The sequence below is a fragment of the Pieris napi genome, chromosome 19 (genome assembly GCF_905475465.1).
Source record: "Pieris napi chromosome 19, ilPieNapi1.2, whole genome shotgun sequence".
In the NCBI taxonomy this organism is placed as follows: domain Eukaryota; kingdom Metazoa; phylum Arthropoda; class Insecta; order Lepidoptera; family Pieridae; genus Pieris; species Pieris napi.
Window position 1 is genome coordinate 8734748 of NC_062252.1, and position 72089 is coordinate 8806836.

The 72089-nt window shown below is 34.4% G+C and overlaps 1 protein-coding gene and 1 pseudogene across 1 annotated transcript; one reads left to right on the plus strand and one right to left on the minus strand.

Moving 5' to 3' along the window:
• The first annotated feature begins 25838 nt into the window (after window positions 1-25838).
• On the plus strand, window positions 25839-25971 carry LOC125059461 (annotated as a pseudogene).
• Window positions 25972-28336: 2365 nt separating this feature from the next.
• On the minus strand, window positions 28337-44007 carry LOC125059384. The gene is made up of 6 exons (XM_047663790.1): window positions 43954-44007; window positions 43138-43323; window positions 38961-39120; window positions 30883-31056; window positions 29902-30068; window positions 28337-28549 (listed from the first exon to the last, which is right to left on the minus strand). Exons 2-6 carry the CDS (start codon window positions 43309-43311, stop codon window positions 28400-28402), a joined length of 825 nt encoding a protein of 274 aa, XP_047519746.1. The 5' UTR covers window positions 43312-43323; window positions 43954-44007; the 3' UTR covers window positions 28337-28399.
• Between the last annotated feature and the right edge of the window lie 28082 nt (window positions 44008-72089).

A 72089-nucleotide genomic window follows, 5' to 3' on the forward strand; every position in this document is an offset into this window, starting at 1 on the left:
CTAAGTTTGAATTCGGGGTATTTCCGGCCCTGACAGCTTAGCTCTTCTATCTTTGTTTAAATCTCTACTGTACAAGCATTACCTGTCCACATCCTATTCCTAACTTGCGTACTGCCTTGCGATTCTGTAACTCACTTTTCGAACTCACACAGTGGTTTTCACAGCGGCGGTCGCGCTCAAATCAGTCGTAAAGCAGTCATTTTACGATGTGGCATTCTTATGAACAATAAACTACAAGCTCCCTTATTAGAATGCCAAATCATAAAATTAGTTACAGAATCGCAAGGCTGATCTGAAATTATCATGATTCATAATATTGATGCCCTTTTCTTTTTGATGTGCCCATTTTTATTATTGTCTCTTTCACTTTATTCCATTAGTTTTGTCTAAGTTACTTTGTTTTTTATGTAATTAAGTACTTCTTGCTTACCTTATCTAATTTATTATTTTTTGTCACAGAGGTCGTCTGGATATATATTTTATTATTTTAATTGTACTATATTTCTGTGCTACTGCAACTAAGTGTTAATAGATAAATATTCTTATTTCAAATTAACTTAAATCCGTACGAGTTTTCCGATATGGACTTCCGATGTTATATAAATATTACTCAATTTATTATTATGATTATTTACTTTACATATCACGTCGAGCATGGTATAATGGTGGCAGCTCCATACAAACATTTGTAAACCTTATAAATTGGCGATTAAAATCCATTCTTCTCGACCGTACGCCCTAGATTGGAAAACTAGCAGTAAATTAGATTTAGAAGCATATTAGGAATTGGTGAATATTGTGTTACGTATATGAATATATTATATTTTGATGATATGAATATATATGTGGTATGTCGAAAGATAGATAACATTAACTTAATTTTAATCAAATAGTTTTATTTCAATTAAGTCGTATACACGTAATTTTATATAAACAACTAGCTTAGTCGGCAAACGTTGTTTTGTCATGTATATTATTTTTAGAAAACATTTTTAGGTCAATAAAAATATCTATCTACTATAAAAATAGGGCTATCGTAGAGGGGAAAAGATTAAGGGTTCTATGTATTTTTTAATGTCACATAATAAATAATAACAAATAAAAAAATTATCCAAAAAATAAAAATATTTTTTTTGGGTGGACACCCCTTATCACTTCGGGGTTTGAAAGATAGATAGAAGCTGATTCTCAGACTGATTATGCATAAAAAAATAAAGTAATTTATTAAACGTTTAGCGTGCCTCATGACGTGTGTAACAAAGATTTGTATGTTATTTGTAAATTATTATTTATTGTTCGCCTATGTCTTGGTTGTGTATGTTTTTAACTGGACATAGTCGGTGCGAATGTATGTGTTTTTTTTCTTAATTGTAGCCTAAGTAAAGATTAGAACCGTGAGTTCTACCTACATTGTATTTAAATTATACGATTAGACTAGGTTTTTACTCCATAAAATACACATTAAAGCCATCAAGTCTGTTTCCATCAAAATATGGAGTAATATATAACAGTTATATATCCTCGACACTCGCGATATGACAAAAGGGACCGGATTTTTGGGCATAAATTTATTGAAAATGGTTATCGCCCTGCGGTAAATTATTTTATAGACTTGATCTATGGATGGTTATGCCTTTATTTAGATATTAAGCTATGAATAAACGTTACGTATAAATTTATCTATTGATAAACTGTTCTTTTAAATGATATCTTTTCACATTTCATATATAAAAACGGAGGTTTTTTCACTGTTAGATCACTTGCTAAGCGTCTCTGAACCCTGAGTTCGTGCGTTCGAACACTGACTGTGCATCAATAGCTTTTCCTTTGTGTGCCACTGTGCTAGTAAAGTGTAGGATACCATTTGTAGGAAACTGGAATGACTTGGACTAGTACGGTATTTGTTACTTTAGTCAACATAATTTTATATGGAAATACGATTTTAATACATAATAATATTCACTTTATCTACTGCCCTGCGATTCTGTAACTCACTTTTCGAACTCACACAGCGGTTTTCGCATCGGCGGTCGCTCTCAAATCAGTCGTGAAGCAGTCATTTTATGATTTGGCATTCTGATAAACAATAAACTACAAGCTTCCACCTTTTCAGAATGCCAAATCATAAAATGACTGCTTCACGACTGATTTGAGAGCGACCGCCGATGCGAAAACCGCTGTGTGAGTTCGAAAAGTGAGTTACAGAATCGCAGGGCTGTTTACAAATATATTGACTTTTAAATTATAAACCCAGAGTTTTAATTTTTAACTTATTCAAAGAAAACACTTTTTTACCGGATTGAAGTTATGTATTATTATAAATTTACAATTATTTTACAGAGTTCAAGATATAAGATTTTAATTAACAAAAAAAAATAGGGGTTGATCGTAGGGGGGGTGAAAATTTTTAGGGGTTTGAAAGATTAGAAAAATTTCATAAGAATCGGTCGTGCCGTTTCGAATGAGTATGGAAAGATTTTGTCTTTCTTTAAAATTTTTGGAAGACTTTTTTTTATGGAACCGTTAACTTTATTTTGCTTCTAACTTTGTTTAGGTCAACGTTCGACATCCGTATAAGACAATGCTTACTGCTTAGTTCAACATGACTATAAAGAAATCGTAATATAAAACACACACTGGTAGCTGATAAATTGCCAATAAAGGAGCTCGCATTATAGCAAACAAAGAATTAACAAGTGTTAATTCCTTTTTCACACGAACAAAGAAAACTTTATTTGTCGCTGTGATATATTGGATATGAAAACATTTATTCTTTGTACTAAGGAACGTCTTTTACGTCGTATGTTACGTGTGAATTCTACTGTATCACAACAGTTGTTACTTGGAGACTGGACGTTTTAAAATGTTTTACTTTGTCTATTCTTGATAGAACATAAACTCTTTTGCAATAAAAACGGGCTTATAAGTAAATTTACGTTCATGAAAATGAAAATTAATTGTCTGCATTGCAATCGTGTAAATAATTACGGGTGAAGTGAATTCTGGTAATTTTTATATTAACGTTTGATGAATTCTTTAAAACCGATGTACACGGCCGAACAATAAGAAGTGGTCGGTATAAAGAAGTTTTTTTTTAAATTACATACAGTTACAAATGTAAAAACCTAATGACCGAAATTGGTTATGTAATTTGTCCAGGCGCAGGTGCCAATCCCAGATCCCTTATACGCGCGTATTATTTGAAGTATTACGAATAAAGAAGTTGATGACCAGCGCTGTGGAACATTCTGCTCCTCAGCATAATGCTGAGCCAGGGCCAATTACAGCCACAGCACACACCTATTACATACTTGGCACGAACCGAATGGGAAAAGGGTTTATTTTTTTATTTTTAGTGTTTTTGTTATCTCTCATTTTCTTTGATTATTGTTATGTTGTGTGTTTATGTGTTTTTGTTTGTAATAAATGGTATGTCTATATCTAAGCTCTTGTAGTTTGTAAAAACACAATATGGAATAATATGTGATGTGATAATAGTGGTAGTAGCTTAAAACCTAGGTGTAGAAACACCAATAAAGAAGATTATGTTTTATTTAACAAGAACTCGTATGTCACAATACGAATATAATAATTTCTATACACAAAATAATCGTCGTACATGCAACATAAAGTAGTAGATCGACAAATTTGTTATGAAACGAATTTTGAATGCACAAAATGATTTGACATCGCCGACAGATCTAGTTCAAAGCTACTCTAGCGCCGCGCACCGCTTTGTGCTTTGCACTTTTTAAAACCTAAATTTAGAAATAAAACAATATTTTATATAAAGATCATAGAATTATATGGTTTTTACATTAAATATTGTGAGACAACGCGCGGCATTGCCGTTTTTTCACCGATGTCTAGAATGAATGAATTAACAATGTTGTTAAATTTATCTATTATTTTAAGCTATTGCATAGCTTTTATCGCGGGCTTTGAGCGCGGAGATCGAATCAAGAAATTCCGTAACGAAAATAAACCTAACACACGATGACGTAATATGGGTGCGGCCAATACGCGTTAGAGCGGGACAGAACGCATACTGCGTCTCACATTGGTCTGGCATGATCGGTTACGTAGCGCAGAATTAATACATTATTCTTATACCGTTACGATAATATATATTTAAAAAAATGTCATATCGTTTTCTCTAAGTTGTATATGTAATAACACCAATAGACAAACTCGTATATGTATTAAAATGTTTCGAAAGAATTCAATACAGTCCACTCAAGTTGTTTACATATTTACGTTGCTACAAATGCGATGAAACATACATTGGTAATCGATCACACGAGTGCAAGACCCAAGCACTTCGCTCTACGTGCCTGGGAATACTGAGATGTAATTTCTATGAAATCTTTCGATATTCAGTATCAAAATACTGGAAAATCTATTGAAATTCCGAAAACATATCTTTAGATTTAGTTACGGTTTGTTAATCATCTATACATTAATACTATTTATTTATTTATATATATTTATTTATATCTAAAAGATACTATCATCGCGGACATTCGGACTTATCACTTAAACTATACGCGTTTTTAGTAAACGATTGTTTAATAAATTGATACTTCTTTAGAGGGTAATTTTTTTTCGGATGAAACGCAATAATAATAATATTAGCGTCACGAAGATGTGCAGCGTTTTTGTTAAAGGAAAGGGAGAGAGCGATTGAGACCGATTGAAAGAGAGTAAGAAGGGCGAATTACCTGATAAAAATTATATTTTTTTAAATTAAAATTTCGAGAATTTATGAAATATTAGTATTTTTTATTTCATGCAATATTATTTATTGTAAATTAAAATCCCACGTGTATTTATTATCGAAGAAATAAGTTTAAAAAATTAAATGTATAATATGTATTAATTTTCTACACTTTTAATATTTTAATGACAATTAAATTCATTAAATTCCTAACATATCTTCTTTTTTCCCTTTTTCTAAGTCTCAGAAATCTAAAGTTTTAGATTTGTATAAATATGAACAAGACTTAAAAAATTGTTTGCCAAAGAAGTTTCACTTCTGAAATGTGTATTTTGTATGCACGCACTTTTTTTATATTCATCAATCTACAGATGGCTTAGTGCATGTGTAAAGCGCCGTAGCAACACGATCCTATATAAATAAATAGAATTAAGGATAAATGTTTCTCTGATTTCCCTCTGATATTTATTGTAATATAAGTTTGATACTCTTTGATTAAGAATAAAGTAGCATCAATAGTGTATGCCGTGTAGTACTAGCGTGAATTCGTACGTTTTAGGTAATTTTCGTACATGGTTCCGATTAAAGTTTACAACTAAAATACGCCGTATTAATATTTTCTTATAGCCAATTTCAAATATACGCTAGCATAAAATGATCTCAAAGTAAAAAGCAGCAATTGGCGTACAGAGTTCACAACTGACTGGCCACAATATCCGGTCGGATAAAACGAAAAATCTATTCCATTCGTTCGATTGTAGAACTATGCGGATAGTATTTTTGCTTGTTTTTACGATTGTAAGCTGAAAACCGTGATCGACTTTTTGAGTCACTAAACAAAATGTTAAAAAGATTTTTGATTATTCTGTTAGAAACATTTCTAGCCTTGTACCTACCTGCCTCTTTGCTCTTTTTATATGTGCAAAGAAATTGATGACATAAGGAAATATTATATCATTAAATATATGGAGGAAGAATGTTCAGCGCTTTCTCCAACCTATGGGTGAATTCTTCGAGCAGTCTTAACTCAGACAGATCTGAAAGCTTTTTTTGGAATGGAATCTCGCTATTGGCCTTGAAAGCTCAGTTGGGAAGCTCGGTCGGAATGAACTGTGTCCCGCGATTAGGCGCAAGGCCGGCAAGTTGATCAATCGCCTGAAGGGCAGAACGGAACCTCACAGGAGTAAGCCATACCTCGATATCGATAGCGGGAATTTTCACAAAGAAATACAGCTTTAAAGTGAATAATTGCTTTCTACTAATCGAACCTATTTCTCTGAAGCTCTTTATCTGATCTTAATCTAATTTACTAGCGGCCTGTCCCATCTTCACATTGTCTTTTCTAATATTTTGTAAATAATTCAGTCCCGCCGCCTGCACGTCATGTCAGATTTCCTTGGCGAAAGCCTGAGTAAGTGCATTTTCACTTGTAAAATTTTAAAATTGGTTGAGATTAATTGTTACAAAAATACTATACATATATAGTATAGTGTTCTCCGCAGTGCTTTTTTACGACATATGTACAATAAACAAACAAAATGTTATTCAAAAGATTAAAAGAGGCTTCTGTGAAAAGCAGATACATACAAAAAATTGTCTAAATAGGTTGCATAACCCTTTGAACCTTTTAAAACGTATCATGCATTTGGAAAACCCTTTTACAGAATAATAATTATTTAGTTCTGGGGTTGTTGCCCGTTACGTGTGCATGCATGTTTAAGCACTTGGAACTATTAAGTATACAAGCTTCGCACGAAACTTTGTCTGTATAGAAGGGAAATGTAGGCACCGCAAGCGTGCCGCAAATATAAAGCATACATGATTAAACATAGACAACATCCGTCGTTCCCCAACTGAGCGTTATTTAAAGCAGTCTTTGCCGCGTACCAGCACTATGTGGAACCAGCTGCCCACTGAAGTATTTCTGAACCACTTCGAGAAAAGAGCGTACCAATTGAAAGGCCGGCCACGCATTTGCAAGCATTCTGGGAATGTGAGTGTCTATAGGCGGTGGTATCACTTATTATCAGATGAGCCTCCTGCCCGTTTTGTTATTTAAAATAAATGCAATTATTCTTTGGTTTCGGCGTAGTTGTGATTCTACCTTAGTTTTATTCAGAATAGTTAATATTTTTCAGTATCTAAGATAGAAACCACCTATTTTATTATGAGTGAAACTGCTCGAAATTTTATAAAGTTAAAAAACCAAACGAGTGTAAAATGGGTCGACTGGACTGTTAGTGAAAATGAGTTTTTAAAATTTTCACACCCGACGCGACAAAAAGTGCATTTTCAAGTGAACTATTTTAGTATTTATACCCACGATGTCGTCTGCATAGAAAACGCCTTATTTTAAGGACAATGTCGCACATTCGAAACAATTCAAGCACTAAGCAAAACAACAATTCTTGAAATCACCAGAAAATTTGTTTTCAAAATTTTTTGGGGTGGACTACCCTTAACCTTTAGGGGGATGAAAAATAAATGTTGTCCGATTCTCAAACATACCCAATATGCACACAAAATTTCATGAGAATCGGTCGAGCCGTTTCGGAGGAGTTTAAACACAAACACCGCGACACGAGAATTTTATATATTAGATTTAAACGTGATATGTTGTACACAATGGAACTGTCGGTTCATTTGTTAAACACTAATGTAAAGAAAGAGAAAAAAAGAAACCTTTTCCTAAACACTTTTTTTTAAGTCGCAAGACAGTATGTACAAAAATAAAGTTGCTGGCTCAAAGTCACTTTGCGATTTACGAACTCGGCAGTTTTCTATAGGTAATACACACTGGTGATATACAAACAAAACAAAATAATACTTTTAACTACACAGGACACAGTAGTCATAACATCGTTTCTTGGTTCAAATAGTTTAATTCTTTTTATAGTTTGTATTTTTAATTTTATGATTATTATATCCGTTTATTGTATCTACTTGATATCGCTGGTCGTGTCCACATGTTATAGGGACGGCACCGCTTTTGATATTTATGTATGTATGTCAATTTATATCATGTGTTTGACCTTTGTGGTCCAAATAAAAAAGTATACTCACTGGTACTAATACTACTTTCCTAATCGTAAACGAAAACCTCGAAGAATACATCTACTCAGGTTTTGCGTACGCAAACCGTGAGTTCGTGCTCAGTGTGATCTCAGAATTTGAAGTTACAGGGATAACTTACTGGATGGACACTTGCAAAAAAAGCTCAAGGTAAATTTTTACTTTTCTTTCGGTGGTCAAAACTTAACAGTGGCGGTCTGACCAGGATAGTCTATAAAACAATTACCAAGGAATTGATTCTAAAATCTGAGTTTCTTGTTGATTAATTAGAATTATATTTATTCAATTATAAGTAACAATTGTAGTAGGAACTCATTTCCAGGTATAGGCCTCCTTTAGAAAAGAGCGTACCAATTCTTAAAAGACACGCACTTGCGAGCCCTATTTTTTTTTATACAATAGGGGGGCAAACGAGCTTGCGGGACGACCAAAAAGGGCAGTCTACGCAGCCCATAGACACCCATTTTTAGTGGGTGCGTTGCCGGCCCTATGGCCATCTACTCACATATATATGTCTCTATATAGACCCCGTCTATGTCTATATCACTTAACATCAGATGAGCATCATGCCCGTTTGCCCCCTGTTGTTCTTCTTCTTCTTATAGTGCCATCTTGCGAAGGTTAGCGATCATCATGCCTATTTTAATTTTGGATGCCGCGCTTCTAAACAATGACTTGGTGCTTTGACCGAACCATTGTCTCAAGTTTTTCAATCAGGACGTGCGTCTGCGGCCAGGTCTCCTTCTACCTGCCACTTTGCCTTGTATGATTAGTTGAAGGAGCTCATATTTTTTGGAGTTGCGTAAAACGTGTCCGAAATACTCAAGTTTCCTTTTCTTAACCGTCATAAGCACTTCTTTGTTCTTCTGCATTCTGTCCAGCACGGTTGTATTTCGTATGCGGTCTGTCCAAGATATTTTAAGCATACGTCGATAAACCCAGATCTCAAACGCTTCCAGTTTTTTTGGACATAGTCTCTGTCAGCGTCCAAGATTCTACGCCGTAGAGCAGCACAGAGAAGACGTAACATCCCGCAATGCGAGTTCTAAGCTGTAAATTTAGGCACCCCTGTTATATAAAAAACAAATAAAAATGTAATATTTTAGCTGAGCGCTTTGCTCTGCGTTCCATTTCTCTGTGTGTAGCGGTCTTAAATTCTCAGAAGAATATCTCCGGCAGCGAATTTCCGAAGTAACAAAATGTTGTGGAATCTATAAGGCGTGATTTATTGGTGCAGTACCTCTATTGAATAACGGTTTTATATTTCGCAAATTTACCTTTAAATTGCTGATAGTAGTTTCAGAGAACTGATATTAAAATATTAATTTGTCATGGAAAGCTTAATTTATGCGTTTGCGTAATACTTATGTCAAACTATCCGTATTTAAGGTAATTTATCGTGAATTATATTCCTTCCTTCATTTAAAATAATTGATATTCATATACCTATAATCATTTTAATACCTATAAAAACGCGTGTAATAATAAAATAATTTTAAAATTGATATTTCACCTCACTTCTAGAAAAAAATTACTTTCATGTCCCCGCCTACCAAACTCGTAATAATCCTTTGTTTCACGTTCCTCACATCAACACGAACTATGCAATACACTCACTTTTGTTTCGCAGCCACACACAACGACGACAATTTGGCTTTTTTAAGCTATCGCGGATTACGTATTTAATGATTATTGATTTTTTCCTTACGTAAATGTTCGAACCATTTTGTATATATTATGTATTCCATCTTCGATTCAAAGATATTTTGTTTCTCAAAGAATGTCATTAGTGAGAAAATTTAGAGTAGGTTAGTTATAATAAAATAAATTTAAATATTTGTTGCTATCAATATGTCGGAACATTTTTACAAAAGTGACGGTAGGTCGCATCGATGTTACAACAGGCACTGTTGACTAATAAAATAAATATATGAATAAAATTCTTAGACACTCGTTCACAGATCTAAATCATTGCTAGAAGTCATTTTGTACATATTTATTCTATTAATATATTAAACTTTTACGATTTTTATACCATATGTGTGTGTTTTTATTTTATTCTATAGGTACGTTGTTAATTATTATTTTTGTATAGGCCTTTCGTTGCGTAACCATCTCCGTGGATATAAGTTTATTTGATGGGATAGTGCCAGACGACTATCAGATATATGGGTGTGGGTGTGTACAGGTATAGCTTTGTAACATTTACTTTAATAATTAAAATATATTTATTCTACTACACGATTACATTAAGTCCATGTCATTATTTTTACATTAATACCACGACCTCCGACGGAGTGACGGCCTCCTCCAAATTCTTCCACTTGTGTCTGAACCTCACCATTGGAAGACCATCTTCCAATCCATCCCCACTATCCCTTTTATTCCATCTTCCCAGATTTCTGGTGGGGGACCTTTTTTTTTCTTCTTCTTATATTGGTATATCAGAACGAGTCTGAGTTTAAATTTTAGTATAAAAATTTCGTATTTCAATTTAAAACATATATACTAATAAACATATTTTTCTATGGCAATTTAATGATGGCGGATACGCTAAAAATAATATTCTTAATTTATGATATGATTATTTACAAAACCTTGCTGATATAAAAACTACAATCGATCAAAGTCTAAAATAACAAATACGAGTGGTTTTATAAAAAAAATATACATGAATGAAAATAAGTGGAATTATTTATTTAAGGTTGTGACCTTAAGGAATATTTTATCTTCCTCTATTACATTTTCCTATTATTTTTATTCATCTTGGATTGATTCTTGGATAAACATTTGCCAAGTAAGCAAAGTGATCTGTACGGCCGTGTTGACAAATGCCGACAAACATTGATCCAGGTACGACAAATAATTAATTTTATTTATATAATGGAATATATACATATATTTATATTTGTTAATATAACTTTATATTTAGCTTTTTATTTTATTTTAAATTTTTTGCATTGTTTTAGATTAAGGTAGGTGATTATGTACTCTTATATAGGTCGGTTATCGAAAGCTGGCGGGTTCACAGTACTCACACTAATGCAATTTCACATACAGTATGTTTCAAAATATGTTTTTTTTGCCATGCTATACATTTTAGTCCACTCTGGTTTTAGTAAGGTGGGTAGGTTGTAAATAAATAAAAATGTGTCAAATACCTATAAATATTAGGTGCATACGAGGGTGGATTCAAAAGTTCTAAGCCAGACCAAGAACGTGAAAGAGTAGTTCGTGTAAATAATTTTTCATTTTTCGACATAAGCTCCATCTAGCTCAACACACTTCACTTTTACTTCACTAACTATTCTTTCAATACTCCTCTTAGAAACCCCAGTCGCATCTGATGTCAAATTAAATATAACATTTTTTCATTAAGCTGTTTTTATTAAGATGCTTAAAATAATTAAAAATATTGTGCACCATTTCACGAGATTGCCCTGGTAATGTTTGAAAAAAGATCAACATGTATAAAATAATAATAATATAAAACAGTAAAGATCAACATAAACAGTAGCAAAAGAAAAACAATAACTGTCTCTTTTATACTCATAAGCTTGACCGAGCGCGAGAGAGACGGACAGTCTTTTCATGATGTATTTGTGATTGTATTTCAGTTTGACATCACGTCTCGCGCTTATTCACACTACACAAGCACAAAGTGTAAATGTGTTGAAGCCGCCAGCTTTAGATAACATACCTATATATATATTGTTTATAAAATATGGTTATGCACTTCTTGCAATTTACCCATCATATTTCTTTTTTAGTTTTTTCTTAACTAGAGTTGCCTGGAAGATATCGCTTGTTAACGATAAAGCCGCCCGTTGCATCCCTTATAATGTTTATGTATTATGCTTTTTGTTTCTATAAATGTAACGAAGTGTAAATAAATTTATTAAATGCGCACATAGACAGAAAGTCCATTGGTGCGCAGACGAGTACCTACCTACCATAGGGATGAGAATCGCACGCAGAAGACACTAGGCCAATACTGCTAACAGCAATTATTTATTCTGTTTGACATTATAAGTTCGCAATCGTGTTAAACATTATATTTCATAACGATAAAATCGTGTCATCTATTATTCACACATTTATTACATCATAAATACCTTAGACATTCCCACTGAAGTATTTCCGAACCAATTCGACTTAGGGTCCTTCAAGAAAAGAGCGTACCAATTCTTAAAAGGCCGGCAACGCACTCGCGAGCCCTCTGACATTGAGAGTGTCCATGGGCGGCGGTATCACTTTACATCAGGTGAGCCTCCTGCCCGTTTGCCCCCCGTTCTATAAAAAAAAAAAAAAAAAATTCTCAAACAGACTTAATATAAAACCAAAGCTAAAAAACGTTTTTTTTAGATTTGTATAAACTCAACGCTAAAATACATTTATGGATGAAAACATAATTTCAATACTGTTTACAAAGTTGAGAGAGGGTTTTCGTGTAATTAAATAAATTGTAATAACACGTTTCCGTAGTGTGTCAGGCTGCAAGTGGGAAACTGCCCCGCGTAAAACGAATACAGTCGACTCTCGATAATTTGAAACTCAAGGGACCAGAGATAAATTTCAAATTATCAAGAGTTCAAAATAACAAGTGTTCAGAATAACCACAGGGGGAGGGGCGACTGAAGGAAATAAGAATTTGATCAAAATTTGTTACTTATTATTTCTATATTCTTATTATGTATTAACAATTATTATAACAATTATTCACAAATTTTTATTTCGAAAAGAAGTCTGTAATCTTTTTTGAGTGAGTGACTTCAGTTTATCATTGTCCAAAGAATTTTCGACAAACAATTGACAAGTCTGTGCATGTATGTAAACAAACGACAGGTATGTGCATGATAAACTCTTCAAATTATAGAGAGTAGGGAAGACCGGATTTCAAATTATCGAATGTTGGCGAGCAAGATAATACTTTTTCAACTTCAAATTACCGAAGGGACGAATTATCATTGATTTTATTCAATTTATCGAGTATTTTTCAAGGGACCGGAAATTGTATTCAAATTATCGAGAGATTCAAATTAACGAGTGTCAAATTATCGAGAGTCGACTTACTAATACTTAATAATAATAAACCTTAATTCATTCACATCTTATTGACATACATTATAGAAAAATAGATATATATAGAATTTTACTACTCTAAGATGCGGCCTCTGTCCGATCAAAAAGTAATTTTCTCGCGCTGTGACTAGCCGCCTTAGAAGAGGTGGAGGGGTAATTGTTATTTTGCGATGTTTAGAGATGCTGTAACTTTTTCTACTTTACTCAATTAAGAGCAAATTGGTTCTATTAGTGATAATAAATCTTGGCGAATAGGTTTTACTACGATTTTGAAAAAACACTAAAGTTATACAATACAGTGGAAACTGCACTAAGACATGCGATTGCGTGTCTTCAGACAATAACACTGTAAATATTGGGTTTTATTAAAATTCACGGAACACCTCGTTTTAATAATAAAATGGACTTCAATGGCTATTTCGTTGGCGAGTGATTTAATCCTGAAATGTAAATTAATCATATTTCATTTTCATTCAATTCGAATTTATGATTGAATATTGTTTCATGTACTAACAAGTGACTCTAAATCAATAAGAATGCATATCCAATTTTAAAAAAAGTGTGCGTGTACTAGGTGTACACACGTAAGAAGTGAAACTTCTTTATGACCTTATTTTTCGAAAAATTATCTACTATATGCAACTTTACAGAAATTGGTTAAATAAAGTTAAATTAGATAAAGTTTAACAAAAGGCTTTTATTATCATCGACATGAATACAAATACAATTATTTCATTTTAACTTATTACTGTACTACTATGTAGTACTAAGATTATTACAGAATTTCATTAATTGTAATAGAATTATTAGTATTACTATCATTATTATCGTTATTATATATTTTTGTTACTAATGGCTTCGAAGCTCTTCGGATCAACCGTGGTAGGGACAATAAAAAGATGGCGCGTAACCGAAAAATGTGACAATGTGTGTAATTTTTTTTCCAACGCCGATACAGAAGTTTGACTTCAAAAAGAAACATGGCGCGTGACCTGCTACAAAATTTCTCCCATACGTCGATAAAGAAGTTTCACTTCAAAAGATGGCGCGTAACGGAAAAATGTGACGAGTAACGAAAAAATGTTACACTAAATTTTTTCCAACCCCGATAAAGAAGTTTCACTTCAAAAACACACTTGAAACAAAAAACAAACAAGATATTATTTAGCAAAAACAAGCTAAGGAATTTCATAATAAAAACAATTAACTAACTACTATAGGCACTCCCAGCTGCCCACTGAATTATTTTCGAACCAATTCGACTTAGGGTTCTTAAAACAAGAGTGTACCAATTCTTAAAAGGCCGGCAACGCACTTTCCAGCCTTCTGGCAATTTCAGTGTCCATGGGCGGTGGTATTACTTACCATCAGGTAAGCTTCTGGCCCGTTTGCGTCCTATTACATAAAAAAACAGTAAACAGTAGTAGGTACTTTTGTTTTTCGATTGTACGTAATGTTATAAAATTATCAATATCAATCTTCTTTTTGGACAAATGGATTTTCTTTTATGTGTAAGAAAAATATAATTTAAAAAGGAACTAATTTTATTAACTTTTGATCGTAGCTGTCGTAAAGGCATCAGTCTTAAATAAAAAACAAATTGATTCCGCTCAAATGAAACAAATAAACAAGATTTTATCGTCAGCTAGACGGCTTGATGGCGAACAAGATTTGCACAGGCGTTGATAAGGTTTTTATTTGTTTACTTGGGGAAAGGAGTGTGTTTTATAGTGATTTTCTCATGGGATATAGCGAACAAAATATACAATACTGCGGCCTGTCAACGAAAGGGAAGATTTGGAGATAAATAAAGAAGTTAATTCTTTCTTTGGCCTTTGATTTTTGTATATTTCATTAAATAATTTTCATCAGCCTCTGTGGCACATATATTTCTGACACAAAGAAAATAAATCTATTGGATCCAGGAATTACATGCTTACTTCATCTTGGATTAAGTGCCGCATTTGATCGATTATTTACCGACTGCATTAATTATATTAAATGAACATTGTATTCAAAATTGTACGGTGAAACAAAACTTCTAACGGTTAGACAGTAATGAATGGCAATATTCCAATGTCATACACAAAAACACACTTGCGCCCAACCCTTTTTTCAAAGGCCCTTTCATCTTTACCACTTGCTCAAAAACAAAATGTTTACTCTCGATTCAAAAATATACATTCACTAACAATCGTAACATCTTTTGAATGTGTCTTTTGCTCAAATCGAAGCTACACTTCTTGTGCAATAGTAGTAAAAATATAGAATTTGTTACGTCCTACCTAAAATCATAAGTATCTCAAATAAAAGAGCTACCAACGACACAGGGAATCCTAGTGTGTCTAGTGCACTTTCCTATTTTACTGTACATCTTTTTGAAGTTATATTTCTTTAGGCGCGTTATGAAAAATTGATGAGAGTGAAATTATTTTACGATGCGCGCGCATCGTGACTCAAAATTAACAGAATGAAGTTGCTCACGGAAGATGCTACGGCATTGGACATATTTTAAAAACAACATTCGAATAATAATAGAATGTATGTTACACTTAATGTAAGAGTAACAATGAAAAATTAAATAAATGTTTATTTATTTAATTTTTCAAATGTAAACTGAACTTTATTGACTATTATGACTCCTTTTCCAGTCTTTGATTATTTAATTATTGCAATTAATTATTTGCATGCAATCAAAAACTATATTTAATAATGCCAAAGAAGTATAACTTCTTACGCGCGTACATAAGTACACGCACCCTTTTTTACTATGTGTAATAAAGTTATCTTTTCTTCTTTTTAAAACATTGGCCATTTATTTATAGATCAGATTATATATCAGGTGTTAAAGGTGTGTATTAAACTAAATACCTAAGTTAATAATAATAACACTGTTTAATAGGAGTTGGTAACAATCACACTAGAAAAACAACTTAGTTTTTCTTGCAATGTTTATTACTAATTGAAGCCAATATCTATCTAGTAATATTATCTCATCTAGTGCAAACGTTAAAAAAACTAAAATGCACTTTTGAACATTAATTTTGTTTATTCGGAAAAATATTTTCTTCTGGAATGGCCGGTAATCACTCTTTAAACAATTTTTTCTTGCATACTACAAAAAACCTGACATTTCCGATCAAACACTATAAGTACATAAACTGTGGTAATCGACAGCGAACGGAGACAAAGACAAGATATTTTAATGATTGACCAAAGTTTTATCTCATAACTTTCATCGTGTTTCCGAAAGGTCTCAATCTTATGACAAAAGTTATTGATTTAACGGATTCTGTTGAACAAGGACATAATTAACTTCTGAATTCATTAATTTACCTGAGTAATTAATATTTAAAGTCAAACCAGCTATAGACCCATAGACAGTTGGTGTATGGAATAGATATTACCTGCTAGGGGCCTGTCACGGCTTCGAACTGGTGGACTGTTTTCATCTTTTGACAAAAATATAGCTTGTTACTCAACATATTACGTATTTTTTTATATATGTAATATTATTTGGCAACTAAGTAATATTAATTAGTTAAAAACATAGTTTATAAGTGAACAAAGTATATAAAACGGGCTTAAAAGCGTTATAGAGTAAATTAAGTTAAAATAACTGATTATTACTTGTAAGTAATCATTTTTTTTTATTTCATAAGTATATTGTTTCGAAGCCATCTTGCCTAGATAAGCGTTTTCTTGAAATTCAAAAAATTTGAAATGAAAAAGTTTTTTGGATTGGATATTTAACAAACTCCGAAACCTGAGGTATTTTAGTGGGAATAGAAGAGCCCGACTTCTGTAGCGCGGCTGAGCACATTTTCACCTACAAAATAATATAGAATTTTAATATTGGTATAGATAATAGATATATACCTAAGGTCGGAATTCCGCAATGAAAATTCCCGTGAAAAGTGGAAATGCTTTCGAATACTCGGCCACGATTCGAATCCTTATATCGAAGGTGCGCCGGGCAGCGATGGGGGCGAAACGGTTTATATATGGGTATTTGGGAAATTTTATCATATATACATTTTAGGTATGGACATAAAGCAGTGTTGGCCGCAGCATGCGAATCTCATACCTGAGATCGTAGGTTCGATCCTCGGCTGTGCTTGAATGGAATTTCTATAACACGTGTTGTTCCCACGAGAATGTAAGTGCGTGCTCCTATTTCACCATGCCTCCTGCTGATAGAGGACAAATCTTTGTTTTTAATTTATTTTATTTTTAATAATTACTTAAATTGTCATGTGGAACATGGTGTAATGGTTACATCCATACAAACATAGTGTAAAACAAAAAACTTGACTAAAAAGAGTGGCGGAGAGTTTATTGCCAGATCTTCTCTTCCGTTCTACGCCCTTGTTTGAGAACTGGCAGTAAATGTTAAATTAGAAGCATTTAATATATATTTCGTTTTTGACGTTCATAGGTGTACATTGTGTACCTAATGAATAAATGATATTGATTTTTTACAGCATACGTTGCGACATTTTATAATTATCAGGGTGCTTCAAATGCTGAATGTTATACACAGTCTAGTTTGGCCGTTCTGTTGGCTTGAATTTGGGCTGATAACAATATTGGCGAACAGTAATTTGTTGATTAGGTTGTTTTAACCATAAATTAATTAATATAATTCATTTTAAGTATAAATGTATAAGGTTTATTAGCCTCCGCGACTAAGTGTTTTTATGTTAATATGTTCGAATTTTAAAAGTTTAAAATTGGAATCGCTGAGATCATGGCAATTTTATTAAGAGAATACTATATTTAAAGTAACTTTCATATTAAACACACGAAACTAATTAAATTAAACAAATTAATAGATTTCCTATTCCAATCGGTTTAATTAACGAACTTAAACGTAAACCTAACGAAGTGAGCAAAGTACGTTTGTTTGTTTGCACTTCAATTACTTCAAAGGAAATTATTGAAATTCAAACAAAGCCCTCCATTTTGGCGCGAATTAATCTTTACTAAGTAAATATTCAATCAGAAATTTCAGTTGCAGTTGGTGATTTCCAACAGCTGGTGGAAAGAGACGGAGATACGGGTGTTGGAGTTGAGTGAAAGAGATGAAAAGATAAGGTGTGTATTAAGAAATTCAAAACCATTCGATATTATTAATTTACTGGTAACATCGTGTTTGGCGTAATGAATTTTTGGATATGGTACTTTTAAGCTATTAAGACAAATACTTTTTGAATAAGCGTATTTTTAATATTATAAATACTGGTATCTCATAACTACTCCTTTATTGATATTTTTATATGTTGGACAGCTTCTTGTGCTGCGCATTACTATAATGATTGCAGAAAGTCATTAAGAGTTGCGGTCTTATCAAAACGTCAAAATCATTTATTCATATAGGCAGCAATGTACACTTATGAACGTCAAAAAAAAAGGGTGCGTGTACTTATGTACGCGCGTAAGAAGTTATACTTCTTTGGCATTATTAAAAATAGTTTTTGATTGCATGCAAATAATTAATTACAATTAAATAATCAAAGACTGGAAAAGGAGTCATTAAAGTCAATAAAGTTCAGTTTACATTTGAAAAAATAATTAAATAAATATTTATTATTATTCTCTTACATTAAACAAATAAAACACTATTTATCTTTAAAACATTTTTATTTCATTATACTATTTATTTTTAAGTGACTCTAATGTCTTCATCAGAATTTCGGTTTGTAATTTTAAATTAATCATTACTTGGTTGTGCATCTACGAGGCTTCTCCAAAACTAAAACTACTACTTGCTTTCTGCAACAAATAAGAGAATATTAATTTAAGCTCTGTCCATGCAAAACTTAAAAAAAATTATAATTCATATTATAAAATTTTTAACACATTTATATTAATATAATTATATAAATGTGTTAATAATATAATTTGTAGCACATGCTACAGACCTGGATAGCAACTTTCTTTTATTCTATTTAGAGATAGAGATAATTTAAATATAATACCGGTGTCTTCCTTGTAGGTTTCTTTGGAGTTGTTTGGGGATTCTTGTTGTTCAGTTCGACATGATTTTCTTTAACCTTTCTTTAATCCTACAAAATAATGAAATTGTTAAGTTATGTTGTCACTGTTGTGCACACCTTTGTTTGGCTTTTTTAGTATTCAAGTTATGTCAAAACTGATTTATTACCTTGTCATTGTTGGCTTTATTTGCTTTTGGGATATCAATTGTTTCCAAAATGATTTTATTTGTAATATCCTGAAATATATAAATAACATCTATTAATTGAAGTATCATGGTGAGTGGTTCGCACTCAGGTATTAAGGTGTATTATACCCACTGTCCATTATAAGTGGGAATGGGCTCACTTCTGGCTGGACAGAGTTTCGGTACTACAAGTGCAACATGGATGTTTTGAGGTATTACAATATCTCTAACTACCCTGTAGGGGAATAAAGTACTGTTGTGAGCATATACCTATGCTTGAAAGGTTGAACCTTGAACATCACCATACATCATATTTATAATTAACATTCCTACCTCGACACCATCACAATCAAATTCATTGAAATCTACTTCAAACCGTTGCGGTATCATCTCTGCCATATCCATTGTGTCTCGAGAAGGTGATGGTGGCTTTGTTCCACCTCCAGTTTTTGATGTTTCACGGCGATAAGATGACAACTCTTTTTTTGTATTCAATTTAGTGCACTTCCACTGATTCATCAATTGTTTTTTGTATCTTGTCCTTATATTTGCTAGATTAAATCTGAAAAATTACATGTTTTGATTAAATAATGTGGTCATTTTTTTGAGATGCAGGTACTTATTAAAATGTTTACTTCTCTGTTATATCGCTCCAAGCCTTCATTTTCTCCTTATTAGTATTCGTGCTTAAATCTTTGTTCTCAATTATTGATATATAGGGTCGTAGAATATTTCTAAAAAGTTGCTGTAACAAACGCAATAAACAAAAGCAATGAATAATGGTTCATGTTTCAGTTTTAATCAACAATAATACTCGATAATACATACGGATAGTTAACCTCAATTGTATTGAAGCACTCAGGAAGGTTGGCACAGTTTTTTCACAAATATTTTATCATATTAATTAGTATTGATTTAGATATTCAATTTAAATCACTTCTGATTATAATTCAGACGCACATATAAAATTCGCACTTGTATAATGAAAATAACTAGGTATATAATTATTTATTTTAAACAATAATTAAAACTCCTATATTTGTTTAAAAGGTAAATGTCATTGTCAGATGTCATGGTCATTCAAAATTCTTGTTAAGCTGCTAAGCTAAGAAATAGAATATGCGTGATGTTAGCTTCACGCATATTCTATTTCTTTTTACTTGTAGATTGTCTTATTCCCATCTCGCTATATCACACTGCCAATTTTGTGTCACAGGTGCGCGCGCATCGTAAAATTTCACTCTCATCAATTTTTCATAACGCGCCTAAAGAAGTACAACTTCAAAAATATACATATTAAATGCTTCTAATTTTACATTTACTGTCAGTTCTCAAATCAAGGGCGTAGAACGGAAGAGAAGAACTGGCAATAAACTCTCTACCACTCTTTTTAATCGCCACTTTGTGTTACACAATGTTTTTAAGGAGCTGCAACCATTACACCATATTCTATATGGCATCTTAAGTAAACAATAGTTTGTTAAACATAATAAAATTAATTAAAAACAAAGATTTGTCCTCTATCTCTACCTTAGACAAATTTGGACTAAAGCTGGCTAAAGACAATACTGTGTTGATTACTATAGTCTCAATGTCTATTGTAATAATATAAATATAGGTCTTGGCCTCAGATTGCACCAGAATCTTTGATCATTATTATAGACAAGTAAGAAAGTTTGATTGTTAAGGGACTGGCACACTGAACACACCTTACGCAGTATTGGAGATGCTACCGAGACCTATGTATTTACACACATACACATTACACTTACTCATATGCACCCCCACACTCACATACACCCACACACTCACTCACATACACCCACACACTTACTCACATACACCCACAAACTCAATCACATACACCCACACACACCCTCACTCACATACACCCACACACTCACTCACATACACCCACACACGCACTCTCATACATTCACACACTCACACACTCACTCACATACACTCACACACTCACACATATGCGACTCTCAACCCTGAGGTCGTAGGTTCGATCTCCGGCTTTGCACCAATTCACTTTCTTTCTATGTACGCATTCAAAATTCGCTCGAATGCTGAAGGAAAACATCGTAAGGAAACCGACATGTCTTAGACCCAAAAAGTATCATATCCGATTCACCGCATCCATTGGAATATTAGACATTAAGGAATTTCTCAATTTACGTGAATTAATCGAGTCTCGCCTGTAAATGTCTATCATTATTAACAAAACGATTTGGTTACAAAGTCAACTTTGTTGTGCCTTTAGAAGATAGCTTAAATTAAAATTCATTCAAACACTCCATCGTATTTATGGATACAATTTATCAATGAAACAAGTGCCCAATGACAACATTGTAAACAAAAATAAATTAAACGTCAATTGTTTTTTATTTAAACTCGTAAAATACACAATCTAATATTATATAAAATTCACGTGTCACAATGTTCGTTCCCATACTAGTCCGAAACGGCTCGACCGATTCTTATGAAATTTTTTATGGATATTAAGTAAGTCTGAGAATCGGCTACTATCTATCTTTCAAACCCCTAAGTGATAAGGGGTGTCCCCTAAATTTTTATTTTTATATTTTAAATAAATGTTTTTGTTTTTATTTTTTTATGAAGCATACAAAAATTCAAACCCTTAATTGTCACTCCTCTACGATTAACCCCGAATTTTTATTATAGCTGATAGTTATTTTTATTGAACTAAAACAATGTCTCTTAGAAATAATATACATGGTAAAACAATGTTTGTCGGGTCAGGTAGTATTAAATAAATTCCATTGGTACACAGCGGGGATTCGAACCCTCAGAGCTGAGAGTCGCACGCTTTAGCCATTAAGCTAATTGTTTATAGTATTTTTTGTAAAAAAATGATTACTATCGTAACGTATCGCCCCGACGTCCGTCGCTCCAAAACTGAGCGTTCTTTAAGGCAATGTACCGCGCACCACCACTATGTGGAACCGGCTGCCCACTGAAGTATTTCCGAACCAATTTGACTTAGGGTCTAGAAAAGAGCGTACCAAGTCTTAAAAGGCTTGCAACGCTCTCGGAAACCCTTTGGTATTGAGCTTCCTGACCCATTTTTGTATATTGGCTTCCTTAGCATTTTTTTTTATCCATCTGCAATCAGCCTCATGGCTTTTATCAGATTTTATAACTTACTATCTTCTTGTCCGTTTGCAAGAGGTTACATATGTGTATATGCCCTTATTAAAGATTTAAGTTGGCGCCTAGTAGATAGTACCGGTGACCCCAGAGCTGGTGCTTTCCTCGCTCAACGAATAAGTATCGCAATACAGCGAGGAAATGCTGCCAGCGTTAAAGGTACTGCCACAGGGACCAAACTTTTTAAATTTATTTTAATTTTCTTTTTATTAATTTTAAATTATTTTTATTATTAATATGTAGGTTAAAAAAAATTATAAATAGATGTATAATTGATTCCTAACAAAAGCAACAAAATTTATCAATGAGTAAAAAAGTACTATGACAGAACTTTGTAAACAGAAATGAAGTAAACACCAAATGATTTTTATTTAAATAGCTCGTAAAATATGCAATCTATAATATAAAAATGAATCGCAAAATGTGTTGGTAAGCGCATAACTCAACAACGCCTGGACCAATTTGGCCAATTATTTTTTTATAATATTCCTTGAAGTACGAGGATGGTTCTTACGGAGAGAAAAATTAAAAAAATTGAGTGAAAAAGTCTAAAAACAACACTTTTCTATATTCCCATACATAATATTCGTAATAATACTTAAAAGTCAATTTGAAGTTTAATACCATATCCGTTCCGGGAAGGTAAATTTTAATTTTTTGACATAATGTATTTGTTGTCTTATCAACTTTTTTTTTTATCTTACTAGCTAGACACCGGTCTAGCTATTAAGATAAATTAAATTTAAATTAAGATGAACTATTCGGGACACCTGTCCCGAATAGCAGAATAAGTATTTAAAAAAAATAAAGAATCGACTGTTAGGCGGTACGATGTTCGCCAGGCCAGCTAGTATTTAATAAAATCGCCTAGTAACAGCTCTCGGCCAAACTGTGCTAACCCGATTCCATAATACTCGCAATGATTAAATATTATGTTAATTGTGTAAATATTGTGTTAATGATTTTGTGTTATGGATATTCTTAATACTCATTGTAAGGTTAAAGCCCGATCTTAATCTAATATAATAAACACACTCTCTGTGGCCTGCTAAATATTTATTAAAATATTTTATAACCTACCTTACTCTGGATTACAAATAGTGAAATAATTTTTTAATTCGGTAATTTTTGAGTTATTTCCTTAAAAAACATACAAAATCTTCCTATTATTGTATCAAAATATATTTATTTCACCACTGTAAATCCCATACACTGGAGACTATTTGGTTGAAAGTTTGATTAAATAAGTTATTTTTCTTCGAAGTCTCGAAGCTCATTATAGAGTTCATGTTTGAGCGATCAGAGCGATAACATTAAATTTATTTTGTTTAGTCATTTAACTCACTTGCTTTGCCCCCTGTTTTACTCACCTTAAATGTATCTCGAAGTTAAAACCTTCGATAAATATACTATTGTCTTAATAATGAGCTTTTAACAAAAAAGCCGGCAACGCACCCACTAAAAATGGGTGTCTATGGGCTGCGAAGACTGCCCTTTTTGGTCGTCCCGCAAGCTCGTTTGCCCCCCTATTATATATTTAAAAAAAAACAAAAAAAGACTCGTAATCGTTTCTATTATTTGTTTCTTCTTTTATTGTATATGTATCTTTAACTGGCTCTACTACAAACAATTTGTATGACTTAAAACCTGGCGATTAAACAGAGTAGCGAAGAGTTTCTTGCCAGTTCTTTTTGCCCGCTCTACCCCCTTGCGAACTGGTAGTTAGTGTAAGTCTAGAATCAATTTAACAACTTTTCTGTTGACGATCATAAGTGTACTTGGTTACCTATATGAATAAAGTTATTTTGATGACAAACAAAGTCAACTATAAAGACAGCCTGTATCTCGACACGGGCGTCAATAACAGATTCCCACTGTCGCACTTTGTATCTATAATCTAAACTAAACCAATTCTTCTTTTTATCTTTGATTTGTAGATTTGTTTTTTTAATTCATTACAGAACTTGTGAGACGTTTGACGACAATCCCTCCTGATGTCAAGTGAGATGAAGCCATGTAGAGGGCACGCCGATCCAGGAGATGCCCATTTAAATACCACTAGAATGAAAACATATTATACAGGGAAGATAGAAGGAGGGGGAGGGGGGAAAGAGTTCCACTCCTTTGCTGTTTTTACAAGAAGCGACGAACCAAATCGAGTAGAGCGGCACCCGGTGATGTCAACAACGAAGGGGTGACAATTCTAGATCACCTTCAAATTTTTGTATTTTAAAAAAATAAATAATAAGAATGTTAGTTCCTGACAACAGCGTGTTCAAGCTAATTTCTTCTATATATTTTTTAAAATTTCGAAAGGTTGATTAAAACCTGCACAGCGTACAGCCGGTATCTTTAGTCCCGCCTTGAGACTTAAAAAAAATGCACTCACGTCCACATATAAGTATATGTTATCCCCTTTTTGTAGCCTGTATTAGATGTATCCTGAGGTGTAGTGGTTGTAGGAATATGTATCTCTATGCACTATATTGGTTATTGTCGAGGTGTAAATGGCAATGTTAAATTATTTATACATTACATATATATGATAATTTGATATCGAAATCCCAATGAAATGATTGTTAATTGACATCGAAACCGGAAGTCGTTGGTTTGGACTACCGTATGGATACGTAAATAATATTCGTAGCACGTACGAGCAAGATTAATATTTATTTAGCAATTAACAAATAAAATTACTACAAAAACAAATTTACACGAAATTCACCACACTCTTCAATTCATTTTTAAACTACAGATAACATACTTACTATTCTAACAATAATAATTATAATTAACGTTTATATCTGGTGCGAGTGACGACGAAGTGAGAGCGATTTTTTTTTTTGGGAATCGCTCGCTGTTGGCTTTAAGAGCCTTGACAGCTCAGATCGGGGTGCCTTGGCGAGCGTAGCCAAGCCGGTTTCCTCACAATGTTTTCCTTCACCATTCGAGCGAATGTTAAATGAGCACATAGACAGAAAGTCCATTGGTGCACAGCCGGGGATTGAACCTACAATCTCAGGGATTACAGTCGCACGCTGAACCCACTAGGCCCACACTGCTCATAGATTTTTGTATAGATTCACAATTACTCAAAATTTTTTTGTTAGTTTTATGTAAATTGACGAATCTACTTTTACTATCATTTTATTTACATAGATGCATATTAGTTTTTCTCTTTGAATAACAAGTATAAATAGAGGGTTAGTGCTTTATACTGCACAAAAAGAGATAAAAAGAAACTTTATAACTCATAAACTTGTGATCGGACATCGCAGTGACATCAACTTACTCGTTGACACACGCTTAACTAGTCGGGCTACGAAACTACTAATGCTATAACAATCTTTTTTTTTTTCAATTAAGTAATACTCGCGGTATCCAATGTTATCAGTTATCACACAGAAACAAACCTAAACAATAATAAAATACGGTAATAAAAAAAATTGCACTCCACTTGGTTTTGGCCTAAGATTTCTCTGTTTTTGGAACGAAGTTCCTTATCGCGCGTTGTGAAAGGGGGCTAGACGGAATAAATTAAAACCAAAAGTTGTAACGACACTTTTTGCTATAGTTGTTATATTTTACATTTTCGATTTAGCTATCGCTAACGTCCATTCCACGTTGAATACCCGGTGTATTACTATACTATTCTCGTCCGATCACCGAAGTTAAGCAACGTCGGGCGAGGTCAGTACTTGGATGGGTGACCGCCTGGGAACACCTCGTGATGTTGGATTTCTTTTTTCGTCGTAAGATTGTGTCGAGAAAATCTATCATACTGTTATGATACCAATTAACATATAAATTAATCGAAAGGAATTTCGTTCCATCCGGGTGTCCCTTGACACCTCTAAAGTTTTTTATATTTATTTATCTTAATAGCCAGCCTTTTATGCCTGACACACGCCTTTTAATGATGGTGGTGAGCGTGTGACTGTGAGTATCGAAGGAATGCGAATCGGAAGTGGTGCTACGGAGGTACTACATAAAACCTAACCTATAACAAACCACACCACGATCATGTTATTATTAATTCTGATACTGTGCGGTTATCGACATGTTATTAGCCTTTATCAGGCACAGAGGGCTAAATTAGTAAACCCACAAGTGTCCATACTCCATTAGGCTTCATATCAACATCAAGATAAGAAGGTTCACTCACTAACTTTTGTAATAACTAAATTAGGAAACCATTATTGAGTAATAATATAATATTTAAAATTAATATCACTCAATTTAGGTTATCGTAAACGATCTTTAATACAAATAGATTTTTAATAGTTGATGGACTAGATTGCTATAACGTACTTATAATTTATTGTTAACATTTTACTACAGCGTGTGTATATTTTTTGTATTTGTCTGTTGTTCCACAACGATACTTGCGATAGTTTTTGCGCACCACTACTATGTGAAACCAGCTGCCCACCGATGTATTTCCAAAGCATTTCGACTTAGGGTCCTTTACGGAAAGATCGTACCAATTCTTAAAAGGCCGGCAACACACATGCTAGCCCTCTGGCAATGTGAGTGTCTATGGGTGGCGGTCTCACTTAACATCAGGTGAGCCTCCTGCCCATGTTACATAAAAAATAAATACATTCTAACTATATTTAAAAACTTGTTGCATTTGGGTGAGCTGTTAATAACAAGTTATTTATTATTTAAACATATTTATTCAAGAAAACCTTCCACTCGCTAGTTCAATGGCCAGCTCCATTTCTGCCCATTAAAAGCTACAGGTGGGGCGTGACAACAGTTCTGAGTTAAATTTTAGTGTCGCTCATTAAACTCTGAAATTGTGAACACGCTAGATGGATATCCCAGTTTTATTTATTTTCATTTTAACGTTGTCAAACTATTAAAATGAAATAAAAGGCATAAAGACTCTTTTACGATTTAAAATCGGCTCTAAAAAGGTTTTACGTGTAAGAGACAACTTTAATGATTATTAAAAGTATCCATTTGTTTATTATTCAATTTGATATGTCTTGTTTCTTCGGCGTAGTACTGTTTTATGTTTCAAGAAGATCTTACAAAGGAAATACTATACTTATTGTCTGTTTCACAATGTATGGATAAAGTACCAAATAGCTATGCAACACATAACTTATTTGGAAGATAAATTGTGCTATTTGACATTCATAGGACTCATAGCTTATGATGGACTTTATGTGGCCAATAGCGCTATCTGACAGTCGTGACACGCAACAATAGTGTTTATCCTACCAATAAGTAATAAATAGCTAATTTGGAACTTATGTAGAACTTATCCGTACATTGTGAAACAGACCCTAAGTATAGTAGATTGTAGTTTCGTCATCGGACGTCAAGGAAGAATACGAAATTCCAACCGTATTACCTCGACGTCCGTCGTTCTACAACTGAGCGTTATTTAAAGTAGTTTTTACACCACAATGTGGAACTAGCTACCTGAAGTATTCCCGAACCAATAATAATTCGACTTAGGGTCCTTTAATAAAAGAGCGTACCGATTTCTAAATGGTGATATCACTTAACATCTGATGAGTCCGTTTGCCATTGTTATATTTAAAAAAATGCATGCGCATGGAACATTGCAAAAACAGAAACACAAAATATTTCTCCACAAAGAAATAAAAAAACAATTGCTTTGATGGTAATATACATTCCTTTTTTCAAAATCATATCAGAAACGGAAAGTTAAATAACATACTAATTCCTATTAACTTCAAATACCAATTTCTTTAAATACTTACGTAAAGGACAATATTATAAATGATACACGTTTAAATCTAATGTTAAACTCCTCCGAAACGGCTTGACCGATTCTCATGAAATTTTGTGTGCATATCGGGTATGTCTGAGAATCGGACAACATCGATTTTTCATCCCCCTAAATGTTAAGGGTAGTCCACCCCTAAATTTTTAGTTTAATTTTTGACAAAAGTTTTATTTTTTTATGATACAACATACAAAAATACATACAACCCTTAATTGTCACCCCTCTACCATCAACCCCAATTTTTTTATTATAGTCGATAGTTATTTTTATTGAACTAAAAATGTTTTTCCTAGAAATAATACACATGGCAAAACGACGTTTGCCGGGTCAGCTAGTATAATATATATTATTATCAAAATCCCACAAACAGTGTCTTATTATCAAATATCAAGCAATTAAATCACTTGGTCTCTTCTTCATCATTCGTGACCTGCACGTTGAAGCGAGAAGACGCCTGGGGTTGTATCTCTTCGGGTTCTTCTACAGACGGTATTCGATATCCCATCAAAGCTGCACCGTAGTTGCCAAGACCGGTATCCCAGAATACTATCTGAAGAAAAAAACCCATTAATAAAAACTAAATAATCTGATTGTGCCGTTTAATAAAAGTACATGACAGTCTCTTTCGATCACAGCGTACTTTTGACGTGACAACGTCTTATAATTCGATGGAGCCGGCTGCACGCACGAAAAAACATGACTCATGCGGCGTTACCTCGCTCTGAGGCGTTCCATTTAAACATGACATAATTGTATTTATGCGTACAAATAAATGTAACTTGATCAATTCAATTGTGATTTCCATTTACCTCCTTCTCTATATCCATACAAAATACCTATCAAACAAATAAAATTTAATTTTTTTTTTGAAATACAACCATCCCATCAATATTTTTTAAGACGTTGTCACGTTCAACTATCGTCAGTAAACCGACTTTACAGACAACCGATTTTTTTTACAGAAGACGAAAGAGTACCTTAGTTAAAAAATGTAATTAGATCTCAGTACCAGCTGCACTTCTTACTGATACAACAAGAAACCATATTAAAATTAAATTTTAATATTACATGATTTAAACAATTATAAATTATGCATAACAAAAAATTCTACTAATTAGACATCATCTTCATTAAATTCTTATTCGAATACAGGAATACAACCTCTATTCGAATGAGACTTCTTCTATCTATAAGGCCTACAACGCACTAGCGGCTGGCCGCAATGCGGTGTGCCGCTGCGGCGGGCCGCGGTATATACGGTCCGCCGTAGCGGCCTGCCGTATTCCGGCTAACCGTCCCTATTGCGGTCCTATTGCGGTCTGCCGCAATCGTCACTCGTCAGTGCTTCTTGAAATATTACAAATTCAAATTTAATGACGTGGAATAAGTGATACATGTATCTTATGTTCCATAATAAACATATTTTATTTTTTTATTTTTTACTCTTTTAAAATAGGTTTACAATAATTTGTTTACATTTGTTAAATAATTATATGTGATGACGTAGGTAGGACGGCTAACCGCGCCGAGTGCGTGGAGGGGACGCGGCGCGCCGCATCATTCAACCGGTGCGGCTCGCCGGAGCTCCAGATCAACCGGAGCGGTTGACGGTTGACCGCAAGTCAGTGCGTTGTTATCGTGCGGTTTCATATAATAATCGATGTGCGGCCCGCCGCAGCGGCACACCGCATTGCGGCCAGCCGCTAGTGCGTTGTAGGTCTAAAGGCTTAATAATGATAATAATAATAATAATTTGCCTATTATAAATGATATTGCTATATAACGGAATAGATACAAAGATGTGAGGCAGAGTATAAAAGGCTGTAGCGCCGGTATAATTAGAGATGGAGCTATCATCTAAATATCTAATGCTATCTAAAATATTATTAATAATATTCATACCTGATCATCAATAATATATCGAATGTAATATATTTCATTAAATTTTACGAATCCTAATGAGTCAGCGATTTGCTGGCCCCTTCCTGTAGTAAAGAAACCAGCTATGGCAGGAACATTGGCGCTCATACTGAGACTAATCGCCCCTTTTAGCATTTCCTTTGATATACCTGAAATTCATTAAGTATTTTCTTTGAGCATTACGATGTGCACCAATACAGTTCTTTTGTAATATGTTATGCTTCACATAACAGTGAAGGAGACTGTTAAAATTTATTTGAGAGATAATTAGTGGATTCTTATTTAGAAAACATATTTACAACATATTATATCTACGTTCTATTTCTATATTTACTAATATTAATATGTCATAACTCATACATGCGAATGTAATTAATATTCATATAAGGCTAAATTTAAAAGCAAAAGATCATATAATTACAAGGTAGCATTTCTCTTCTACCTTGTAATAATTATTATATAAATATATTAGAGCGACTCATGGCCATATGTAATACGTTTTCAGAATCCCTATTAAATGCGGCAAAACTTGAAATACAGGGTCACTTTTCGGTAGAGTAATATTTTTTCACAGTGGGGTCCGAAGGAAACAAAAAGTTTTGATTTTATTTGATTATATCGTATAACTTAATATTATGTTCAATACACTCAATAAACAACTATAAATAGTATGTCTAACGCAAGAACTCATCAGTACCAATCTAGTGGATATTATGCAAAAGATACAGGATGTAGATATTATCGAATTATAATAAGAATTAGTAAAAAAAGTCAATTTTCTTATAAAAACGCAAAATAAATTATAACTCTGCAGGGGTTGAGCTTAGGGACCTCCCGTAGAACAATTTTTTGCAGCTGATGACCTCATCTATCCCCTATTTGCGTTTGATCCACGATTTTTTGGCCACCCTGTATATTTATACTGGATATAACGACTCGTATCTATACAAGACAGACTCTCACCTCTATGCCGATACCTGGGCTTCAGCGCCAGCACATAAATCTTGAAGTACCTCCTCACACCAAGCTTCTCGAATAGGTTCACTGGCTTCTCCAGCTCGTTATTAAACGCTACAACCGTTGAGTAAAGAGGATTATAAGTGATCTTGACTCGGCTGAATGTCCGAGAGAATGCCTCTGAAAAAAATGTATTTACTTATGTACACGCGTTAGAAGTTATACTTCTTTTGCGTAACAAGATAAAAATCTTTTCAAAAATTTTATTCTACGTTTGTAGAAAAAACGACATTAACAATAGAAAAAACTTACTTGTAACATTTTTCCCTAACGCGACAAAAGAACAACTTCAAAAAAAACGAAATGTTGACTATAGCTAACTACAGGGTGTCGGTTTTTTGTGACGGTGTGCGCGCGCATCGTAATTTGTCGTAAATTTACTCTCACTACTTTTCCCTAACGCGCCAAAAGAAGTTTAACTTCAAAAAAATAGGACTTACTTAATTTTCATATTACTTAATGTTACCTTACCGTCTTTAGCGTGCATAGGACATAGGTTCAAATCCCGGCTATGTATCAATGGACAATGTAAACTGGTATGTCTTCGACCCAAAAATTCGATAGCGTCAGGCACAGAATGCTGATCACCTACTTAACTATTGAGAAAAACAAAACCCAACGCCGATATAGAAAACCGGGCTCCTTTTAAATTAGACTTCTTCTGTAAATTATTATAAAGCATATTGTAGAATATACGCGTGTATTGTTCCCACATAATCTATAATGTATAATAAAAACCGTCTACGAAAATCGGTAAAACCCAATTGAACCAAAGCCAGGCCAGGATATTAAAGGCAATCGGTTCACCTTACGTTTTGAGCGGGCAAGTCTAATATAGACTCATACCAAGAGACTACTTGGAATCCAATTTGCCTACAAAATGTATGGTCCAAATGGTCTCCATTTTTATCCTTTAACATGTTCTACGAAGAGTAGAAGTAGGGGATCCTTTATTGACGTGACAACGTCTTATAATTCGATGGAGCCGGCTGCACGCACAAAAAAACATGACTCATGCGGCGTTACCTCGCTCTGAGGCGTTCCATTTAACGCTTGAAGTGCAAGCGAGAGCGCGAAGCGACAGAGAGGCACAATCGGACACCGCGCTCTTCAGAATTCGTCATCTGTCTCTCTCCTACTTGAGTGAGCGATTCGTGACGTTGTCACGTTCAACTATCGTCAGTAAAGCCGCATTTACATTTATCTGACGTGTTGTGTTGTGATGCATCAGAACGGTATTAGTTTCATACATTTAATATGGAAGCGTTCACATTTATTCAATGCGGTGTGTTATGACGGCTTCTGATGTGTCGTGTCACAGGCGATCCCGGTCCGCGTCAGAAAGGGTGAGGTGCGGGGGGCGGTGCCGTGAGACGTCATACCGCATCAGACTAGTGTGCACGCGCCAGTGTTGTGTTATTACGCGTCAGAAATGGACGAAGAGCAACTAATTGAATACGTAAGACAATTTAAAGTGATTTATAATCCAAAATGTAAAGAATATAAAGATCAAGTTATGAGAGCAGCTATTTGGGAAGAGATAGGAGAATCTTCTTCTTTTTCTTTGTTTAGTTAGAAGCGTTGCCAACGCCAATAATTCCAACTCTTCTTCAAAATCTGAATCTGAATCGGATGATTCTTGAAAAAACATTGCAAATGTGTGAACTCTCTGGGAGTCAAGACGGAACTGATACAAAAAACCGTCATAATGCATCATAACACGTCATATCAATGTGAACAGTAGCCATCACGACAGAGAGCATCACAACACAACACGTCAGATAAATATAAATGCGGCTTAAACCGACTTTACACACAACCGATTTTTTTTATTAACTTCTTTAGTTGACACAACAAAATTTCGAAGTGGCTCTCTGTATACTGCATTTACCATGGAGAGTGTTCGGACGAGTTTTTCGGATTAATACCTGCAGCTGAGTTCCATCAGCAGACGTCGAGGGAGATTACGAAGTTCCATCCGTATCATCTCGACGTCCGTTGTTCAAGAACGGCGCGTTTTTAAGGCAGTTTTTGCCGCGCACCACCACTATGTGGAACCAAAAATCAAAATACGTTTATTCAATTTAGATGCTTCTTAGAGCATGCTTATGAATGTCAACAACGTTTACAAAATTCACGAAAGAGCAGGGCTACGCCATCCGTTCGCAAAACTACCAGGAGGCCTTGTTCTGAGAAGAACGGGCAAGAAACTCAGCAAGTTTTGCCCTCCCTTTACATTACAATTATTCAAAGGAAAATGTCATAAACCACAACGTCATTAAAGTTACATAAGTAAAAAAAAAAAAAAAAACTGTTCTGTGATTTACCACATTCACCATTACACACATATTCATAACACTTCAAAGATAACAAATCAAATTATAAGAATATAATTAGAACTATTGCCAAGCGTTTTTATCTTCCAGGTAGTCATTGACTGTGTCCATTGAGTAACCTTTACACATTAAGGTTTTTTTTATATGTGTTTTGAATCTGTTTAAAGGCAGTTCCAATATTTCACTAGGGATCATGTTATAGCAGCGTATACTTAGGCCCATAAATGAAGTATTTATTTTCTGCAACCTGTAAGACGGCTGGAAAAGTTTTCCCTTATTTCTTGTATTCCTATTGTGAATGTCGCTGTTCTTTAAAAGAGAACTAATGTTACTACGCACAAAAATGATACAGTTTTAAATATATTGGGAAGGTACCGTCAAATATCTATTTTCTTGAACAAATTTCTAAGTGAAGTGCCTGGTTTCAAGCAATAAATTGACCTAATAGCACGTTTTTGCAAGATAAAAATAGATTGTATATCTGCTGCTTTGCCCCATAAAAGAATTCCATACGACATAACGCTGTGAAAGTAACTAAAATATACTATTCTGGCAGTTTCCTCGTCTGTGAGTTGCCTAATTTTCCTAATAGCGTATGCCGCAGAACTAAGCTTGTCAGAAAGTTTAGTGATATGCTGACTCCATTGAAGTTTTTGGTCTATTGTAATGCCCAGAAATACCGTAGAATCAACTAAATTTAGTTTTTCATTGTTCAATTTAAGCTCTATAGTTGTAGTTTTAACATTAGGTAAAGTAAATCTTATGCATTTTGTTTTTGTGGCATTTAATTGTAAATTATTTGCAGAAAACCAGCACACTATTTCAGAAAGTGCATTGTTCACATCGTCAAAATTTGTCTTATATCTATTTACTTTAAAAATCAAGGACGTGTCATCAGCAAACAATACAATATCACATAATGGCTTTGCATAAGAAGGCAAATCGTTAATATATATAAGAAATAAAAATGGTCCCAATATTGATCCTTGCGGGACTCCCATTTTAATGTGTGATTCCGAAGATTTAGTTCCATTTATATCAACTTTATGAGTTCGACAACTTAGGTAAGAGGTTATTAAGTTAAGAGCTACATTTTTTATACCATAGTGGTCAAGTTTGCAAAGCAGAGTCTCATGATCAACACAATCAAACGCCTTGAACAAATCGCAGAAAACTCCCAGTACATTTTGAGTTTTCTCCCATGCATCAAATATATGTCATAACAGAGCTATTCCAGCATCGGTAGTGGAGCGACCTTTAGTAAAACCGTATTGTGCGTTGTGTAGAAGACTGTTTGTATTAAAGAATGTAATTAAATATGTTAATTAATTATGTTCTAGTATAATTTTTTCAAAAACTTTACTTAAAGTTGGCAATATTGAGATGGGTCTAAAATTAGTAGGATCTGTCCTGCATCCAGATTTAAATGAAGGTATTATTTTTCTATGCTTCATTACATCTGGGAAACTTCCTTCATCAATACAATTGTTAAAAATATACGCAAGATCTGGGGCAATAATATCTATAATGTCCTTAATAATACGTACAGAAACATCCCACAAGTCTCCAGAATGTTTTAATTTTAAAGATTTAAAAGTTTTAACTACATCACCAGCGCTAACGTGCTTAAACTGAAAATTTATTTTGCATTCCGGTACGTGACTTTTAAGAAAACTAATAGCCTCTTTGGGAGAGGAATTTAGAGAAGATGTAGTAATTACAGGTATGTTTGTAAAGAAATCTTCAAAAATACCAGCAATTTCTGAGCTTTCAACAATAATCTTATCATCTACCTTTAAAAAGAATGAATTATTACGGGATTTAAAGTTTCCTGTTTCTCGATTTATAACATTCCAAGTAGTTTTGATTTTATTACTTGAATTCTTAATTTTCTCACGTATATGCAATGCTTTTGTATATTTGCAAACTTTTCTAAAAGTTTTGGAATAATTTCTGACATATTCCATAAACACTGCGTTGTGATTATATTTTCTTAATGCATATAATTCATAAAGCCTATTCCTACTCTTAAAAATACCACTCGTGGCCCAGTCATCAAACTTGATTTTTTTGTTGCATTTTACAGTCTTTAATGGGTAAATACTATCAAACTCATTTTGAATAACATTAAACAATCTTTTGTATTGACTCTCCGAATTATTTAGAACAGAGTAATCTATTGCACAAACCTTAGAATTAATACTTTGCCTAAAACTTTCGATGCGACTTTTTGTGATGGGGCGATACTTAACGTGCTTGGCTTCATCAAATATTTTGTCAGAGAAGCCAACTATCAGACCACAATGGTCAGAAGTAAGGTTTGTTATTACTGATTTAGAAATAGGTTTGTCACTCGAAAATATGTTATCTAAACAAGTTGCTGAATGGGAGGTGATTCTTGTTGGTTCAGAGAATTGGTTTACTAAATTGAAGCATTTAAACATTGAAATAAATCTAGTGCTTACTGAAGTACTTTCAAGTATGTTTATGTTAAAATCTCCGGAACCGGTTGGCCACTGAAGTATTTCCGAACCAATTCAACTTAGGGTCCTTCACGAAAAGAGCGTACCAATTCTTAAAAGGCCGGCAACGCACTCGCGAGCCCTATGGCACTGAGGCCATGGGCGGCGTATCACTTAACACCAGATGAGCCTCCTGCACGTTTGTCCCCGTTTTGTTCCCCGCACGTTTGTTCTATAAAAAAAGTGTGTGTACTTATGTACACGCGTTAGAAGTTATACTTCTTTGGCGTAACAAGATAAAAATCTTTTCAAAGATTTTATTCTACGCTTGTAGAAAAAACTACACTAACAATAGAAAAAACTAAAATTTCGACTATAGCTAACTTCAGGGTGTCGTTTTTTTGTGACGGTGTGCACACGCATCGTAAAAATTGACTCTCATCATTTTTCCCTTAGGCGCCAAAAAACTAACGTATAACTTCAAAAAATTGTGATTTTATAATTTTTAAGCATCAAAAAAAAGAGTGTTGAAATTAATAAACACCGCGTCATCTTATGAATTGCATCAAACTCTCAAACCGTAAGCTGAATCGGAATTCTTTTTACGGATACTGTAAAAATGTAGGCTCAAAAAATCCAAGGAATCCACTCTCTAATGTTACGACCGATACAGGAAAATCGAATTTTAGTCGATTCGATACCCTATATTACAAAGGGGACAGATTTGAATATTCCTATCTTTATTTGCGATAACACTTTTTTAACAAGTCATAGTATTGCCGTTATTCTTTTTATTGCATCGCAATTCATGAATCCGTGAGGTTAGATTTTTAGGTTATTTTATTTTAAAAAAAATTGTTTTATTTTAGATTATGGTTGGTGATTCTATAATCGTATATAAAATTCTCGTGTCACAATGTTCGTTCCCATACTCCTCCGAAACGGCTCGACCGATTCTTATGATTCTTTTAATGCATATTCAGTAAGTCTGAGAATCTGCTACTATCTATCTTTCAAACCCTTAAGTTATTAGGGGAGTCTTAAGGGGATTATAGAATACCAAGACTGTTAATGAACATTACCTTCGTTTCAGCTCTCCACTAGTAGAAAATCAATATAATATTACTTATTAGCCATAATTATTGTATTGGATAGATTGTAGTTCATGTAAAAAAAAATAATGTGCATATAGAAAATCCACATGATTTGATCCTCAAGATTTTTTTTATTATTGGATAGAGGGGCAAACGAGCCTACAGGACGTCTAAAAGGCAGTAAACCCAGCCCATGGAGACTCATCTTAGTGGGTGCGTTGCCGGCCTTTGAGGAAGGAGTATACTATTTCTTTAAACAATTGGATGTCGCACTTAAGTCCGGAAGTCGATTCGCGCTGCACCGTTATCTACTTCGCCTATTACTACTTTATTTTATTTTAATAACAAAAAATATTAACTAGTATTACATTTTCAGTAAATTTTATTTTTAATATTCACTCATATTACAGTACAATATTGCAAATAACAAAATATATATGTGGTTTACAATCGCTAAACCACCGGTAATTCGATATGCTACTCAGTAATTGCATGAAATAAATATTTCCCTTTATATATTATTGAGTGAATATGTTCTATTTTAGACTATTATTACCTACTGCTATTTGTAGAATTTCGCACTGTGCATCGTTAATAAAGTGCAACAAATATAATAGTTTCATTTGTTTATTACCTAGAGGTGATTGACCTTATACTACAGCGATGAAACACAAATGTCTGAAGGCATCTATAATTTATCTATTGAGCAGTGTTGGCCTAGTGCCTTCAGCGTGCGACTCTCATCCCTGAGGTCGTAGGTTCGATCCCGGCTGTGCACCAATGGCCTTTCTTTCCATGTGCGCATTTAACATTCGCTCAAACGTTGAAGGAAAACACCGTGCGGAAACCGGCCTAAAAAGTCTACGGAATATATCAGAAGAACACCTACTTACTGTTAGAAAGAAAACAATAATCAGAGAATAGAGCACTGAGGCCCAAAGGTTGTAGCGCCATGGTTTTTTATACTTAACTATTCTTTTAGTCATGAACGAAAGAGGTTGGGACAAAATTCATCTATGGCTAGTCCCCGCACTGGGGAGCCCTTGTGTTGTCCGTAAGAAAACAATTAATCCGTGGTGCATATTTAAACGAATTTTTATAAGAAAAAGTACATTAAGAGACTGTGAATTTAATGAGTATGTGAATGTGTGTGTGGGTATAATACATTCAGTATTTTAGAGTGTGGCTGAGAGTTGTTATAAGCGGTATGACTGTGGAGCCTCAAGAGTCATGCCAAAATACGTAGAAAGGGGTCTGTAGATTCGAAATCCAATTAGGCTAGCGTAATTTTTATGTGTTTTGTGAGTTTAACGTCTTTATAACGACATTTGTTATAACAAAAACCTCTCTATAATAAGAATAATGCCACACGTGTTAATGCAATTAACAATAACAAAGGCAAGACGGCTGTTTATGACCTCAGGTGTCTTTCTTAGAAATTCCGGCATTAAAAAAACTTGATTTAAAAAAATTTGATTATAAACACAATTACACTTAAGTAACATACTTTGACGTTGACGTCTAATTACGAAAATATTTCTACGTTATAGAGAATGGCTGTTACGTTATAAGGGAGCGTTCAAGTATTACGTCACGCAATTTTTGGAAATTATTGATCCTCCCCCCCCCCCCATGTAACACGCCGTAACGTTTTCCTGTACCCAAGTATAGTAAAACGTTTCGTGACCACCTCCTAGTGACTCTTTATACCTATAAGTTACCATTATAATATACCAGGTGTAAAGTACTGGAAAGTCGAAAATAATATTAACAATAACGCTTAATTTAATCCCCGCCCCGCATTGTAACGTTTTACAAAAGGACAAAAAAAAATCTTTACGTAATACTTGAAAGCTCCTAATACTACAGAGTGAATAAATTTATGGGTTTTGTGTAAAACCAAACAAATGTAACAATTTTTTACATTATAAAGAGTTTTTATTTATAACAAATGACGTTATAAAGAGTTATCACTGTATATGTGTTTAGAATCATTTACCTATCGATTGTAATACAATTAGAAATTATCGTAATTGGTTAAATTTGTTTTTTTTCTCTTCCTTCCTTATAACGAAGAAAAATTCTCGTTCCCTGAAATTCGTTATAAAGAGTATACACTGTATGTAACTAACGTTTCTCCTGAATCCTCATGATGAGAACACCTATAAGTTTGTCTGTCCCTTCCTTGACCGCAGCAATTGACATTTTATCTTTCATCCAAATTCTGGCTTGATGTGTGAATTCGTCCACTCCTTCCTTATCGTCAGCTATCTTCACTGACCGGTATGTAATCTAAAAAAAAATGCTTATTAAAGTTATTTTAACATCTCTATTACTTCCAAATTGAACTAAATCCGGTCACGTGCAAATCTAAAGCTTGTTTTGTGAGTGTCTTCTATGTATAAACAGATAAATAACTCAGAGCATTAATTTATTATGATTTTCAGTAAATCAGAGAAAAGTTAATAGGTGCGAAGGTGGTATATCAGGATAGCGGGAATCACAATAGTAAAACAGAACAAAACCGCGTGACCTGACCAGAACAATTGTTTTTCTAATAAGCGACCCGCCCTGGTTTCGTAGGGGCAACCGTAAACAAAGATTACATACTTAAAACTTCCTCATGAATCATTCATGATATTGGTAAAACCACAATAAATTCCGTGCAGTCGTTTTTGAGCTAGACGCGGCGGACGACTTGTTTTTATTTAATTTAGTTTTACCGTTTTTTCTCCAACTCACTTTGCAACTCCGACTCCACGTAAAAGTCTTTTAATTTTTCAGGTTGACACCTATGACACTCATAAAATATTTATTTTACAGCTTTCTGTTGGTAAGAGAATTTTAAAATAAATTCAGTCTCACAAACTTTACCTCTTTAAATTAATATAAATAAAAGGATACGGTTATTAGCTTTAACCCAAAAAAGGCACTCGGAGGAGTTAGAATTTCTGCAGACATATGTGTTTCTGAGGCCATCAGTGCATCTTCTGCAACTGATCAACAAGAAGAGAAGAGAAGAGGGCCACTCTAGTAGAAGGCCAATAGGCTTATTATCAGAAAACGTTAGTCAAAAGAATCCAGATGGCACCTGGTAACACGCTTGAGAAACCGCCATTACGGCTTTATATCCCAGCGTAAGACTGAGGTAGCCCTCTTGTTGCATTGAGACATATTAGGAACAAGCTCGAAGAAAAGAGAATCATAGCTGTGATATCGCTTGATATAGAGGGCCTTAGTCATTTGCCAGACGTACTGTAGCCGTATGTATGTGTATCTTTTATTTACGCCACAAGAAAAACAAGTAATAATAACTACGAATCAACCTAATTATCTCCTAGATAATTTTAGGTAATAATTTATTTCTAACTAAATAGACACTATAATAAACTCACATTCGCCGTAAAACAAAAGGCATTACAGTCTAAACGCTTGAAGCTAAGTATAAAAGCCTACAAAACTTTCTAAGCACCACTTCCGCAGGTGTAAAAGCTTAAGTCGCCGTGTGGACTTGTTTGTTTATCTTTGCTAAATACTGAGTGAAAAGCTTACGAATTACAGCTCGTTGTTTGAATAATAGTTAACCTACTGTTTGGCTTCGTGGTACTGAAACTACAGGTAAATATAATTACAAGCTATTTAAAATTATAGAAAAGAATAAAAATCGGTTGTGTATAAAGTCGGTTTACTGACGATAGTTGAACGTGACAACGTCATAAAAAAATACTGATGGAATGGTTGCATTTTTCAAAAGAAAATTTTAATTTTATTTGTTTGATAGATATTTAGTTCAATCAAGTAGGAGAGAGATAGATTTCGAACGCTGCCGAACACGGAGGCCGATTGTGCCTCTTTGTCGCTCGTACCGCGCTCTCGCTTGCACTTCAAGCCATAAATAGAACGCCTCAGAGCGAGGTAACGCCGCATGAGTAATGTTTTTTCGTGCGTGCAGCCTGCTCCGTCGAATTATAAGACGTTGTCACGTCAAAAATTTATATTTATACGATTAAATTCTGATATAAACCCTCGTCACCTGTTTCGTTAAATATTTTTAAAATTGGTTTATTCTTTAAATTCTCCAATCTGAAACATTATTGTTAAATTGGGAATCGAACCCAGAAGTTTGAGACCAAGGCGGTTTAACGTAAACTTTCCTGTTTACAATGTTTTGGAAATGGGCAAACGGGACATAAGGCTCATCTGATGTTAAGTGATACCGCCGCCCATAGACACTCACATTGCCAGGGATCTCGCTTGTTGCCGGCCTAAATGTAAACTGTAAACAACTACCCTAACTACTCCGTCATTATACATACATTTATCTAAGGTGACCAACTATTTTTTATTCAAAAAAAGTACACTTTGCAAGTATTTCATAGGTGAAAAAAAAGAAGACAAAAACGATAAAAACTTTATTTTCTTTTAAAATTTATTTTTCTTCGGAATGGATTTTTGTTTGCTAAATGAGGATGTTCGTCTAACAATGTAGCCACATCCGAACAACTTTCATTTTGCATATTAAATTTGACTGTTAAGACGGCAGATAATGTTTTTACAGAAAGTTGCGACTTCTCACTGCTCCAATAATCATTCCCTAGTGAAAATAGCCTTTCAATAGCAGCATTAGTGCCTGGACAACATAAGGAAATTTCTATTAAAATTAAATTATACAAATGAGTACTTATAGAGTACAGAATTTGAAAACGGTTTGCGAAAAAAGCGTACAAAACTCAGTAAATGAGTATAGTTGGTGACCTTATTTTATGACACGATACGTCGTTATAGCGAAATCGCTTCGAGAACATTCTGTCAATTTGTATGACTCAATGCTCAATACTTGGCGATTAAAAAGAGTGGCGGAAAGTTTCTTGCCAGTTCTTCTTACCCGCTCTACGCCCTTGACTTGCGAACTGGTGGTACGACGATTCATAAGTGTACTTGTATTGTTTGCCTATATGAATAAAGAAATTTTGAGTTTGAGAAGATATAAAGATGTCAATCGTTTCGGTGACAGTATTAAACACTCGCAACGCCTTTGTTAAGGGGGCCTAGTTTCACAAATTTGTTCTGCCCCTAGGACTGCAAATAACCTTCGTTATCCGCTGATTAAAGTTCTTTAATCAGTGAATTTTCAGTGCCTCTTACAATAGGTGTCGAAAGCTGTTACCGATATAATTTGTTCAGCTTGATCGTTTCGGGGAATTTAAAATACTGGTTCATTGTTGAGTCTTAAAAGTATCTCAATTACGCAAATTAGCGTTTCAATGGACAATCCATTTTTCCCTTTTCTCTTTGATTAAATATTTCGCGATGTAATTGGAATTTTTTGATTACCTTTGCAACTCTATTGAATTTAAATGATAAAATATATTTTACAAATAATATTTTTACGTTACATCGTCTGAACTTTATTAAGTTAACACACAGGTGTTTGTTGTCATACATTTCACCCGATTTTTGTGAATTAATTTGCAAATTTCGGACAATATTGCGAATATGGTATGCATTTTCTACAGTATAAGTACAATCTATCCCAAAAAAATAATGAAAATATTCAAACGCTTCCAACTACAAATTTAAGTTTTTACGGGTGATTTCCTATTTAAAAATACCTATTCGCCTTATACTTATTGGCCTAAAAATAAAAACATTTCAATAGTTAGCGTGTTTGAATGTGTTTCTGATATAAAGAGAACCTGAGCCTGATCGCACGGTACTCTAAGGGGTGACTGATTGATTTATATAGAGCTAGCTAGACGTCTCGAAGCTTTTGATATGTGGTGTTACTGTCTTATACTTCGCATCAGCTGAGCGACGAATGAAAGAGTCCATCAACGACTCGGAACGTCACGAAAGTTTATGCAGCCTGTTAAGTAGCATATCTCGGACATGTCTTGCGTCATCAATACGTTGCAGCTCATAATGATGGGCAAAACTCAAGGCAAGACACGGGCTGGTAGAAGGATGAAGTCGTGGTTGCGGGACGTACGGGAATAGACACTAGAGCTTTTTAGACTTGCGCTAGATACGCGGCAATTCAAGTTGTTAACAGTCAACCTTTAACAATAAAGTGGCGCCTGAAGAAGAAGATCTTTTGTCTAATATACGTAAACATGCAATGGTACGGTCGTTCTTTTGACAATTGAACGTTTCGTTTTTTGTTTTATATTCCAACTCTGATTGTGTGGAAAATGGGCAATAAGAGTTATGGAATCCTAGTACAATCCGCTCTTTGATGACCCGCATATAGCCAGTCTCATTTAAAAATCTAGAGAACTCTTACAAGCATAATACTACGGACAAACATACTTCTTCAGTTAAGTAATGTTTCTTCAACAACCTGACAGCATCCTCATACCGCCTCTCCTGCAAGTCTTCGAACCGTATTCCGCCAGGATACCTTCCCCAGATTGATGGTGCCTTTATTCTAGTTTCTAAGATCTTCATTTTCTCCAACTGTTCAGCTTCTGTACTCTTTGCCATCTTCTACTGTGTCTGTAAATTACAAAATTTATTTTTATTTTCAAACATTTAATAACACACCCAAACACAAACAAAGCTTATGAATATAAGAACTAGTGAACAATTGAATTTTTTTTAAACTTTCAACTTTAGAAAGATATCTTAATATATATATAAATTATGTGTCACGTTGTTTGTCCGCTATGGAGTCCTAAACTACCGAACCGATATCAATCAAATTTGCACACCGTGTGTAGTTTGATCCAACTTAAAAGATAGGATAGCATACATCTCAATTTATACCCGCAATATTATTTTATTGCCAAATATTTGTTTATTATTTGATAGTCACAATTCTAACAGATGGCGCTGTGTTGAAAGTAACAACGTTTCACATAAGCTACAATTTAATGGCATAACCACCATAAAAGCATGGTGGTCCCCATGACTGGTGTTCTCCTACCGTTTCCCTTGAATAGTTTACTACTGTGTAATATAACAAAAATCATAGCCACAGCAACGCTTGGCCGAGTCTTCTAGTATATTATAAATTCGACAACCAAATATAAAAGGGATATCTTTATTTGTCTCAAAGCCCTCACAATAGCGTTGCGTTAAAGACATTAACATTACTATTGTATTAAATTACCACATCGTACTTACTAAGTAAAAACTTTAATTTAGAAAAATTGCTGTATGAAATTATATTAAATATTTATAAAAACCACACAATTATTTACACAAACTTGATTTGAAAATGTCAATGTCAGACAATAATTGGCGTTATTTGTCATTTTGATGTAAATTGGTATAATCTATGAATCTTTTATCGACTATTAAATACTCAAATGTACAGCAGTGTTGGCCTAGTTGCTTCGGCGTGCGACTCTCATACCTGAGGTTCGATCCCCGGCTGTGCACCAATGGACTTTCTTTCTATGAGCGCATTTAACATTTGCTCGAACGGTGAAGGAAAACATCGTGAGGAAACCGACATGTTTTAGACCCAAAAAGTCGACGGCGTGTGTCAGGCACTGGAAGCTGATCACCTACTTGCCTATTAGATTTAAAAATGAAACAGATTCAGAAATCTGAGGCCAGGACCTAAAGAGGTTGGTAGCGCCACCGATTTATTTATTTAAATACTCAATTGTCAATGAATTTATTAAAATAAACTGACGGTTTTAACACATAAGCGAAGAAATAACAAATGTTGAAAAAACGATTTATTTAAATCATAGGAGATATTCTAGTTTTACAATCAGCAACAACATTATGGTTCATAATAATAATAATTTATTTATTGCAAGAATATGGTACAAAAATGTGTAAGGTGGTACAATCGTAAGTTCGCATATTCTGCCACTAATGGCGCGCAAATTTGTCTTAAAGAATTTTACATTGTTAGTCAAAGTCAATTCTTATATTATTTGTATCGTACATATCATATCATACAATTCATGATGTGCACTTGGTATCAATAATGAACTAGTGACAAATTAAATGCTTTTTAAAATCGTTTGGAGTGAAATCTGTGAAAGAAGCCGAAGGCAACAAAGAAGGGTGGATCCAAATTGCTTAAATTATAAAATTACTGATTGCTTTGAACGCTAAAGGGTTTTAATACAAAGTTTATTAAACTGTTTGTAATTTAAATGTTTCTCGGAATAAGGATCGCCTCAAATGACAAATGAACGGTTTTCTGGTATTGAAGCTTTGTTTAGTGTACAATTTATATCATATTTTTACAATTTTTTTTCTTATATTTTCGTAGCTAATATCTAAAAAAGGGTTATGTAATAAGTTTGATGTATCTGTGTGTGTGTCTGTGGCGCCGAATCAGTATTTTAATGCTCCTAAACGAAAGGAAAGATTATGATGCATTTTTCTTGCTTCTTAGCTTGTTATCTGTTGATACAGCTCTTTTTCTTGTTAATAGTTACTTTTCTTTATAACATATGTTTGACCTTACATTTGGACCACCTACATGGTAATTAGCTACTGTTATGATTTTTTTTTATATAACAGGGTGCAAACGGGCAGGAGGCTCACCTGATGTTAAGTTATACCACCGCCCATGGATACTCTCATTGCCAGAGGGCTCACGAGTGCGTTACCGGTCTTTTAATGATAAAGCTTTAAGATTACCTAATATGTATTATCGTACCTTAGATATTCATAATTTAGTAGACGACAATGCCGACGTAAGCGTATACCACTTAATATATTGTTCAAAGATCCTATGGAACAATGAGATAAGTTAGGCGTGGGGTCTGCAAACCCGAGATACCTTCTTGTTTTGATAACATCCCGCAAATTAATTAAGACTTAAGATAACGATTTGCTTAAATTCCTAAACATACATAACAATATATTGGCTGGTACAGAACATCGAAATTTTATACTCTAACAGTGTTTTTGCCTCGACTTTAAACTGATTAAAGATAGTTTTTAATAGACACTTACAGCTTCTAACAGGCCTGAAGCCCGTCACAGACTTAGCTATAATATTAATATTTTTATGGCTAGGCATATTACTATATATTTTCTATACTAATTTTCGCGTGACCGCACACTCAGCTATAATATATATTTCTGTGACGTCACCAAGCGATACCGTAATATACATTATTGCAAAATCAATTAAATGAAGGCAAAATATATATTTCTCAGTGTGTGGTAGCTTGCTATAATATATATTATAGTACGGTATATTCATATATATTATAGCCTAGTCTGTGACGGGCTTTAGTAATACACAAGCGCTAAAGGGTTACCTAAGACAGGGTGGAATGGAGAAAGATTTGCAATACCAACGCGGCCTTCATTTATGAATAACGCGACTAAAGAAGAATGGACACGAAAATCTTATCACTCAAAGGACACTCGGTCCTTCGTTGTTTCTCTGCCTTCTCTTCTATCTATTCTATCTCTTTCTAATTTCATGTATTTATCAACGTCGTTATATTTACAATTGTCAGTAGTTGTTACCGTGTATAACATGAAACTTGTATCATTATTAAAAATCATTCACAGTTAAATTCTACTTACCGTATAGAAAATATCGTAACCGCGTTACACAACGTGCTACCATAAACTGAAATTTGTGAGGGAAAAAAGAAAAATAAATCGATACACATTACGACCTGAAAGTTTCGTCGTGTCACGGACAAGAGTAGCACAATGTTTGAGAAGTGGTTCCGTTTATAATATATTAAAAAAGCTCAAGAAACACTTCGCTGATTTAAACAATTCTGATCGAAATCATATCGAAAAACATAAACATTTTGTTCTATTTATTTAAATGCCCGCTCGTGTCCAAGTGGGATAGGCAGTTTACTAAGTTAGACTATGTCAGATAAATATTATTTATATTATTCATTAATTAATTGGAGTTTTATCAACTGATAAGATGTTTGTTAATTAAAGCTTAAAGTGTTAAAAAGAAATGTTTCTTTTATCTTCTGGATCTTTCTGGATGTGTCCAGGAATCTTTTTTACATATAAAAAATATAGAAAACACATTTCCTGTAATTTTCTAAATAATAATCTTAATCTATAATATAAAAATGAATCGCAAAATGTGTTGGTAAGCGCATAACTCAACAACGCCTGGACCAATTTGGCCAATTATTTTTTTATAATATTCCTTGAAGTACGAGGATGGTTCTTACGGAGAGAAAAAATAAAAAAAAATAGTGAAAAAGGCTAAAAACAACACTTTTATATATTCCCATACAAAATATTCGTAATAATACTTAAAAGTCAATTTGAACTTTAATACCATATTATAAAGTTCAAGTGTTAGTGGAGGGGTTCCGGGAAGGTAAATTTTTATTTTTTGACATAATGTATTTGTTGTCTTATCAACTTTCTTTTTTTTATCTTACTAGCTAGACCGGTGTCCCGAATAGCAGAATAAGTATTTAAAAAAAATAAAGAATGACTGTTAGGCGGTACGATGTTCGCCAGGCCAGCTAGTTATTAATAATAATATAACACTGTTCAATAAAAGTTATATTTACCCGATTGCAGTGTTATTCAATTTTTAATTTAATTGTACAAGTGTCTATATGACTTTAGTAGCTGTTACGAACACGAAAATATCTTAGAATTTGTTCCTTAACTTCAATGGGGCAAAAGCTATGCATTCGTATATACATATATTTTCTTTATAGACAAGAGGCCCTCAGCCATATGTGCCCAAACATTGGTATAAGAATTAAAATTTCGTTATTACTTTGAATTTCTGACAATAAACCCTTACATTGCAACAATAGTTCAAGTATTCGTCTGAGTTGACAATAATTCCGTTCTGACTTAGATTTTCACAACCAAAAATATGTTCATGCTTTCGTATAGTTCCAAATATGCCCCACTGCACTGCTCAAAATCGTAGAAATTTTATTGTTACAATATTATATAAACTATACGATTCGTAGTTCGTTCATAAAGGTACTGTATTTATTTACTACATTCTATTATAAAGATGTATTGCTTCTGTACTGTACTGTATTTCTTCTGTACTGTAATTATTTTGTGCTGTACTGGATTCCTTTACTACTTTTTCTTATATAGCCCATAGATCTCTGACATCTGCTTAATTGAATCTGAACATAATTGATCAGAACACGTTTGGCTACAGTATTTCAAATCAAAATATGTTAATAACAATGTAGATGAGTACTAGTTTTAGCTACTTTGCCTATCGTAGCTACATAACTCTATTTAAAAGCAGTCAATGCCAGTCAATATTCGGATTGCACAATACCGTACCTAGCACCGTAAAACACAGTTCTTAAAAACCTTGTCCTTACTACTGAAGTTTTTAATACCATATTTAATGGTAAAGATTAGTTTTAGTGGAACTTTATTTCTCATTACAATTTTTGTTTACATAAGAAACTTATATATGAGACGAGATACACGTTGTCATCAGCCCTGCGATTCTGTAACTCACACAGCGGTTTTCGCATCGGCGGTCGCTCTCAAATCAGTCGTGAAGCAGTCATTTTATTATTTGGCATTCAGCCCTGCGATTCTGTAACTCACTTCACGAACTCACACAGCGGTTTTCGCATCGGCGGTCGCTCTCAAATCAGTCGTAAAGCAGTCATTTTATGTTTTTGCATTCTGAAAAGGTGGGAGCTTGTACTTTATTGTTTATCAGAATGCCAAATCATAAAATGACTGCTTCACGACTGATTTGAGAGAGACCGCCGATGCGAAAACCGCTGTGTGAGTTCGTGAAGTGAGTTACAGAATCGCAGGGCTGATAAACAATAAACTACAAGCTCCCACCTTTTCAGAACGGGAAAGTGAGTTACAGAATCGCAGGGCTGCCGTCCTTATTTTAGTCTACTAGGCTCATTCTGATATGTATCTTTCATGCCCTTTTGAATTGGTTGAACGCGCTAATATTACGAATTTTAGATGGTAATTGATGAAATAATTGCACACCCTCATACTAAATAGACTTCTTCAAATAATTTGTACGCGGCTTCGTATAACAACCTATTACATACTATACTATATAATATATTTAAATTTAGAAGCAATTTTAGCAAAAAGAAATAATCTGTTAGCAAAAAAAACTGATCGGCTACTTGTCCATAAATAACAAAATAGTTCAACGTCATAAATGCAATCTGAGGTCAATAGGGTTGAAATTCCTGTAATTTATGAAAAGTCGACCGATTTAAAAACCTATGCGATTTACCACCACTGTGGAACTATTGAAATATAATTGTTTAGTATCTGTGTTACACTATTGATATAACCATGAACATATTTAAAAGATGAATATGCTCCAATAACTGCGTTTTGTTTCTCGATATAGAATTGTTGAATTTTCACAATAAACGACAGCAAACGAAACGTGTCGAAAAAATCGGTGTTGTATCAACCAATACAAACTAATATCAATTTGAACTAGAGTATAAATTTAGTGGTAACATTATTACGTATCTGTTTCCGCATACAGTTACGTTAATTTACCTAATTACCGGTCTATAGTACTGGAGTTCGCCAGAGCCGGCCTTAACTTTACATTGATACAGTACCCCGGATATTAAATTAAAAAGATTTTGTTTATAAAAAAACTATAACTATAATAAAGCTAATGCATAGCATTTTTTATTAACTTATGCAATTATAATTATTTATTTATTTTTTATTCATGCAGTATTTTCTTTGATATTAATTCAATCTACCAGACTCAGTCTAACACGCCTATATAGTCTGTCTCTCTCTAACGCGTACCGGCTGCACCGGCGGCGCTTACGCTACGTCACCGATCTTGTCAGAGAGATGTGAATAAAGTATGTGTTCTGTCCCGCTCTATCGCGTCGTGTGTTAGGTTTTTTTCGTTACGGAATTTCTTGATTCAGTCACCGCGCTCAAAGCCCGCGATAAAAGCTATGCAATAGCTTAATAAAATAAAAACGTGTTTTTTCATTATAACAATGCATTACAACGTGTAAGATTTTATAACTTTCAACAACATCTTAGACCCAAAAAGTCTACAGCGTGTGTCACGCACAGAAGGCTTTTTATCATGAAACAAACTCATGTTTGAAGCGCCATTAGATTTATTAAGCATAAATTTTACTTTAACCCTACGACCTTTAATAGCCGAGTTATGGCCACTGTCCATCAAGACTGCCTGAGATTCTGAGGAACACCGGATCAGTACAATCTTATGCGAGCTTACGCTTGTATTGTGCGTACAATCCTTTTCTCGAAGCAATTCAGGCCGTTTTCGAGTATAGCTTTGTTGCAGATAAAATTGGCAGCCTGTGTTACCATGAATACCGCAATTATATAATATATATTACATATATTGAATTAGATTGTTTAGTGTGGTTGCCAAGTCAATGTAATATTGATGTGGTCAGTCGTCAGTATGACATGGTGTCAATAACTTAAGACTATGGGTATGTTCCGATATACACTGCGACCACTGTACAGAGTACCGTCAATTTAGTATACTGTGAAACCGTTTCTCTATAGCCAGCTATACTGGTTACAATTTAAAACGGAACGCAGTCCAGTATACTAGTCAGCTTCGTTTTTCGACACAGTTTTCAAATGAGTGCATCAAAGTTTTTCAATTCAACAAGAAAAACTATTATTGGAGTATTATCGCATTAAAAAAATCTATATTAATATTAACTGTCAATTGAATTAATACTACAAAGAAAGTAAGTTAGAATTTTAAATGTTTGTTATTAAACTGTAAGTTATATCAGCCGTTAGGCATTCAAGTGGTTTTGATTGATCACGTGATCAAAGCACTGCGAGTACCTTACCTCGAAAACGCCAGTGCTCGCAGTAGAAGTATAGCGGGGATTTGTGACGTCATATATTTCCCTAGGACGCTGCGGCTGTATACTGGCAGTCCATAGCGGAACGAATTTTTGAACAGTGGGAGCACTATACCGTACTCGCAGTGTATATCGGAACATACCCTATATAAATTAAATTACATGTCACAACTTTTGACGGTAGAAGAACTGAGTTGCGAGACTTGTTTTTTTTTTGACGAGTAGTATTTACAATATTCTTAAATTACGTAGTAATAATAATTAAACATTTATAAATAGAATATTTAAACAAATATAAAAAGTTTGGTCCCTCTGGCAGTGTACCTTTAATGGCAGCATTTCCTTGATATATTGCAATACTTCTTTGAGCGTGGAAAGCATCAGCTCTGTGGTTACCGGTACTATCTACCAGGCGCCAACTTATATCTTTAATTAGCGCCTGTGCACTTGAACCCAAACGGCCCAAGAGTCTCAATCAATGTTGGAGGAAAGACTTAGATTCGAGTTTAATATTTTTCGCCTGTTCTGCGGCCGCGGCAGCTTTTGTCCACATTAGTAGCATTCCATACCCGTCACATCCTAAACCTGAATTCTAATCCTGAATCCATCCCATCCAAATCCTGTTTGTAATTAAATGGATGATCATTTAATTACAAACAAGTTATGTTTTTACTATTATAAATACCTCAGCTAGCATCGGAATACTGGGCGTTGACATATCGAATAACGTTCAGTTTCGCGGTCATCTGGAAGGAAAGGCTAAATTAGCCTCCAAAAAGCTTGGTGTGCTCAGCAAGGCGAGACGGTACTTCACTCCGGGCCACCGCTTGCAACTATATAAAGCTCAAATTCGGCCCCATATGGAGTACTGCTCTCACCTCTGGGCGGGAGCTCCCCAGTACCAGCTCCTTCCACTTGACCGTATTCAACGAAGAGCGGTTCGAATCGTCGACGACCAGTCACTTTCAGTGCGGCTTGATCCCTTGGCGTTGCGTAGAGATGTGGGATCTCTCTGCATCTTCTACCGCATTTACCATGGAGAGTGTTCAGAGGAGTTGTTCGGTCTAATACCTGCAGCTGAGTTTCATCATCGGACGTCAAGGCAAAATACAAAATACCATCCGTATCACCTCGACGTCCGTCGTTCCACAACAACCTTCTGGCATTGTGAGTGTCCATGGGCGGCGGTATCACTTAACATCAGGTGAGCCTCCTGCCCGTTTGCCTCCTATTACATAAAAAAAAAAAAAAAAAACCTTTTTATGAAATGAAGTACTAATCCATCCCTGTTTAACATAATATAGAACGCAATCAATCTTTGAGTGACGATGATGGAATGCCGGGCCAGCATCGATTTCAGAAGACAAATCGGGACCGAGTGATGTGATGAATCGATACATCGTCCGGTGCATTTGATTAATTATTGATAGATAATCGATTTGTACTAACTGTCTTGTAATAACTACCCTTGATTGTTGATTGAGAATATCATCTAAGATACCGTGTATACCTGTAGTCTGGCCATAAATACTTTTCTTTTTTTCAACTTTTTAATTATTTTGAATTTGGAACACGTAAATTATTTTAAAAACTTCTTTCGATTTCGCGCCATTTCACATATTTTTCCGTGTTCATTATCAAATTACAATTTGGAATGAGGTGATAAGAAAATAGGATTGCAGTGATCGCCTTGCCCAAAGTGGTATGATGCCGTCGATCATATTCCAGACACTTCAAAAGCTTGGTATCAGCCGTATGTTCGTATACTATCAACATCTAATATATAAAATTCTCGTGTCGCGGTGTTTGTGGTTAAACTCCTCCGAAACGGCTCGACCGATTCTCATGAAATTTTGTGTGCATATTGGGTATATCTGAGAATCGGACAACATCTATTTTTCATCCCCCTAAATGTTAAGGGTAGTCCACAACTAATTTTTTTTAATTCTTAGATAATTTTTTACTGTTTTATTTTTTATGATACAACATTAAAAAATACATACAACCCCTAATTTTCATCCCTCTACGATCAACCCCTATTTTTATTATAAATGATATACTAGATCTAGATCAGCTAGTATATATATCTATATATACTAGCAATAACAATAATAATTCAAAGTTAATATTATAATAAACACGCATTACTATCCAATTGTAAAAACTCATTTCAATAGCCAGGTAAAATATCACTTGAAAGCTTAATGATATAGAATTGTAATGGCGTAATATTTCTGCCGGATGCTAGATAGCGGCAATCTGTTGCTGATCACGTACAACCTGAATGAGCAGATATAAAGAAAATTGTATAAGGTTTTTGATATAATTTAAAATATACATGTTAGTTTTCTGCTAATATTAATTTCCAATACACAAATATAAAGTACTAGCTGGCCTGGCGAACATCGTACCGCCTAACAGTGGATTCTTTATTTTTTTTAATACTTATTCTGCTATTCGGGACACCGGTCTAGTAAGATAAAAAAAAGAAAGTTGATAATACAACAAATACATTATGTCAAAAAATAAAAATTTACCTTCCCGGAACCCCTCCACTAAAACTTGAACTTTATGATATGGTAATCAAGTTCGAATTGCCTTTAAATATTATTACGAATATTTGTATGGGAATATAGAAAAGTGTTCTTTTTAGACTCTTTCACTAATTTTTTTTAAATTTTTCTCTCCGTTAGAACCATCCTCGGACTTCAAGGAATATTATAAAAAAAGAATCAGACAAATCAGTCAAGCCGTTTTCATGTTATGTCGTGACAACGGAAAACGGGTTTCATTTTTATATATATAGATTTTAAAATTTACTTAACCTACATAGTAATAATAATAATTATTAAAAATTCATAAATAGAAAAATTAATAAAATTTAAAAAGTTTGATCCCTGTGGCAGTGTACCTTTAACGCTGGCAGCGTTTCCTCGCTGTATTGCGATACTTATTCGTTGAGCGAGGAAAGCACCAGTTCATGTTCTAATTATTATCTTTCTTCTGTTATTGCCACCGATCATCAACCTTATCAAAAATCATTTTTAAGTTGGTGGTAAATTTTCTGTTTGAGTTTTCTTAATGATTTTTCTTTACAGCCGTTTGTGCCTAACATATCTCGTCTAGGGGAAGTTTTCCTATAGCGTAGTATCAAATTGCAAACATACATTTTTGCCATTTGAGCAATGAAAGCAAATTGTAGCTGTAAATGTCTATGTATTGAGAGGAATAATCATAATTATTCATAGAAATATTTTAGTTTCTCGTCGAAAACAGGTTTCTTGCACCGGCTACCTATGGAATAGTCGATGTTTCAATGGGTTTGTGGCGGCATATACCCGCAATATAATATTTATAATATATAATGTCTAAGTATCTTTAAAACTTTTCAGCGTCCTGGTGAAAAACTGTGTCCATTTTATTTTTCCACGACACTATTGTAAACTTATTTTTTTTCTAATACTATATACAATAAATAAGTTAAAAATATCGTAGAGATTTAAGTATAATATTATATTACAGCAAACGCAGAAAAATATGACCTTAATGTCTTTAAAATTTACTAAATACTAATTAATAATAATTTTTATCATATTTTTAAGAATTTTAAATTCAAATCGTTTCAAAATTCAAAACACCTATTCCATTTAACTTTCTTGAACATTGAATTGTAATTTCGAAACGTCATACTCCAAGTGAATCCTACTTCCAACTTTCAGAAGTAACAAAATCTCAAGAATACGACAAACTTAAATCGTTGGAATACATATTATGTCGAACTGGTAAAGTTAGATGGTTGTCGGGGTTGCCAGGTTCAAATTTTAAAGTCGCAAAAATATATAAATAGATGGAAGAAAAAACTTAAAATATATAATTTTATATCAACTTCTTTTTTGACTATTTCTGTAATTAAGGTTGCCTGGATGGGATCGCTTGGAAGCGATATCGGTATCCGAAAGTTTTTTAATTATTTAAAATGTATGTGTATGATTTTTTTTATATAGAACGGGGGGCAAACAGGCAGGAGGCTCACCTGGTAAGTGATACCGCCGTCCATGGACACTCTCAATGCCAGAGGGCTCGCGAGTGCGTTGCCGGCCTTTTATGAATTGGTACGCTTTTTTCTTGAAGGACTCTAAGTCGAATTGGTTCGGAAATACTTCAGTGGGCAGCTGGTTCCACAAAGTGGTGGTGCGCGGCAAAAACTGCCTTGAAAAACGCTCAGTTGTGGAACGGCGGACGTCGAGGTGATACGGGTGGAATTTCGTATTCCTCGACGTCCGATGATGAAAATTTCAAAACGTTTATGAGTTTTATCAAATACAGTAGTGGAAAATTAAGAAACCATCATTTTGTTTACTAATCATCAAAATATATTATATATCTTGGTCTATATGGAGTAAGTGTGGAAATGTGTCATAGCAATAACAAAATTTGGAAAAATGTATTACTATTAATTTAATTTAAAATATCTACAAAATATTGCCTTATTATATATTTACAGTGTTCCGACTAAAATTTTTGGTTGTTAATAGATAAATCTAGAAGATTATTATCTCAAAATCTCCATATATTTTGGGATATTTTCTCACACCTGGTAACCTCTAACGCGAACATACGGCATAAGTTGGATGTGAGTTGAATAGTCTTGATCTCATTTCGAGATAATTCATTTTATGCGTTCTATAAATGGTATTACTGTATTTGGCATAATAAGGTGCGGTCTTAGGAAACTTAGCTTAAAGTTAACGACAGATTAAATATTAACTTTACTCTGTGACATTCTTTAAATAAAAATAAATCAGTGGTACAACCTTTATAGGTCTGGCCTCAGATTTCTGTATCTGTTTCATGATCATTTTTCAATCCTGAGCCCTTGATCCCTAGGAAGATGGGATAGGCGTTGGTATGGGATACGAATTGTGTGGACACAACCCCAGAGCTGGTGCTTACCTCGTTCAACAAATAACTATCTCAATACAAGGAGAAAATGCTGCACCAAAGGTACACTGCCACAGGGACCAAACTTTTTGAATTTGTTTTAGTTTACGATCCACCCATATTTAATTATTATTACTATGTAGGTTAAGAATATTTTAAAAATCTATATTTGAGTATTTAAAAAAATCAGATTTCTATCGAGAACTTCTAGTAAGCGGAACTAGGAAATACATTATAATAATGAAAAATCTCTTTAATAAACCTTCATTTCTAACAAAAGAAAATACAACTATTGTACTGTTAAAATATTTTTCTCATTAATCTTGGCGCTGTGGTGGAGCTTCCTCGGTTCACGCACATGGTGTTACTAGGTGTTATTAGGTTACGATTCCCGGAGAAACAATTATTGGTGGGATATTGATGGAGCTTTAGCTTAAAAATATAAATGAAATAGAAGTAGGTTCCCATATCACCTCGACGTGGGTCTTTCTAGACTACCGCTATGTGAAACCAGCTGGCCGAGGTATTTCCGAACCTATACTACTTAGGGACCTTCAGTAAAAGATTGTACCAATTCTTAAAAGGCCGGCAATGCACTTGCGAGCCCTGTTATTGTGTGTGTATGGTGGCGGTATCCAATATCAGGTTCATATGTGCGCATTTAACATTCGTATGGTGAAGGAAAACATCGTGAGGAAACCGACTCGGCTTAGACCCAAAAAGTCGACGGCGTGCGTCAAGCACAGGAGGATCACCTACTAGCCTATTGAATTGAAATTGATCATGAAACAGATACAGAAATCTAAGGCCCAAACCTAAAAAGGTTGTAGGGCCACCGGTTTGTTTTGTTTTCATTGCGAGTGTAATCCTACCACCTAAACAGCAATTTATATCCCGATAATTGAGTTTTCGTACCACGTAAGCGACATCAGTGCTAGAATTAACTTGATCCTAAGAACTATATCGACACTGGCGTTTGCTAGATGGACTGGCCAGCTGGCGTCTTTAGAAGACATCGTTAATCTTTGTACGTGGTCAGTTTGCATGTGTGAGTTGTGCTAAAATGTATCTTATACCAAATACATACATACAGCATGCAAAAATACTTAATCTACATAATACTACTTTAATTTAAGTAAGTTTTGAGGTTCTAAATACCTCAAAAAACTAATTCAATCGTATCACATATTATGTTCTTGAGGCGTTTTATATAGAACCTATATTTTTCTGTGGCCAAAAACGGAATTCAGTCAACACTAACATGAAACACGTTTATTATATAAATAAAATCATTATACAAATATAGTTTTTTTAAAGTTATAATTAAAATATAAGTATGTTTAATTTTAAAATAGTTTTATATATATACTAGCAGAGCGAAATGGTAGGAGAACACCAGTCATGGGGACCACCATGCTTTATTGGTGGTTATGCCATTAAATTGTAGCTTATGTGAAACGTTGGTACTTTCAACACAGCGCCATCTGTTAGAATTGTGACTATCAAATAATAAACAAATATTTTGCAATAAAATAATATTGCGGTAATAAATTGAGATGTAAGCTATCCTATCTTTTAAGTTGGATCAAACTACAGACGGTGTGCAAATTTGATTGATATCGGTTCGGTAGTTTAGGAGTCCATAGCGGACAAAAAACGTGACACTTAATAATTTAAAAATTCGCCTTATACAGATTACGTACCTGATAGGCACATTTACAATGAACAATTATAAAACTTAGGACAACAACCAAGACATTCTAAAACAATCTTTTCACGTAGTAAACCTTGGTCTATCTCAATAAAATTAATACAATCGTCTATTGATTCGAAGTAGGTAATAAGTGATCTATATTAAACTGGCAATTAATACAACGCTCGGGGCTCACGTGGCGTTTGGAGCGCTTTATTAATATCAGTCGCTCATATCCGCTATTAGTTTGTAAACTGTAATTGATTTCTGCGCTTCATTTTCCTAGAATGGATTTTAGCGGCTGAATACTCGAGTATAGACTGCTTTGACCAAAGTGAATTTAACGCGTAAAACGTGATATTATGTTGTCTGTGGAACAATTGTTTAGATTTTGGACTACATTTCAGTAAACACCACTGGCGATACATAATTTAGACATTGTTTACATATTTTTCAGTAGTGATATTAAAGAATGTGTAATGAGAATTAGAAAATAAATACGGTTGATTAACGTAACTGACTTGTCTTAGGACATGAAATTGACAACAATAGTAAAGTCGACTCCACTACCTACACACTACACTACTCACACTACCTCCTAGAATAGCCTTATTTGTCAACATGAAGCACCTACTAAATACTCTCGAGGTCAATATTGAGTTTTTCAGCTGTGGGCCGACTGCACGATAGTCAAGGATGAAGTGCCACTGGAGTGTTTGGGGCATAATAATAATAGCCTTTATTTTCAAAAGTTAATTATAATAGATTAGTAGCTTAATTGATTTTGTAAAATACACTTTAACATTTAAGAATAATCATTTGCTTGTCAGTTTTTGGTTTGTCCATCGTTGGACATAGGCCTCCTCGATCCGGTTCCACTCGTGACTGTCGTGGGCCAGGCGCGGCCAGGTGACCCCAGCGACGGCAGTGATGTCATCCGCCCAGCGCCAGCGCGGGTGCCCCTGCAGTACCAGTACAGAACTATCTCGATCCATCGGCTGTCGCACTTTCTTGCTGTGTGCCCCACCCACCCAGGCGTCACACCATTAGCTTTAGCTTATTAGCTTTGTTTTATTTCGTATTGTCGTACATTTAATCCTGTTTCTCAGATTCAAGCTTATAGTTTCGGGCATAATAACCAAAATTACACACACACTCACTCACTCCGCAGGCTCTGCGACCCAAAATGTGTCTTGCCGAAATAAGATACTTCCAGCGCTCCCCGTCCTGTGCCAAGACAATCTTAGAAGTTTATTTATTAATTAACACTTCGTTGCATTACAATATTAAAAATTTACATAATTAAGTGTAGAGGCGGGCAACAGGCGGCCTTATCGCTTTCGAGCGATCTCTGCCAGGCAACCACTGTGTGAAAAGAAAAAAAAACGTATTAATTTAGATAAGGTAGGCAAGAAGTGCAAAAATACATATTACATGTAGTTATTAAGAAAGAAAACTAATCAGGAACAAAAGACAAACTAAACAATTAAAGGATACATGAAAAATAAAAAGTGCACATGAATCATGATAATTTAAATGAGGATCATTCTCACGTCAGTTAGTACTTAGTACGAAAGTTAGGGATACGATGTGGACAGGTAATGTTTGTACAGAAGAAATTTCAAGGAAGATAGAGAAGGAGCTAAGCGAATACGGACTGGAAGTGAATTCCATAGCCTAACTGCAGAGACCTTAAAGGATTCGCCAAGAAAGGAGGAGTTATGAGATGGGATTTCAAGGATATAGTTTTCGGAAGAGCGTATAGTTAAGGAGATAGGAAGGAGTTTACACATAATAAAAATTTATTGGGAATAGACATTAGAGAAATATCAATAGCGAAAAAAGAATAAGTTCTGAATTCCCTCTAAAGCAAGGATAAACTAAAGTTTACAGTAAATGTCCTTACATAAATATTTATTAGGGACAAGTATCGAGATGTCGAAAGGCCCGTCTCGATTGGGGTGACAATTATTTTCGTAACGAACGCGTTTACGTATCGTGGTGATTGATTGATATGATATGGGCAAATATTTTATGAAGTAGTCGGCAAGTTTAGCTCTTGTGGCAGTGTACTTTTAATGCTAGGAGCATTTCCTCGGTGTATTGCGATACTTATTGCTTGAGCGAGGAAAGCACCAGTACTGGCATCACCGGTACTATCTACCAGGCACCAACTTAAATCTTTAATTAGCCCCTGTGCACTTGAACCCCACGGCCTAAGAGCTACACCAAGCCGTTTAATATTTTCCGCTTGCTCTGAAGCAGCTTGAGCTTGTTCAAAGGAGGTGAGACGGGGCTAACGTGTCCACACAAAGCCCGTCCCAATAGCAATTAGGTAGAAATATAAAGTGCTGGTTTTTTCGCTAAAATTACGTTTGTAAGAAATAACTAGATATTTTTGAAGTGAAAACTTCTTTAGCGGCTTTATATAGTTTTTTTGGAATGCGTAAAAAATTTTAAGACAAATTCGTAAGACGGATGTTTTTTAAAGGATTATGAACCTTCGTGCTATATAGTTACGGTTTTAATTCATTTGTCTCTTTCCTCAGATACATTGATGCATGTGGAATTGGACTGTAAGTCAGTAAATCAAAGTTTAATTTTGTGAAACGTCTAAAGCTTTGTTATTAACGATTTGGTCAGACTGACGCGAATAAAAAATGGCAACTTAAAAAATAGTAAACTTTTCTAATTGAATTATTTAATACTAATTTTAATTATTTTGTGTAGGTTTCGTAAGACGGATGGAGAGTAGAGAGCTGGCGCGGCGTATTTAATGTAATAATATAAAGTGTCATGTTTGTGTACGATAGCGCAATAAATAAATATTGTGTTCTACCACATAAATGATAGTACTTTTATACTAATAATTAAAGCGATTCGTGCAAAATAATTCCAAAATAACAAAAATGCACAACGTTAATATTCAAGTTTTCACTTCTGCCGGCACTCCCGGAGTGCAACCCGTCGTTTTTTTACTTAATAATTAAACTCCTTCACTTGTAATCGTGCAACTGATTAAACTGTGATAGCAAAATCTGACACAGTCTCACGTTTTCCAGCAATGACGTCCACCGTACATTCTCCAGAGATTCATAAAACAGAACCCGATTGCCTACAGATGTAGGTTGCAGATCACATACTAGCTATCTACGTTCAATGAGCATTTCGCTGATGTGTGGCTGTTACATGGAAAAGTTACTTAAATGGATATTATAGGTTTAGTCTTTGATAACTGTTGCAAAAGGTAATTATTAGTCTTTTATAATATTTCGGCTATTCTACTGAGAGAGAAGTGTTGGGCTAGTGGCTTCAGCGTGTGACTCTCTTTCTTGAGATCGTAGGTTCGATCCCCGGCTGGAATGATGATGGAAAACATCGTGAGGAAACCGGCCTGTCTTAGACGATGTGTGTCGAGCACAAGAGGCTGATCACCTACTTGCCCATTAGATTGACAAATCATCATGAAAAAGATACAGATATCTGAGGCGCAGACTTAAAAACTGCCTCCGGTTTATTTGTTTTATGGCTTAAGCGTGTGTCTCTCTCTCTCTCTATTCTCCGTTCAAATTACGGCTCCAATTGTTTTTTTATCTGTGCGCAGTGTTGCTACTATTGTAAAGGCAAACATCGTGAGGAAACCGGCATGTCTCAAATCTCTGGCTTTCGCATTAATAAAACAAAATACTTGGGGATTAAAAAGAAGGGTGGAGTTTCTTGATATGGGGACTGGCAAATGACGTTCATAAGTTAAAATTTACCCACATTTAATAAATAATAATTGGCATAAATCTAGTTTTAAATATGTTGTCTTATTGTGTAGTGTAGTGGGGGCGCGGGAGTGGGGGGAGGGGCGTCAAAATCTCGATAAGAAGAAAAATATAACCAATAACGACTATAATATCTTCGAGTTAAGGCAGCCTACGCACTGGCGACCATAGACGCGGCCAGGCCGCCGCGGCCATGGTCGCCGGTGCGTAGGCAAGCGCGACATGCGGACGGCATCGCGTGGCATCAAATTAGACGCCGCGGCCAACGGTGGCCGCTGGTCGCTGGCCGCTAAGTGCGTAGGGGCTATAGCGATGGCCATATAAAGTCCAGAATTCATTGGCCGCCGCGGCCAGGTCGCGGCGACCATGGTCGCCAGTGCGTAGGCAGCCTAAAACTAGTTTAAATGTGTAACAAAAACATTGCTAAGATACAATTAATTACACTGATAAAGTCCTTTTATTTGAACGTGTGCTACTTACAAAATGGAACAATGCTCTGTCAAGCCGGGTGCAGACAGAATTATATGGCGGCTAATCAACGACAGTCGCTTTGACAATGTTATCTCCACTAACAGACTACGATTTATACTTCGCCAAAATCTGATACGATTCACTCGGTGCATCAAAATTGAATGAAACAAATTAATCATCTTGCAAGTTTTAAAATGGAATTGAAGTTTTGAATGTTTAAAAATAGAACACAATCTTTTACCGTGCCATACGATCTTACAGTGATTTTGAAAATAGAATACAATTTTACCGCGCAATACCATTTTACAGTGATTTTGGAATTTTTGAAAATAGAACACAATTTTACTCCGCAAATCCATTTCACAGTGATTTTGGAATCCTTTAAAATAGAACACAAATTTACTGTGCAATAACATATTTTAGTGATTTTTGAACTTTAAAAATGGAATACAGTTTCACCGTGCTATTTTTTTTTTTAATGGAAAAAGCATGCCATCTGGCATCTCGGCGGATACTTAAAAAAGTAAATACAATGTAAACACAGCGTTGGGCGGTTTAAACCACCCACCGGAAGTATATTGAGCGGCTTATAAGGCGGGCGGATAGCCAAGTACACACGATAATGTCTTGCTTTATTCTTGAACGTATATTACAGTTTTGTTTTTTAGTAAATAATAAATATTAAGAAGCTCGAAGCTTAATATTAAATATTAAGCTTCGAGCTCTTCACCGCCGTGTCTTAGTCGTTAAGGAAATCACTTTCTTGGAAGACCCCGGTTATTTTTCCAGCGAATATTGTATCGGATTGGTAGGTGTTGGTAGGAAATTTCGACCCATCGTTTCACCTTCTCTTTACAGAATTTAATTGAATTTTGTTATATTATTGAATTAGTAATGTGTATTATATGTAAATTATCATACGTATATAAAAATTAATCCCTATTTCCCTTGGTCACGGCATCACGCGTGAACGGCTGGACCGATTTCGCTAATTCTTTTTTTGTTGTGTTTTTTATTGTCAGGACATAACATTGACAGAATTCCTGCTGCAAATATCGTCAATGAGGATGTAAGAAAAATGAATATCGTTTAAAACAAATGCTTCGATCGGAGTTATTATATTGATAAAATACGCCACAGGGACCAAATTTTTAAATTTGTTTTAATTTTATATTGTAGAAAAGAATAGTTTCTATTCTTATTTTTTAAAGAATAAACTTTTATATTTCTCATTTAGAACAATTTTATTTTAAGCTCAAGAATCTTCCTCTTGGTTGCAAGCTTCTTCTCAAGCTTGTTTAAGAAATTTAAAAAAATAAATCAGTGGCGCTGCAACCTATTTTCGGTCTTGGCCTCTGGTTTCTGAATCTGTTTCATGATATTTTTTTAAATCTAATAGGCAAGTAGGTGATCAGCCTCCAGTGCCTGACACACGCCGTCGACTTTTGGGTCTAAGACATGTCGGTTTCCTCACGATTCTTCACCGTACAAGCAAATGTTAAATGCGCACATAAACAGAAAGTCCATTGGTGCACAGCCGGGGATTGAACCTACGACCTCAGGTATGAGAGTCGCATGCTGAAGCCACTAGGCCAACACTGCTTAAGATATTTTACCACAGACAAAACAAAGACTATTGACTGATTTAATTCCACATAGATACTACAAAAGCTCTTATACCAAAGACATAACATCACATATAATTCGGACATTTTTGCAGAGCTGTCACGAGGGACGGACATGAGCTGAATTATTATGTTAATGGTTGTCATTTGAGAAGCCGACATTAATATTTATGACACGTAGGATCTGGACATTGCTTTTGCTGATTTTAAAGTTATGATTACGATGTCCATTACCTTGCTTTAACGACACACCATTAAAAGGAAATTCGTGTTTCGCGGGACATGTTTTGGAGCCCCATTAGGGTCTTGACGAGATCGGTCTGATGCAATTTTTGGCTCTTTGACAAATCTTAGTACTAAGTATAACTTGATGTGCGACTGTTCCCGCTTTGTCCGGACACCCTGTAATACGTATAAATCAGTGTTTCCTTACTATAATAAGACATAGACATAACATTTATTACTAAGGAAACAAATAAAATAATAATCAAAAAAGAAAAATAGCAATAAAACATGGATAGGATAAAAAAGAATGAGGTACATTTTAAGTGTGTAATGTAATAAAATAAAAAACTTTTAATGTGTCAAGGGACACCCGGATGGAACGAAATTCCTTTCGATTAATTTATATGTTAATTGGTATCATAACAGTATGATGATTTTCTCGACACCAATCTTACGACGAAATAAAAAAGCCAACATCACAAGGTGTTCCCAGGCGGTCACCCATCCAAGTACTGACCTCGCCCGACGTTGCTTAACTTCGGTGATCGGACGAGAACCGGTGTATTACAATAGCAAATAGCAAAAAAGTGTCGTGACAACTTTTCGTAAGAATTTTTTCCGTCTAGCCCCCTTTTACAACGCGCGATAAGGAACTTCGTTCCAAAAATGTGTTCTTTCATTACAAGTATTTATTACAATTTGGGAATCCTTTTAAGTAAAAAATACTTAATTTCAAAACAAACTTACCCCATTTTTTGTGTCCATTAATAGTTCTTTTTTATTGTTCAAGGTGTGCGGGTAGATATTAAACCTTACAAATTAATTGTAACTTTAGTCTGCCTGCATATTACATCTGGCGAAGTCAATGCTCAGTGTCTGACCGACGACCTTTCGTTTTTTTTTTTATATAATAGAGGGACAAACGAGCTTGCGGGACGATCAAAAAGGGCAGTCTACGCAGCCCATAGACACCCATTTTTAGTGCGTGCGTTGCCGGCCTTTGAGGGAGGGTTAGACTCGCTTTTTAAACATTTGGAGGTCGTATCTCTGAGGGAAGACACCCACCCCCGGGAGCCGATTTCACAGTTCGCTAGTTCACAAAATAAAATCTTTTTAAAAGCATCTTACGATCATAGGGGACAGTTCTATGTGCTTTTAAGATTTAGGAGATACAGCTTCCTAACTCTGAGCTGTAAATTGTACGTAGGTAAACAGTGGCACGAATGCACAACCTCTCTGGAGGACTATCACTAGTCCAAAGAGAGAACTATCTATTCAATTTTATTTGTTGTCTACACTGAACTTTGGTGCCTGGAAGAAATCGCCTGTTAGCGATAAGGCCGCCCATTGCCTAGTATGAAACCGGTTTTTTATATGTATGTTTAACGAAGTGTAAATAAATAAATAAAACTTTCTCCAGAATATAAAACCGAACGCTACGTCATATAAAAATCTTAATAAATTGGTATAATATGAGATAAACACTGTGTAATCTCATGATTATACAGTGTTTCGCGTTGAGAATATATATAGTATACAAAGTGTAGACAATTTATATGCTTCCATACAGATTATACATCACAACATAATACATAATTTATTGGCCGTTCATATTTTGTATAAGACGACGGCGTCAACAGTCTATATAGGCGATTTACATAGACAATATCTTGTTAAACATGTTTATAAATTAAATAAATTAATCGCGCTACAACCTTTTTAGGTCTGGGCCTCAGATTTCTGTATCTGTTCCATGATCATTTTTAAATCTAATAGGCAAGTATGTGATCAGCCTCCTGATACACGTCGACTTTTTGGGTATCTTTGGGTCACATTGATAGAAAGACCATTGGTGTAGCTGATGAGCGAACCTACGATCTCAGGGATGACAGTTGCTGATACCACTAGGCCAACACTGCTTTCATTTAAACATGTCTAAATCGAAAAATCTCTCAATCAACATGACTAAACTAAAAAATGGTGTTTATATTTTAATTATCAATTTGTTAAAACAAAAGCATTACACGGTAGGTTTTTATTATATACAAAACTAAAAGTATATTTTAAAAATCGATATTATAATTATTGTATTACATTGTACGTGGGCTAGTCGAGAAGCCATGTATAAAAATATCAAAGAGATCATTAACTAAAAGAAGCAATTTAATAAATCTCTTCGAATAACTCGAAATTTACTGTCTATGCTCAGGTACGTTGACTTTGCTTAATCGCTGTGAGTAATTCTTAATTATCATTTTAAGATTTTTACCAAAGACAAAACAAAGACTTTATAATTAACTGTTTTAAATCTTCATCAGATTTTATTATCTCTATAAAGGTTAAGAAAATTGTAAAAACTGTATATTTGATTGTTATGTACATATGAACGTCAATATTAGAAAATGAATTAATAATATATTATTATTGTATTAGTATATTGTCTCATGTAATGTTCTTAATGAGAAAAGCCAGTAATATAATTAAAAACATATTCTATTTTCAAATTAACTCAGTTATTTAACAGAACCTTATTTCGAGCGCAGTATTCATAGTTTTGTACGATAAAGTTTGTTCTATTTTGCTAATTAATAGCTGCCGTTAGTTATTTAGCATCGCCAGCATCGTATTACGAATTTAACAATTGATTAAAACGTAACTACTGTACCTTTGCTATATAAACAATTAAGGCCTTTGAAATATGATCTTCATTTAAATTGTGTCTCTTGTATTGAAATCGGATAATCGACTAGAAATACTACGAAAAACTTTTAGAGTAAATTGATATGATTTTGGAAACCTAGAATTGTTAGCGACGATTGCAGACTTAGTAAATATAATATATACAAGTAAAAATAATAATAATAGATATTACTATCACACACACACACACTCACCTACACATACACAACACTCACATACAGATTCACACACAAACACACGCACACACACACACATACACACCCACACAAACGCCCATACAATTTAATTTGTACTAACTTCTAATTAGTTGACTGTTATGTTTATCTTTCTTTATTTAAAACGTTAAAATTGTTTGTGTCTTGTCAATATCTTCTCAACTGTAATCTTTTGTTTGTTGTCAATGTTATATGGGAAAAAATAAATTATTATTAATGTATGGAAATTGAAAGCAGCGCGCTACGCTACGTATTTAAGAATTACCGACATCGTTTTAATAATTTGGTACAGTAATATACAGTCTGGAGAATAAGAGTTATAACGAAATATTAACAATTTTATTATCTATATATTGATATATTAATTTACAATTATATTTTGTAATAGTTACAATATTTATCCAACATCACACGCTTACTTAAACTGGTAAACATTGTAGGACACACAACCTTCCGCTAGCACCATTTATAACCCAAATGAGATGACACAACATCATTTAGATTATTTTTGTAGAAATTTTAATATATATTATATATGTATAACTAGTCTGGCCATAAATACAGCTATATAAAAACTTTTCTTTTTTTAAATTTGGAACACGTATATTATTTTAAAAACTTCTTTCTATTTTTCGCCATTTTTTTGTGTGTTCATTATCAAATTACAATATGGAATGGGGTGTTTAATACAATAGGATTGCAGAGATCGCCTTGCACAAAGTGGGTGTGGAGCCGTCGGTCATATTCCAGACACTTCAAAAGCTTGGTATCAGTCGTATGTTCGTATATCATTCTATCAATATCAACACTTCGTCTGACGAAGACCAGAAAAGATCTGGGCGACCGCGTGCTGTTGGAACTGCAAACTGTTAATGCTGTTAAATCCAGAATTCAGAACACCCATTAGGAAGCAAAAGCTCTAATTGCGAGAAATGAAGACCTAAAAGGGTTGTAGCGCCACTGTTTTTTTTATTTATATATACAGGATCTATTAGTAACTGTGTTGGCCTCAGCGTGCGACTCTCATACCAGAGGTCGTAGGTTCGATCCCCGGGTGTGCACCAAAGGACTTTCTTTCTATGTCCGCATTTAACAGTTGCTCGAACGGTGAAGAAAAACATCGTGAGGAAACCGGCTTGCCTTAGATAAAGTCGGCGTGTATCAGGCGTGTGCCATGCTGTGGCGTGTGGCGGCTGATCAACTACTTGCCTATTAGATTGACAAATAATCTTGCAACGAATACAGAAATCTTAGGCCCAGACCAAAAAAGGTTGTAGCGCCACTGGTTTTTTAAAATATATATATAGGAGCTACTACTAACCGTCTCTATGAAATTTAGTACGTGTTTTTCAATATATTTTTAAGATTCCGCCCTAAAACTTTCAGCTCGTTTAGCCCATAAAATTCCCGATATATCAGACAACGGATGTACACAATAAAGCCAGCTCCTTGAAGCTAACCGTCTCTGGCAGGTCGCAGTTGAGGCCTGGCAATTTGGCGGCCATTTGGCGCAGTGCCAACCTAACAACCCAATGTCTTAACATTTTGTTACCATGTTCGCCAATTCTCCAGTAATTACCGTATTGCTAATTATTTGTGAGATGCACTGGTTTGTATGGCAACATTATTGTGAATTGTTTAAAGATTTTTACTACGTATGTAGAACATTATAAATAAAACACGGCATGTACAGAATGGCGCGCGATGGAAAAAGTAAAAGAGGAAGACAGAGCAAGAGATGGGCAGATGATATATAGAGAATAGGAGGCACAACTTGGACAAGAAGAGCTAACATCAGAAAAGAAAAGAAAGGAAGCAGCTGGAAGAGGCCTATGTGTAACAGGACGCGCTGATTACCAAAAACGGGTCATATGATGTATTAATTTAATAAGGTTTTGTAACTTAAATAAGTGTTTATATTATACTGGGCATCAATAATAATACTTAAGTAAACTTTTTAAATTGTATTTCACATTTTATCACCTTATGCAAACGGTGTCTTAAACACGACTGCGTCTAATATTTGCAATAAAACTATAGCGCTCCTGGCGGCTACACGCAAAACTAAGACGCTTAGTTAAATTGATTAGCAAGGACTTGAAAAATATTATGGTGGTACAATCTAAACTTCTCATATTCTGCCACACAACGGCGTGCAAATTTGTCATACATAATTAAAAGGCAGAATTTCACATAGTAGGTAGTATTACATTATCAATCATATCATCATAGTTAATTTTTATATTATTTTATCACTACATAATCACATTATTAAAATATATTATTACATTATCAAATTAATTATAATGTTTCACTCATTCACAAATCATTAATAGAAACATAATTTTTTTCTAAAAGTAAATAAAGTCGATTTTTAAAAACTCTTTGAATGTTTTTGTTAACTTATTAAAATTAATGCTTGTGTTTTTCTTATACAATTCCAGATAAATTTTTGGTATAACCAATTCCTCCTACGTCTATTGTCCATTCCCGTTGACATAAAATAAATATGTTTTTGTAAATGAAATATTTTTTTCTAGAATTTAATTTTAATATTTGACCAAAGCAAAGCCTTCTAGATTGAGCGTTCGTGTCTCAACCCTCGTGCGTTCAAATACTGAGTACCAATGAAGTTTTTAAAAGCGCATTTAAATATGAAAAAAAAACTCGCTTCATTGCTTGAAGTGGAAGTAAACATCGTGACCACCACGCCATAGACTAAAAATTCAAAATACCTACTTGTCCGTTAATAAAAATAAGTGATCACGAAACATAGAAATGAGAATAAGAGATTGTAGTGTCACTACCTTTTTATACTTCGGCAATATTTTGGTACGGCATTAACAAATATTATTCAAAGCCATTGCAGAAATATAGACGGTGGATTTAATTATAATTTAGTCGACGTTTGTTCATATTCGTACCGCTGTCAAAATAAGCACCTCTGTTAGGATTAAGGATGCTTTCATGCAGTAAAACAATAAGGCTTTAACCTTATGAAATGTAACTCCGTCTTTGATTTTTCTTCGACTATTTCGACGTAAGCTTAATAAGACTAGACTTTAAATTATACTACAGTCAAAAAGGAGACTTAACGTAAGTCAAAAACGTTGTTGACAGTTGGAAGCCATACTTAGCAACTCAATCTTGCTCTAAGCGTATTCGCATCAGACTTTGAAACAATCTAATTATTTATTTACATTGATTTTACTTTGAAACATTCTAATTTTATTATTTTACTGTACTAGCGTTAATAACTCGTAAAATTATGACTTACAGACATTGGTAGACAGTCACCTATGGATTATTATAGAACATAGGGTTCAAGAAAAGAGCGTCCGTTTATTATAAGGCCGGAAACGCACTCGCGAGCCCTCTGGCATTGAGAGAGGACACTCTGGGACACACAGTAGGCGGTACCATTAAACCTCAGATGAGCCGTTTCTTATATAACAAACAGAACGAATCTAGCATTTAATTTTTTTTTATAGTGGTGTTGAATCACATCTACTGCTTCGTTTAGTAGTGCGTGTATTAAGAAAAAACTACTGCATGCTTCACTCTCCAACAAACCAACCACGTTCGTGCCATGTCAGTATATCAGCTATGAACTAATTAAAATATTTCCCTTTCACAAAGGCAACTGGAGTGTCGCAATAATCATTTTATAAAATTGTAAAATTAGCCCGAACCAAATTGAAAAACCGTCGACCGGGAGAAAATAATGACAATTAACCAGATTTCGCATTAAATTTGAAACTTGCGACATTAATTAAAGGAAATGCTTAAACACGGAACGGTTTGTTTGTAATAACAGTTTATTTATGTCCTAATTAAGTGAAACTGGACTAAAATGTGAACTGCATACAGACCAAAATGCCACTACCAGCAGTAAAATTCTAAGCTTCAACAGAACTAATCAAATAATGATATAATAGGTCACTCTCTCCTTAACAAACATCTCTTTGTCCTAGGCGCAACAGACAGCCCCTTATGCAGAGGCTGTTTCAGCGCAGAGGAATCAGTCAACCATGTAGTCCTGGAATGCGTGGCTGTGGTTTCCCAACGAACAGAAAACCTCGGAGCAGTGACGTCACTCCGTGAAGCCTGCGAAGTGTCTAGGGAACTTCTGGAAGGAGATAGGCTGACTAAATTAGCCAGGACAGGACGCATAATGGACCAAATGAGTGCGGAAATAGAGTTCACACTACTAACTACTAACTGGACTTAAATGCGTACAATGTTTGGTTGTGCAGGTTGACGCCACGATGCGCAAGCGAGCTTTATCTCTGGTTAGGCGCATGCGCGGGAGCGCCTTTACAATTTTATGATTGAATATGCTTTAAAGCTAAAAATATAATATTTAGGATAATATTGTAATTGACACAATAATAACCAATGGGACTTATGATTATCGGCTTGAATAAATATATTATTATTATTAAATAGTTTTATATACCTACTTCACATCCTTAATATATCGGTTAAGTTGTACCTAACTCGAGACTTAGCACCTAATATGACTTTCGTTAGAAAGGCATACTGTCAGAAACGTATTGTTAGTAAAGTTTTGCTCAGTTGGTGATGGGCCGGTTTTCAGCGCCCCCAGGCATGAAAGTTAATCTATAGCTGTAGCTAGAACAAAGTTAGTACACTCCATTGGTATTACACTCTACGTTTTATTTAACCTGTAAAAGCCATTAGTTTAATATAATTAAAACAGGTTTTAACTTTTAAGTGCGCCAGGCAACGTTGAACAAATTGTTAAAAAAACCTATTTATAATTATGGTTACATTTTTATCTCAATACTAGGCAAACTTTTTTAGTGTAAAGCAGTGTTTCCCGACGTAGGGCCCACGCCCCGCAGGGGAGTAATTCAATTCAAACTCAAACTCAAAATAACTCTATTTATATAGGTAAAGTATATATGTTAACGTAAAATTGTAAATACCGTTAGATTGTAATCTATCTCGCGAGATTATAAACTGTCGAAAGATTGTGAACTCAAGGTACTGCTTACAATTTAACGTATTATTATTCGGTAGATTATAATCTATCGAAGTGAAATCGTCAAATTGTGAAAGGTTACGCACCTCGCGCGCTGATTGGTCGGCTTTATAGTAGACCGTTATATTATGTCCATAGAGTTAGGAATGAAACAAGGGTATCGGTCGAAATTGTATTTATTTTAAACATAGAAACGTCCGTATTATGAGTTTAACAATGAGATAAAATCCCACTTAATCAAGTTTTTAAAATTAAACAGTTATACGTTACAATGTTTTTTATCGTTCGTAATTACTTCTCATTACTCGTAAAAAGTAGGGTGGTTTTACGGTTAAATTAAATTTAACTGCTACAACGGTTAACTTTTATTTCGACATTATGATTGCATGATTTATAGATAGAAGACATTGTAGTTAAGTATATTTATATTTTTAATTCCGTTAACAGTTCTACTGTATATGTATTTTTGGAAAACATTTATTTATTTACACTTCGTTACCTTATACACAAACATACACTAAAAAAAGTAGGTTACATAAGTCATTAGGCAACGGAAGGAGAATTTGTTAATTTGTAAGTATTTTTCTTACCCTCCCGCGGCACGACTGCCTCATGGTGAAGGGTTATGTGGGACTCGCTGTTGTGCATACCCACTAAAACCCCACGTCGCCACCAGCAATCGCCCGAGGCAGGACACGGTAACAGCATATCCTTGTCCTCATCCCGCCACGGAGTATGATGAAGAAACGAGTAATGTTAAGTGTAGAAATATTTGTGGGTAATTTCTCGGAAATTCAGATTGAAAATAAATTGGGACTTTTCCAAG

Coding starts and splice junctions, on each gene's coding strand:
- LOC125059384 (XM_047663790.1), bottom strand. CDS start 43,311: ATGGCAAAGAGTACAGAAGCTGAACAGTTGGAGAAAATGAAGATCTTA. Junction 30,069..30,882: donor GCCCAGGTATCGGCATAGAG/GTGAGAGTCTGT, acceptor AATGAATTTCAG/GTATATCAAAGGAAATGCTA. Junction 28,550..29,901: donor GATATATTATTGATGATCAG/GTATGAATATTA, acceptor TTTTTTCTTCAG/ATAGTATTCTGGGATACCGG.